The 72089-nt window shown below is 37.8% G+C and overlaps 1 long non-coding RNA gene across 6 annotated transcripts; it reads left to right on the top strand.

Moving 5' to 3' along the window:
* The first annotated feature begins 25451 nt into the window (after positions 1–25451).
* On the top strand, positions 25452–50890 carry LOC130142905 (uncharacterized). Of its 6 annotated transcripts, none has more exons than XR_008819566.1 (4): positions 25452–25540; positions 30673–32792; positions 39055–39199; positions 49559–50890. It is a non-coding gene; the product is annotated as an uncharacterized LOC130142905 (long non-coding RNA). The 6 variants fall into 6 exon arrangements; XR_008819564.1 differs by lacking the exon at positions 49559–50890 and adding an exon at positions 43664–43822; XR_008819565.1 differs by lacking the exon at positions 49559–50890 and adding an exon at positions 40964–42134.
* The last annotated feature ends 21199 nt before the right edge of the window (positions 50891–72089 follow it).

The raw sequence follows: 72089 nt of genomic DNA, 5'->3' as shown, positions 1-72089 counted from the left end.
TCTCACATTAGAGCCAAAACACAGCACTGTACTAACTACTAAGAAGAAAATTAACTCTACCCCAGCTGAAACCAGGACAATACCATATGTCTTCCGTATTTCAGTAGAGGATAAAACTATGTTTATCAATTTTTTATTAATTTAGAAATTTTATGGGTTGTGTTCCCTTTGCCTCCACAGTCCACGAAGGAAGTGATGGGTAAATCCCCAACAAGCACAACTTCCAAGTACTGTGTACTTTTGGCAACTAATTAAATAGTCTGAACTTCTTGAGAACTCAGCTTTCTCTGCCTTTTCCCCCTTATTCCACAGCAGCAAGACCTACAACATCAGTGCTAGCCATTATTTCTAGTCCTTTAAACTTTACAAGCTAATGCGTTTCTGAGATTTCACCAGCCCTGATCTTACTAATTGCTCTGAGCAAACACTGCTTGCTCCATGCTGTTCATGACACTTTTAATGCTATGTGAGATTAACGCTTCTTAGCCTTTGCAAGGTTTGTTTTTGTTACTCTCTACTTTCCTGAAGTGTGACATTGTTGAAGGGAAAGCCATAGTAAAGACTTTTTATAGCTGTTGCTGTGCTCTTCTGTAGTCTGGCTTCATGGAAAAGCTGCTCTTTTTTTTTCTGCCTGGAGCAGTATGTACTATAGATGTCTGCTAGGAAAGATTTTAGAAATTATGTCTAAGACAACCAAGTGTTATTTACAAGGCATTTAGAGTCTCGATGGTAACAGATATGTCCATTCTGTAAATGTATAAAGAAATACATAACAAATAAAAAATCTGACTTCCTTAAAATGGACTGAAGGAAATAGTTCTAAGTCCTGGATGCTTTTTGGTGAGTTATGCTTTTTACAAAAAAACCTTTTTACAGTACATAGATGTGAGCCCCAGCCCACCAAAGACAGTGGAGCATCACAGAATGGCTGTCCGTACTTAAAGCCCTACACAACACTATGCTGTTCATAAACTATGTCAGTAATACTGACACTCCCACAGCGACACAGCTAAATTCACCTTTTGCCCAGGAATATAAAAAGATAAGCAACAGGCAGACGACTGGTCTGCAATAATTGATGTTAGCTGAAGACTTCTCCAGTCTGTGGTAATTGCTGTTTTCTTGGCTGCAAACAGCTGATGCTTCTTCTAGCACCCTGCACTAAGGGCAAGCACTGATGTACATCTTTTTATCATTGCTTGTTATGCTGTTCAGGCCAGTAGAATGATCCCAGCTGAAATTCTCCCTCATGCCCTTTTATTCCTTGGCTTCTACAACAGCTCATCTCACTGACATTCTTTTTTCAAGCATTCATTTAGTCCAAGGCAATTTGAAATGAAAACAAAACCAAAAAAAAAAGCAAATACATAGGGTACGTATTATCAACACTTTTTCAAACAACCCAGAGCTTTGGAAGACTCCAGTGACTGCTGATCAAATCTGTCTGGGTCCAGGTTAGACCCACCTTGGTGTCAGCAGGATTAGACAGTGCAGTGCCAGAAGTCTTGCCACTCCGTTATGCACGGTCTTGCATACCCATATGAGCCATGTGCCTGAAGTCTGGTTCCTGTAAGCCTACAGCTTGCTGGCTCCTCCTCTGAAATGGGACATTTGGCTCTCTATTCCAACACAAAACCTAGTAATACTGGCTTGAACGGGCCTGCCCTGAAGTCTTGGATGTTGGAAACTCAGTCTTCCTAGCAGCCCTCCAAGAAATTTCCAGAAACCTGCCTGAGTTTTGACTGCAGCTATCAACATTTTGGATTCTTAATACTTCCGATCAGTTCTAAATACAATTTTCTGGCAGCAGGAACCACAAGTAAATTCGATTTTTTGGTTTTGTAATTAACAAATACTCACTGTTTTATTGGGACACAGCTAAATGTGTACATCCAGGTGCTCATCATCAATGAGCAAGTATGCCTTTGTGACGGTTTTGTTAATGACAGTATCATTAGTGCTCAGAGAAGCCAGCTATCTGTGCAGGTCACTTACTCCAGTCTCAGTCATGGTCCCTGTGCATGCATGTTAAATCAATAATTATGTCTACGTAGCCCTGAAATCCTGTCCTGTTCCTTGTTTTTATCTGTATACCACTTCTAGAATCTGTCTTATTCTTTTCCTTTTGGTGGGGTTTTTTTGGCCTCATAGTTTGCATAGCAGAGATTTAATGTGACTAAACTGTTCAGCTCACAATCTTTCAACTTAAAACTGATCTCTTGTTGGGCAACTGCCATCTAGATGTTCTCTACTTCTTTCTTTGTAGGTTCTGTAATGAAATTTCTTCTTTAAAGAAAAAAAAAAAAAAAAGGAAAAGGCGAACCATTCATTTGCAGCATTCCTCTATCTGGATCCTCTACTTTGGACTCCATGAGTGACAGGGAGCAGTAATAATTCTTTCTTTTATATAAGAAAGCCAGTTATGGGCATATAATGTGCAGTTCTTCAGTTTTTTTAAGAGTTCCTGCTCCACAACTGCAGAAAGAACAGCTGAGTGCATTTTGGCACACTTTGAGAAAGACAGGATCTAAGTGGTTTTGAATCAGTCTTGGAGACCAGACCAGCCGTGTTAGGGGTCTGTACTCTCACTCCAGCTGGGAGGGAAGTGCACGTGTAACCTTTCATTAGCATACCTCAGCAATGAGTGAGCCATTCTTGGTCCTCCTCACTCCTACAAGAAAGCTTAGTGCAAGGTAGGAAAAAAAGACTGAAAGTTTTACTCCAAATATGTTTGTTCTTGCAGAATCAGTAAACAAATGAAATTAACACTGTATATAGGGAAATATTAGAAATATATTGCACTGTTTTAAGATTGCCTTACAACATACTTGTGATCCTTTAGGAGCTTCTCAATACCATGATCTCATTTTCAGATTCATGTCAGAAAAAAGCAGTATTTAATTCATTTGTATGTTTGCTACAAGTGTTGGGCAGAAAAAAAAATCCTTCATAAAGGTTAGTTTTAGATGGTTTTCTAGCTACTTATGTTTCTAAATCACTCTATTTTATGACACTGTTTGGATAGACCACCAAATATGGTGATTTCCTGAACATTGCATCTTACATGTGGATTATGATTCTTTTCAAGTGCAATAATTTCTTGTTACAGATGTAGATTAGAAATAATGTAGAGAATAAAGATACATAAGCACTCATTTAAAATGTTTTTATTGACAGTAAATCTTTCATGTGAAAGATCTATAGGATCATATTTTATCTGTATATATCCTTTCTGCCAGACTACAAGTTGAGGGATTTTTAACTTGATTATAGATAACACATTATAAGATACTAGTCAGGAATATATGTAAGTACTCTTTTCATGTTAACTGACTCTCCACTGATTCACCACTGGGAATCAGTCTGGCACATATGACTTCTAATATTTATGTTGTGCTGCAGCTGTGCACTGAATATCATAACCTTTTAGTAAAATTGGCCCATGTTTTCACATTATATTTATAAGGTAAGTAGCAGGTCAAAGATAGCACATTACAGATTTCTGAAAGAAGTTGCTCTAGACAGAAATTTTTGTACCTGCTAAATGCATAATCAGTGCTACAAATTAGCTATTGCTGTTTTTAGATGTGTGAGCCTCACTTGCAAAAGCTTGTTTTTAATTATCCTGAAGATCTGGCAGATAAATTTTGCCAGATCCCATCCTATTGCTGGTGATTTGCCCTGGATAAGAGAACTTCCTATATTTCTGGATGCTTCTTACTATATGATGGACACTTCCAAATGGTAAGTGATGGTTCTTGTAGTAGAAATCAGGGCAGAAAAAGGGAATAAAGGTTTTGCAACATCTAACAGGCAGGCCCAACTTACACTGCTCTATGAAAAAGCATTGGGGAAGGGAGGGGGCTATTTATTGTAAGATACTGAAAAGATGAACAAAAGTTGAAAGTGTTAGTAAAAATTACAAAAGTGTAATTTTGCCATACCAAGGAACTTCATGTATTGGTGAAAGCTAGAAGCTGGCAATGGCAGAACAATACCTGTACTTTAACAAGGGGGGTGAAGGTGGTATGTGGAGAGGAAGAGTAATCCTTCTAATGCAGAAATTTTTATTTGATACTGTGTAAAGTCTTTAACAGATTTGTGTAGAAAAGTGTGATTACGAGCATGAAGGCAAATGAAAATAGTAAAGTACAGTGTAGTTTTGTCAAAAGTAGATTGTGTGAGACTAATTTAATAATTTTTTTTATATAAGATAACTGATTCTTTTGGCAAGGTTAATGCAGTGGACCTCATCTATCTTAAGTGAGGTGTTTCTTATAGTGTCCTATAGTAAATCATTGTGCAAAAAGGAGATGATGGCCGTTAATATGGGAATGATGAGGGGGGAAGAAACTAAAAGGGAAATTGCAACAGCATATATTTAGGGGAAAATTACCAGCCTGGTGGCTAGAGATTTTCTTTAGGGTATTCAGAATATTCTGCATTGTATGGTGATTTCAGGCTAAATAGATTTCAGACACATGTAGGTGAAATGTATGGATGATGCGTGCCACATTCCTAGCAGCAAAATAAAGGAATGTAGTATCTATAAAAGGGATAGACTTGGGGGTGGGGGGGTGGAGAGGGATGTGTGTCAGGGGCAGGAAATAATCTGTGTTTGCATGATGGTCTTCCTCTCCAGACACTGTAGTCTTGTGCTGAAGATGTTTAATGACCCTCAGCTCTGCCCATTTGCCTTTGCTTATGGGTGACCCTTCAAGAACCACAGCACCTCCCAACTCATTTGTGCCCCCCTCCTAAAACCAGAAGCAGGGATTGACTTGAAATATATCTACCTACTCATACTTGTATGAACTCCACTCACAACAAAAAAATCGCTAAAGTTAGACCCATTCAACCTTTGCTTCTTCTTCAGATATGAAAGTAGTATTTTACATCTGCTTCTCAGCCCCAGATTTACAGAAGTGGGGATACCTGCACTCCTGTCCCCAGTGGTGGGGCAGATGTGGCACTGGGTCACATCTCCCTCACTCAGTCAGCACTTGTGCCAGACACTCTGTTCTGTTTCTTAGGCAGAAATCCTCAACAAATACGCAGCTTAAAAAGAAAAAGCCTTGCTGGAAATCTCAGGGTGAAAAGTGTAGGCATGTGATAGACAAGTGCTACTATTACTGAGGAAAACATATGGGAAGTACAGGATGACCTTGCAGACAAGGAACAAAAATGGGAATTAAATTTCAGAGTAAAAAAATCAGAGTCATGCACTCAGACACTAATAAGACTTTTCAGTATTACTGAAGTGGTCATTAATTGCACTGAAATCGCAAAACCAGAGACTGTAGGTAGAGAACAGCATACGTTTATTCTGTATATGTTTGGGAGGTCCAACTATTTAAATGAAAAGATAGCACAGGTGCAAGACAGAAGGTAATGAATTTGCCATCACTGTGTTTAAACTAGAAATGAAAACATTTCTAACTGTTAGATGGTTACTTTCCCACAGGTAAGTGGAACCATAATAATTTCATGACAGACTTTGAAAGTTGCATGCAAATTAATCTATGCCACAATAACAGTGATCTTTGAGTTGTCTTGTGGTACATGGCAAAAAACAGATCCTTCAACCTAAGTGGCTAAAACAATTTTAGATACCCTACCTTGTTGGCAGAATCTGCATGAAGTTGACATATATAACAGAGAAGATCCTCACACTTTCCGTGTGGCAACTGGAAGCCCTCAGGGTGCTAGGGGGTAGCTAAATCACTCCATGGACATTTTGGTACTTATTTTCCACTACATGGACAAATTTGCTGGTAACCCTAAAGCATTTTCAACCAAAACTTAATCACAGATGATTCGTTTTGAGACGTATTTACTCTATAGATTTTTCTTGTTCCCCATGGCAGCAAAAAATAACTCCTTTCCTTCTCATTTTCTTTTTCTCTTTCTTTTCCTCTCTCCCCTCCCTGTCTACCACACATTTTCCGATACAGTTTTTTTTCCAGGAGGATATGTTTTTCCTCTTTTGCATCAGAATTCAGTCTTGGACAGAGACCATGTATTGGTATTCCTAAGAGTGTTAAAAACCTCTCAGGGCTTCAGCAAGATTTCAGACAAGGAGGAATTTTTTGTCAAATAGAATTGTTTGTTCCCTTTGGATTTTCTCCTTATTTCTTTGAAGCATATTGCTTCACCTACTTTCTGCCTCACATGGGAAATTTATATAGTGGTTTGTTGGTTATTCTGGAGACCTGGGAAAATGGTATTATTTTTTCTCATTTCCCTCACCAGACACATTCTGGTCATTCTTGCTTTGGATCCCTCTAGGTTTTTGTTTGTTGTTGTTGATAATCTAAATATCATGCGAAGAAAAACTTTTGTGTGTAGGAAGCAAGCAAGATGTGCACTCCTAGGCACTTAAGAAAGATGCCTGCAGACCACTGGACTCAGTGCCTAGGCATGCTGTTCTAGTCTGTGTTTCCAGCTGCCTGTAGCATTTCATGAAGCGCACTTCCAGCGCTCTTCTTCCATACTCAGCAGCTGGTTGCACCTTACCACTGAAAAAACAGCTTGATGAAAGGCAGTTAGAATAATGTACAAAGCAATACAGTCCCCCACCATGAAATATGGTCTGAGTTTAATTAGGATTCATGTTCTTTGTGATCCAAATTCCTCATGACTTTTATTACTTGGTAGCATTCATGGTTATATTCACTTCATTATCTTTGTTACCTCTGCTGTTGAGTATTTTTTAATGTGGTAAAACTGCACGATGTTCAGATCACTCCCTAGTCAAATATGCATCCTAGCGATGAGTACAGCTTGACATTTGCAGAGTCCATATGTCCATCCTCCTGGATGATACTCTCAGCATTGATATAAAGGTATTCCTTTCTCTTTTTGACCTTGTCGGTGGATATCTGTACCTGTCTTAGAATCACATAGGCTCTGCTACTGCTGTCGGTGTCAGTCTCTTGGTTTCATATAGTTTCATTCATTGGATCCTGCACTATATCAATACTAATATATACTAGAGAAATTTGCCAAAAGGGTGTAATTCACACAACGCATCCAAAACTTAGGCCCAGAAATGATTAGGCCTGGGAAATCTGTGGAATTTGTGGAGGGAAAGATACAAGACTATACTGCCCAGAGACTGAAACTTCTGTGGCTTTGATTTATCAAAATACCTTCTGCCCCTTTACAATATTAATGCTCAGCTTTCCACATCCAGGAGCTGTGAAGTGGAAATCCAAAGGACATGTCTGCATCTTGTTCTTTCCTGTCCCTCTGTTCCTGCCTTAGTCCCTATGGTTTGGGAACAGAAGGGGTTGTCTCCCACATTCAAGGCAGCCATTTCCCACATAACTGTTACATGACACAGGCACATTTAGTGGCAGTTATGCAAATAGACTGAACACATACAAGATGCAGTGGTCTAAACCACAGCAAAATATGTCACATTGATATAATGGTTCATTTAGACGATGTGCATGCAGTTTCTGAATCAAAACTAAAAATTACAGCATATTTAATGTAAAGTGTAGTTACATATTTTGTCATGAGTGTACGGAGGTTGTGTGAGCTCTATGATTATGTCTCAGTGTGTTACATTTTGGGTTCACTTCCATGCTAGTAGAATATTGGATATATCAATATGATCACCTCCAAGCTGAGTCTAAAACTGATACAGTTTGGTTCTGCTGGTAGAGTTTATGCTCTCGCTCAAGTGTTGTAGGAACTAACGTGGGATGATTGTGACTGTGAAAAACAGCATTGCCAGACACAATAGATATAAGCTGGTTTTACATATGGTCACCTGGCAAGAGGGAAAAATATGATACAGGGTGTTATTTCTTTGACTATTGAATTATTGCTTTTCAATAATCCTACATATGTCAAAACACCAAAGACAGGAAATTTATAAGATCAGATATTTTATTTACACAACAATTGTCTGGAAATTACATTGGAAAGTACACTGGGATATTTGTTGATTTGTGAAAACAGACTGCATAAGATTCCAGTTTGCCTACAGCACCAGAAATGATACTGGGATAACCTTATTTGCCTTTCTGTACCTCTGCTTGGAGAAGAATTGAAAAGACTCAAAAATCAATGGAATATATCAAATTACCATTTTAAAGAAATGTGCAGTTCTCATTCAAGCAAGAATTAAGTAGACCTTGTTAGTCAGGACTATTCATTCCATCCTTTTTCATACCATCATATACGCGATGTATGTTTTTGAGCCCTTTCTGATATCAAGTGAGCAGAATTATATACAATAAGCTTGAATCCTGTTATAACTTTCTTTAATTTCCCTTCCTTAACTTCACTCTTGCAGAAACACATCCTAAGGGGCTGCACCGTCCTAAACCTGTTAAGTTAATTTTGGCTGAAACTGAAGCGTTATGCCAAAAATTTACTTTTTGATCACAGGATCATATCACAGACATCACATTATGATCCTGGAAAGTTTCAATAATAATGGGACATGACACATTCTAAACATCAGTGTAATAACATATTTTACCACTTAGAGTTTCACTGTGTTTTCAGATGTTATCAGGGAATTATTTACTTCAAAAGATTTTTCTGTGAGGGTTATGGTATTGTTCATTCCATAACTTAATACATAGTCCACAGTTTTTAAGGTCACTCTGTGCCACAAGTTCAATTTATGTATCATAAAATGTCTACTTGTTATTTTTCTGAAAAACCAACTTAATAATGGGTAAAGGGAATTTTTGTCATGGAGGCCAGAAGTATGATGTCAGCTAATGTAAACATTTTATTGGTAACCCATTCATTATACAGAGCTCTTCTTAATGACAGAAAAAAATGTGTAAGAAAAAATAATGATTTAGTTATGCAGCACAAGAGAAATAGTTTAGTTTTGACTAGGAACAATGTCACTAGGAAACAAGGAAAACATTTATGAACAATGACTTTCAAACATGCCGGACTGGGGAAAAAAAATGTGATTCTGACTGTGCTTGCAAATACAAAGAGTTGGAAAAAGCTGTAGCTTTCAGTATGACTCACTGTAATGCTTCTGATTTATAGTACTATTGTTGTAGCATTAAACTCATTCTGCTATATATTAAACTGATTTGTACCATTTGCAAAAGCCTGGTATATTCACAAAAAAACCTGATCACAGAAAGCAAATATAAGCCAGATCCTATATGAGTTTCCTAGACCTATTAATTTACTGACTAGGTTTGGAAGCTTTCCTAATTACTACTTAATGTTTTGCAAAAGTCATCAAAACCTCCTATTACATCTGTAGAGTGCATGATTGGACACATTTAATTCTAAGATACAAAGTGAATGTGTAAATACATATTATTGCAACCTACATTTCTGTAAGAGAGTTGAAGGCTGTCAACTTTTTTTTAGTTTTGTGACATTTTTTGGGCTTCCTTTGGTCTCTTTTTTTGTGCTAAGCATGAATTTCAAATTACGTCTATCGTTGGTCTTTGCAGCTGGTTTTATTGAGATTTCAGAATATTATTCATTAGTATTATTCAGATATATTTATGAGCTTGCAAAGATCCAGGATTATTTTTTTTTAAAGCACTTGTGTTAGCATACATATGATGAGCCAAAGACTCACTCGGCCAACTGGCAAATGCCAGAGGAATAAGAATAAAACAAGCATGTAAAAGGAGAACTAGACCAAGTGATTTATGTGTTTGCTGTAACAAAATTCACCTCAGACTCAGACATAGATTAACAAATTTTTGTCAACATGTGCTGTATGATTTCAGGCCTGTTTAAGATCTAAGGTAGTGGGTTTTTTTTTTTCTTTACCGTAATGTTGTGGAAGAAATTATATCTGTTAGAAAACAAATGTGGAATTTAGAGCTGACTATCAATAGAAAAGATAAAATAGAAGACTCCTGTTACATTCTGGCACAGCCTTTACTAGAATGCAAGCTACAGTTTTATCGACAGCTAGGGAATTCACTCAGCTAGGGAAGAAGTGCAAGACAGGAGAAGGGAGATGTTACAGAAGGAGTCTGTAGGTGTGGCTTTATTTAAAGTCAAATCTAAAGAGTTATATGGCTCTCCTTTCATCATTTAGGAAATAGCATTGCAAGCAGGGTTGAGGGTTAAAAGAAATTAGTGTAGCTGTTATACAACCTGTGAACATAAACTCATCAATCCCAGCAGAAGATGGAGTGCTACAAGTCTGAAAATTTGACCGGATATCAAAGATACATCCTGGATATCAAAGCAACTGCACCCTCATGAGCCTTGTAGAGCTCCATTTAGATTGATCCCAAGGCACCCCTGTATAACCCCAAAGAAACCCTCCTACTTTTCAACTTTTGCTGGGTCCTCCCCTTTCCATGGAGGTCAAGAAGGAGCCGTTTGTGGTCATCTGTATGACAGTACCCCAGCACATTAATGTGGCGAAAATTCCCTGCTTTATATTTTAGCATAATGAGCTAATAGGGCTATGCTAACTTATACAAGTTGTGCTTCTGACCATAGACTTGATATAAATATGCCAGTGAGCATAAGGAAAGACATCCATATTTTCCTCAGACACATGTGTGCAGGGAAAAAAATCCTAGTTCACTAACTTCCTTCTAAGCTCTAATCTAGGTTTACAAGTGTGTTTCCTAGTAGAAGGTAAAACCTAGGGCTTGTACCATGAACTTTTCATGAAAATAGTGAAAGGTAGCTCCTGTTGTAGGATTTGTGTCTCTGGTGAATAAAATTTCATCAACTTTTGCTTTTTTTTTTTTTTAACATGTGTTGTTCTTGTAAACTAACACTCAAAGACTGCTTAAGCATATAATACCCTTATGAAATTCTTCAGCATCTGACAAAAAAAAAAAAAAAAAAAAAATTAGTGCTTTTGGAAAAAAGATGTATAATAGACCATTACAAGTGGATTATTTATATCAAGGGGAATTGTTATGCATTCTTCAACGAGCAAACATCCTGGAAGAATGGAATTTGATGGTGAAATAGCATTTGCTTAGCAGTAACACAGGTGTACATTCACAGAGAGAGTTACTTTATGTGATGTAGACAGAAGCATTTGAAGTCCATCTAAATGTCACACAAAGCATTTAAAACCACTTTTTTTTTGGATAGTTGAAAGAAATTTTACTCCTCTCTCAGCTTTGTAATGTAGCTTTTTTGCCCCCTTTCATAATAAGTTAAATTACTCCCAGAAAAGGATTTAAACGCTTGCCAGGTGCTTCTCTACATTTTTCAGTCAACATTCAGTATTTAAGCCATGACTTAAATGGACCACCTCTCCTCCAGTATTATAAATGGTAGTTTAATCTCCATCCTGAATCAACCATAAACCAGAAGCAAAGATTGCCAATGATGTTGAATTGTACAAAATTATGCATGATTTTCTTTCAGGCATTCCATTTCTCATTGATTTAATTAATAATTCTTATTTATTTGGCACAAAAGAGATGTTTTACTGAATCAACCACTTTAAAATGGAAAAAACCCACCCTATATGTATGGAGGAAAATACAGGTATTTGATTGCAATAAATAATTCAGCTATACTGCATGGTATCTATCCTTTGTAGAAACCAGCTAGACCATACTCCTGTAAATCCTAGTGACAGATAGGCACAGGAAAGTGATAAAACATCCTGATTTAAAATAGTCTTAATCAGTTTTGTATTTCAGTTTTGTATACTTGGATTAAGGCAATCTCATTTCTCAAACTTGTTTTACTGACTACCTAGCCAGTTCAGCAGTAAACCTGCATTCTCTACTTTTCTAAATAATTTGACTGTGATATACTTAGGTACATGATAAGCTTTTTTCAAAAAGTTTGGCAGTAGATTCAAACTGAACATTATGAATTTTCAGGTGTTGCCTGTACGAATTGTAACTCTTTAAGGTGAAAAAGGTTTTAAAATTTGTTTTTTTGTGTAGACAGTGGTCTTTATGGACAGAATTCACCCTTTCTTGCTAAGCTGATTCATTCCTCCGAAACATATTCATACCCTTCAAAAATGTATGGATTAATTTGGGACTCATTAGCTGTACAGGTAAAGTACTATGTGACTTTATCTTGAGAAGCTGAAAATGTACGTAGTTATCTATCCTCAGGCCAATACCTGCCACCACTGTTAAATGAATATATGGTAGCCAGTACAGGGTGGAGAAATGTGCCATCAGATGAATATTTCAAATACTGAAGTAATGTATCTTGCTTTTTCAACTGTTGAACAATATTTTTCCTAGGAAATCGGATGGCAAAGTTATAATTTGAACCACAGTTTACAGGGATTTCTTGCGATGTATATTCAGAAAGCAAAGAGAGCCCACGTGTAATTATAGGTTACAGGAATGGAACATTATGAAAATGCACAAAAACAAAAGCAATGGATCTTGTATCATAATAGCACAAACAAACAAGATCAAAGCAACACCATGTTAATTGAAATGACAAGACTTAATTGTCAAAGTCAGAGGTGAGCCACTTTTACCTTGTAATCCTCACTTTTTATCATGCATTTTCAAATCAAATACCTGACTCAGGCCACACAAAGCCAAGCCTTTTCACTAATCTTAGATATAATAATTTTTTATGGTCTATATGTGAGAGGCAGTGCCCTCTGATAGACATGGTTGTACCCTAATTTACATGTTATTCAACATATGCTGAACCCATGTAAATAATATGATCATAGTAAAAATAACTTTAAATACGTAACTGCATATAGGTAAATAACTAATGAAACTACCTGGCTTACGAGAAAGCATTTTTTATTTTTAAGGGGTAGTAGTGTTCAATGAATCCTTATTCTTTCTTTCAACAACTTCTCCTCCATTAAAGACTGTTAAGCCCCAGAAACTGGATCAGTAATGCAGCAGACTCGGTAACAGTAAATGAAGTGCTGTAAGCTTACATCAGACTAATTAGTCTGAGGCATAAAATACAGGGGAAAACTTTTCAGGTTGCTTTGTGAAAGGCAGTTTTCTTAATTAAGCCAACCACTAATTGTTAAATATTTTTCAGGCATTAACAGAGCTACGCTGACTGTAATTAGATTTTGATTTTAGTGGTATTTGCAGGGATTAAAGTCACAATCTGCTGAGGCGCTGGGGTTAGTTAATATTCACTTCACTGCCACAGCTGTCCTCCATTACATTACAAAGGACAGGAAAAGAGACAGCAGAATAGGGTGAAGTAATGAGAAAGCTATTCATTCATTTGAACCAGCTCCATGCTGTACAGTCTTGTACAAATGGATCTGATCTGCATGACACACAGCTAGGCATTAAATCCGATTTAATTTGATACAATAAAGGACAGGCTAAGCTCTAAATGCATTTTTATTTTTATGCTTAAGCACTATGCAATGTATCAAAAAATATAATCGTGATTATCATATGATTCCATTCAAGTGGTATTTCTTGACTTATTAGCTCTACAGGAGTCCAAAAGGACTGTAAACCAATTCCTCCTAAGCCCTTATTTGTCCCATGTGTGTGTGAATGAACCCTTCACATTTCTGGATTGCGAATTTTTGTTCCAAATAGAATATTTACTGGCAAGATCACTATTTTGAAGGTTTAAATTTGGCTTTCTTTTACATGTGAGTTGCATAATGGTGGCATGCAGGTGGAGCAGATAACCAAGGCCCAAGGCATGCCATAGTTGCAACAACAGGGAGACATTGGTCTTGGTGGTTTTTTACATCAGCAGTATTTCACTCACCAGGATGTCCTTTTTTAAAGCTAATTTTGGGCTGGGTTTGGGTTCAAGAGAATTCATCTTGCCAGGAAAAGCCAAAGTCAGCAATTGTGCACATCTGTACAAAACTGTTCCTCTCCATTTCACGAGGCGCCTCATATACTCTTTCTTGTATTAAAACCTTCCTTCTGGCACAGCTTCAGAACCTGCAGTCAATATTGTTGCCCTCAACTTGGCCTTAAAATTGCCAGTATTAGCTTATAGGAATAATCTCTCTCCATTTTAAGAATGTGCCAGACAGTCCTTAATGCTCTGACTGGGTGCCGACTAATCTCCCTTCTTTTCTTGTGGATGTGAGGGGTCTTCCTGGGGAAAGGCTGCAGCACTGGGATACAGAATAGTTATAAGTATGTCCTGATTTCCTTTTGGGAGGTAGAGGTCATGCTAGTTACCATAACACCTTTATACTAGCCATAAAGCCAGTGTCTAGCCACGCTTCAGCCACTCCACGAGAGCAAAGGAAAGCTGTGGATGTCAAAATATTCATCACCTTCATCTTTTTTCTTTCCATTTTCTCCTGCTGGCTGTTCCCCTAATATACCATTTTACTTAATCTTATTTTCCAACACTGTCTTCTTAAAAGTTTCACCTTGCCTACCTACCTCTTGGCATCTACTCATCAATCCGTTTCAGACTGAGTACCTTGGTAAACTCTTAAAATGCAAATGTGCAGATGTATGCTGCTCTTTACTATGGTGCCTACCATAAAATTCATTATTCCAGTTCAAGATTTCTAAGAGAGGGCTTTCTGATAAATACTAGAGAGAACATTATCAAAAGTAATTCGCAAACATTCAAAACTCCTACAGGCTCTTCCAACAATCTTCTTCCAAATGCAATTTCTCAGTCAAACCATACTGAGGGATGGGTTTTCTTTGCTGTTCCCTATAGTCCTAATGAGGCATATTTTCTCTACGAGCTGATTTGTTTTATGCCTGAGTTTATGAAAGAATACAGCATTCATATCATGTGAACATGTTGTGTTAGGACTAGATGTTGTCAGCGATCCTGTTTGTGTGCATTATCACAAAACTCATGTTGTGTTTTGGCTTAGTAGTTGGGGAATTACTGGTGTGAATAAATTTGTGGATGGAGACAATTTTTTGCAGAATCAAGGCCTGGGACTGGATACTGGAATCCACAAATTCCGTAACATTGCCATGCTTTCAAACCAAATGGAAAGTTCAAACAAAATAGTGGAGATTGAAGTCCTTGTTCAAACAAATATTTCTGATAATTATAGCAAGAAGCATGGGAATTTTTCCAAAAAAAACCATGAGACAGGAATGGATTTATGTTTAGGTGTATTATATTTCAAAGTTTTCTCAAGTACAAAGGTCTCTTTTTAAAGACAATCTTTTCACTAGCTATCTAACAAGTCGTATTGAAGAAAAACGAATATTAGGGAATATAATTCGTACCAGAACTATATAACATAGGTAAATGAACAATAAAAATGATAAATTGGGCAATAGAAAAGATTACAGAAATAATGCTTTCACATATTGGGCATTCATTAAATTGACTTTCCAGGGTAATTACTTTAACATTTCTACCTCTGATTCAGTGCAGACTTTTGGATCATTAAACTAGATAGTAAATATAACAGGGTTTCAGGACCTGCTCTTGCAGACATCTTTCATGGAAATTCAAGAGCCATGTCAAAGCATTTGCTTAAAGCTGAGTCTCTTCTCTGGGTCCAAATATTCTGGACTGGAAACTGAATTCACCAAGAACATTTTTCTTATTTTAAAACTTATTTTTATGCAGACTAATAATCTTCACGCTCGTGTACAGACTGAAATAATTTTAAAGAGTATAGTAAAAGTAGTAATGAATTAACATAGAAGTATAATTTACATTTGTAATATTACTTGTATGTATTCTGATAATAGCTTAAGGTTTAAAGTAAAGACTGGTTAAAATAGATAATTCCAAAGCCACTTAGAATTGTTAGTAATTCTGATTGCTGGTGGAGTTGGAATTTGCTGTTAAATACATCTGGTAAATAATTTTTGTTAAAAATTTTCTCTCGAAAATGTTGAAGTTCCTAGCAGTTCTCCTGTACTTACAGCTCCATCTTCCTTAATGCAGCTGCCATCTTTCTTGATTCATCCAACTTAAACTGGAAGTTGTGTACCCTAAGCATTTCAGAGATTTACAGGTGCAAATGTAATTTATAGAAAATATTATTCCAATTGTTAGTATCTGGCAGGCTGAAACAAGAGAATGAATGTAATCTTAAAGTTGCCTTCCCCCCAACCCTCCCTTAAGTGAATATATATATATATAAACTATACATCTCTTGGGGTAAGGCAATTTTTCGTTCGGACAAACACCAAGACATGTCTCATGGGGCATTTTCAGCTGGATTTATCTGTCTAGCAGGCAGGACATTCAGGAAAAGGTTTTCTAAGGACGTGAAATTAGTCTCTATAAACTAACAAAGCAGTGCACATTACATTTTCCCTATTAATGAGGTGTTTCAAAACTTCCTAAACTAAGGATACTGACACTGATATGGCAGTCTGATGCTGCCTCCCAAAAAGATGTATTTTAATACAGTGCTGCTTACCATGGGGTGCCATTGTTTTGTAAAGTGATGAATGCTAAGACAGCAGAGCTCAGGGTGTCATGTCAGATTGCAACACCTCTGTTCTGGGGAATTTAATCTTTAAAATTTAACCAGGGTACACTGGCAGAAAAACCAGTGCCTTTTACTAAGGCTCTGATCCACAAATGTGTTAAACACATGCATTTTTGAAATAAGAGAGATCTGATGATGTCCAAAGGACAGTTGGAAAGCCTAAAGCTGAACAGGTACTTAGATTTTTGTCAGACTGAGACTTCAAGGCCCAGTTATACACTGAAGAGCATATTTATATGGAAATATTGGAGAACTGGATAAAAGAACTGAAGTCTTTCAGTAGTACCATGAAATGTATCATTCTCTTCTTGAAGCCGTGTTACGCTCCTACATAATTCATCTCCCAGTTCAAATCTAAGACTATTCCTACTCAGATCCCTGATCATAAATAAAAAGTTTAGCATATTAATATATGTCTGTAGGGTCAAGTAACCCCTTTTCAATCACTGTAATTAGCAAATGATTCTCTTATTGATTTACTTTTAGAATTGCTTTCTCTTTTCTCCTCCCAATTTCATTAAATCAAAAATACATCCTATCAGAATTGAAAATCTTCAGCACATTTTTTGTTTTCTTCTGTAGCTTAGTCTTTTCCTCTTTTCTTTTAGAAGCTTTTAATTCTGAGTAACTAGATGGATACTGCTCTTTACATCTTCCTGTACCCGAAAGGACTTTTTGGTAGTAATGTAGGGTAAAGAAGTGCTTTTGATCATATAATTTTATATCAGGTGATAAAGTTAGCATGTTTTAACAGGTTACCAGCCCTCAGCTGAAAACTGTCATGGATCACATGAAATATAGTAAGAGAACAAGTGCAAGGATATTTTCCACAACAAAAACAAGGAAAGACAGTGTGCTGATATCACTTTGAATGTGAGGAAGCCATTCATTGCCATTTACTGTTGTCTGAAAGAAGAACATAAGCTGACTCGCTGCAATTCTGTGTTCTTCAATTGTGTTTTCAGGGTCATTTCTCTCATTGGTAGTGCCAGCTTCAGCACTTGCCTAGTCACTTTTTTCTACCCAAAAACCACTTTTGTTCATCAGATACCCCTACAAGAAAGCACGGGTGAGAAAGTACTGTGTTGAAAACGATCTAACGAGGATGTGGAGGAGAAGGAAAGGGTTGTACTGCTCTCAATGGTAACAGCTTAGGGGAAATATCAGTGAGATTACAGCCTCAGCATAGGTAAAAATGAAAAAAAAAATAGCCTATAAATAAGTAATTAATTTTCATATGTCTACTCTATTATTAAAGTTTCAGCCAACATGCTCATCATGGCATACCTGTGTTAAAGAACAGCATTTATAATACAGCCTGCAAAGGAATATTCCCTTTCATAGCACAACAGTCATAGCAGAAAAGTGATTTATTTCCAAAGTCTGCATAGACAAAATAATGGCAACTACGGTAAAAACATATATTTGGATCATATATATTTGCAAGACTTCAGTATAGGGTAAGCAGGGCTTTGTCAGGAGTCCTGTATTTTTTCATGTATAATGATCTCTGCTCACTTAAGCTCCTGTATTACTACAGCAGTGGTCACTGAACCTTCCACACTGAACAAGAAATACGTGAAGCCAGGCTTTGTGCAATGCTTTCACCACCTTAGTCCCATCATTCCATTTTGCTCTCAGTCAAAGGGAACTACTGAGAGAGTAACATATTGTTGTATTCCTCTTTCATGATGTGGGGTTCCATTTCATTTTCAGCTGTTGCACCTCTCCTCACTCCCTTCTGTTAGGTGTCTACTAGGAAAAATATATCAACCTGCCTTTAACTTCAGTGGCTGCTAAAATACAGTTGGGACTTGTAAAATCATGCTGAAAAAATAATTTGTCCTAAATCAAGACCTACTCCCCAAGTCACCACAACCAGACTGGCTGTAATTATGTTGTATTTTATAACAGGTTTCCATACAAAGAAAAAAAGGAAAATTATCTAAAACATTTGCTTGTACATGTAAAATGCATGCTAGTTCATGAACATACTAGTTCAAGTCCCATAATGAAGATAATTCCTCTGGCTGTTCCTCCGTTCAGTGTAAATGGCTAATTTGGCCAAACACGTCATGAGTTATGCAGAGCAGAATGTGTATCGTAACATGATGTTTCATCTTCTCTCATGGTAATACTGATGAACAATGAAGTAGTCAACCATTAAATATATTTTCTTTATTTTGATTGATCCTCCTATCTCATGCATCCAAGCACTATGCAGGTCCCTAATGAGGCAGTCTTCCTAATAAGAATTCCATAAAAATCAGTGGACATATTTCTGGAGGGTTCCAGAAAGAGATCTGCTATGACCAGCTTGAACTCCCAAAAGCCTTAACTGAAGAGGACAGCTTCTCCACCAGGGACCTTCCAAGATGTCCAGCACCTTTTCTCTGAGTAGGGGGGTGTTGTGGTTTAAGCCCAGCTGGCAAATAAGCCCCACGCAGCCCCTCTCCCACTTGTCCCACAGCAGGATGCGGGATAGAATTGGAAGGGTAGAAGTGAGAAAACCCATGGGTTGAAATAAAGACAGTTTAATAGGTAAAGCAAAAGCTGTGCATGCAAGAAGAGCAAAACAAGGAATTCATTCACCTCTTCCCATTGGCAGGCAGGTGCTCAGCCATCCCCAGGGAAGCCGGGCTCCATCATGCCTAATGGTTAGTTGGGGAAGACAAACTCCATTATTCTGAATGTCCACCCCTTTCTTCTTCTTCCTCCAGCTTTATAAGCTGAGCATGATGCCATATGGTATAGAAAACCCCTTTGGGCAGTTGGGGTCAGCTGTCCCAGCTGTGCCCCCTCCCAATTTCTTGTGACCGCCCAACCCACTCACTGGTGGGGTGGGGAGAGGACCAGAAAAGGCCTTGGCTCTGTGTAAGAGCTGCTCAGCAATAACAAAACATCCTTGTATCATCAACACTGATTCCAGCACAAATGTAAAACATAACCCCATCCCAGTACCATGAAGAAAATTAACCCTATCCCAGCAAAAACCAGCACAAAATGGAATTAGAGACTTCCTTTACAGAAACTGCTTCCCTGTGCAGATGAATGGTTTCCATATGTCTTCCATGATATCAGGCTCGCTGCGTGTTTTTCTAGGGTAATTGATGTAGGCAGACAGGGTTTCATTTTTAAATGAAAACAGGAAAGCTTGAAAAAGCTGAAAGTTGAGATGCTGCTTAAGAACAGAAAAACTTGTTTACATCCCACTCCTTACTCCCTCATATCCATGCTTCCACCCCACCTTTGCTCACTTTCTGTGACTCATTTGTCCCCCTGAGAAGTAGGAACCAACTCCTGATCATAGGGCACAAAAATAGTTCTTTGATAAAGATTTAGATGAGCAAAGTTGTATGTATGTAAATCACTGGAAAGCAACATGGGACTATACATATATTTTTCCACAATTAAAAGCTGTTATTTATTGTGTTGCTCCAACAGCAACAACCTAATGAAAAAGGAGAGAACTGTCAAATGCAGTCAGGGTGTGCACAAAGAGAGAAAAGTGAAAGAAAGTCTAATTTACATCAAAGAAATAATTCTCAACTGGTGTACTTGTGTGTTGCTCTGAAGTCCATTGTCACTGAGATATGGCCATTTACCCTATTTTAAAAATTAATTAGGAAACTCAGAAAATTATTTTCTGGAGCATAACACATATTTTCCCCTTTAAAATACTGTGAGGGGAAAAAAATGAGACAGCACACTACTGAATGTGCTTGGTGCAGCATGCTCTGTCTCTCCAAAGTGTAGCATGAGTAATGCAAGGTTACTGCAGTAAGTACACATTTCTTATTGGATATCAGAGAAAATAGGTGTGTAAAATCCATGTAATTTGATAGCACATACATCACCACTGCCCTTGGGAGTACTGAATCATAGAGCTACATATTTAGCACAGTAAAATAATATTTCTCATCTTTTCTCTGAGAAAAATCTATGGAAATGAGTGGGGGATGGGAGAGAATGCTTATAAATCAATCATTAAAACAACAGGCAAACGGTAGAGTTGCTGCAGAGACACAATGTATAACCTTTTTTTTTATTCTACGACATTTTATTTTAAGTGCCCCTCTCCCCCCATTGTTTTTAGTTCCAGTGTTAAATTACAGTAGCACTCTTATGGAAATACATGTGAGATTCACATGAATACCAAGTACATTCATTATGATCAGCACTGAATTCCAAATGAGAATAGCTTCTCTTTTTTTTTTTTTCTTTTTTTTTTTTTCTCTGTGCTAACCTTCAAGGCAAGTCAACACATTTCAAACATCCTAGTCTGATTTTAATTTAGAAAACAATCTTAAATATACCACTGCCAAGTCAGATCGGCTCAGAGCTGTAAGGAATGAAGGCAAGGAGGAGGAGGGGAGGCAGGACTGCCACAGCAAGGAGACACTGCGAAAGAAAGAGAGGTGAAAATGAGAGCTAACATCATCTCCCCCGGGGTCTGTTGTAATCAGCAGACAAATGGTCTATACTCATGGTGTGTATTCATTCTGCAGCAAGAGGCTGCCAACAAGAGCCTGCCTATGTCTGTTTGGAAATACAGTACTAGCCTTCCTCAATTCAAATGCTTTGAAATAAAAAAGAACTGCTGACAAACACTGCTTTGGGCATTTGACACTGCTTTTTGATCTAGTTACTCAGAGAGTGTAAAATGAACAAATTAGGAATCTACTACAAAAGACTCTCAGTCCTAGCTTGCTAAAATGTCAGGGTTTATAACATTAGGGCTGGGTTTTGTGGCTTTTTCCTCTCTTTCTCTTGATTGTTTAAAAACAAAAAAGTCCGTTCCTGGTTTTTTTCATACTGGCAAATGGATGTTTTCTTCAGATTCTGAATCATCATTTTTTAGATGCATGTCCGTGCATGAGAGGAGTGTTGATATCACAAATACCAAATATATTTATCTATTTACCAACTAGATACATTTATGCTTTGTATAGTTCCTATCTCTAGATATGTGCTTTGGATTGTGAAATGTGAAAATTTTCTTTCAAAATCTTTTACAGGGTATTTTGTTTTCCCAGGAGGATTCCATTGTTAATCAACTTCCTCTTTTAGTGGAATAAAAACACCTCTGTGTCAGTGAAATGCCCATAAAGGCTCAACAGTGACTCTGGAGCAGCACAACTGGCTTTTTTTTGTCAAGTACGTTATTTTTCAAATATACTTCTATAGTGATGTATTCTGTACTGGGCACTACCACTACCAAGCTTCTCTGTGAAGTTACCTCACATGCTTTGAAGCACGTTGTGTGTGCTTATGTAAACGTCAAAAAGCTGCTCCTTTGAAACCACATCTCATTTTAGAGAGAGGAAAATTAGGTAGGCTATTAATACAAGAGCCAAAAGCAGACATCATACAATGGCCTCCAAAACTTATAATGAAATTAGATTATTTTTTTTAATTCAATGATCCAGATGGATTCACTGATGGAGCAGCAAACCATTTCTGAGATCGCTAATACTCTAATATATAATTGCAGGATAGCAACTACTTATCCATTACATTCAGCTGTTCTGCCAGCGCTCCTGAGTTTAATTACCAGTCTGCCTTAGAAAATCCCTTTTCCCTCTTTCTGCAACAGCAAAATCAAATTTCAGTCACAGTTTGCATTATAATACCTTATCATGAACCCACAGTTTTGGATGAATGATTATAGTCATAGGTGCCTACTGATGGAAAACATTTACAATGTGCAACTGTTCCCTGATGATTCCAGCTCTGATGGAAGAGAACGTGCAAGTATGGAAGTTCATCCCCATTTCCTGATCTGGCTATGATAAATAGGCAGGCAGAAAACAGTCTGCTTTTCACCTGTGAGTATCCCACTTCTAAGCAGCCTTAAAATCTCACGGCAATGTAACCACAAAGGCACACGGACTTTGCAAAAATATTCCAAGCAAAGGGTCAATGGAGCCAGTGAATAAAAACTGTGTGATTTTAACAAATGAGATCCCGGCTGCATCCCACCTGCTTATTCTTTTGGATAATGTATCCCATGCTCACACATATGAACAACAGAAAGGAAATTGTTCTAGATGGGGTTTTTTTATGTGGTGCATACGTATGAACAGTGCAGAGGAAGGGCAGAGCATGGATTGTAGATCAAAGGAAAACATTATTTCTTTCCCATTTTTTAGTGAATGCTGTGCTGTCAGTAGGTGCTGGATCCGCAGTCTTAGAGGCTGTGTTCCCACTCAGTGAGAGGAGAAGCACAAAGGACACTGTGGAAACAGAAGCTTCCTGGGCCAAAGCTTTCTGCCCCAGATGGCAAGGACTGTGTTTACAGTTGCCATGGCAGGTAGCCTCCACAACTCAGTATTTATTTGCCTCGTCCAGCTGTGGAGTAGGGTACTGATTGCTGAGGTAGAGTACAGCTGCTAAGATCTTTCTCTTCCCTCTATATATATAGCAAATAGATAGGTAGGTAGACAGGTAGACAGAAAGATAGATAGTGCATATGTGTTTACTTTACTACCTGCAGATAGCCCCTAGAAGCTACTACACCAGGCATGGACAACATACAGTCAATATCAGAAGCGACTCATACCTAGGACTTTTCACTTATTATTATTGGTCACCTATACATTTCAGTCCCCCAGAAGCCCTGAAACATGCTGCCAAAGCAGAGAGGCTATACAGGAGAGACAGCAGGTACTGCATCCATAGGTTTCCCTCAAATATCCACATGATTTTAGAAACTCAGACGCAATGGATCTTTGTGTGGATATGCTGTGAAAGTCACTGTTAATAGGACTTCTGAGTTCTCATGATGTGTTTAGTACATCAACAACTTAGGAGGCCTAGCAACTTAGTTTGGATAATAAAATACAATATTTGCTCTGTTAGTTATGTCACTAGAAGCAAATATTTCATGCATTTTCTAGGAATAACATAAATCAGATATAAGAACTGCTATCAGAGAATGATGATGACTTCCAAAGAGTTAGTAACCAGTTACTAACTGAGGGTAAGGCTTGCGATGATCGTCTGCTGCACCCTTTCGTGGTCAGGCCACAAACATGGCCAGAAGCTGGCCAAGTCAGCCTGCAATGTATTCAGTAACACATCTAAACTGCTAGGTTTCTTTATTCAGAAGCATGAAATAGGTGTGAGGGCAAAGCATTAGAAAAGCATGCTGGCTTTATTCAAAGGAAACTGTTTCTGTGGTGTTTGAGACCGCAGGGAAGTTGCTTGTTTCAGGGTCCCACAGAAATTTTCTGCAGGCCATGGAACACAACAGACTAACCACTCCTTCCTTGCATCTTTGCTGTCTAGAGACAACAGTCAGGTGTCTTGGCAGTCCTCACTGGTGTTTAGAATGATTTCCTAATTTGCACCACGGATTGTGCATAGTGCTGTCTGAATACAGCTGTTATTGCTGGATAGAGCATGTACTGCAGTGGCCATGCCACTGTTTTAGTCTCCCACCTCTTCGCAGTCACCTACACGGATAAATTCTGCCATCTTTAAACCTCAGCTGAGAAGGTCTGTTATCAAAATTACGCCCATACTTTCCACATGATATTTAAGTCACAGTCAAGTGCTATCACTGCAGGAAGGATCCCTTTGAGAACTGTCCTGTGAAGTGAAACCTGCAGATGACTTTGACTACAGCTTCTTCCTTGTATTTAAATCATCCTGCTTGCTTCATTTATTCTGAATACATCTCCAGTGCAGATGAGAACAAACTGATGAATAGGTCTGTGAATGCTGAGAGTGCAGAAGGACTGACATTTTAAAGGTAAACATTGAGACTTTTCATCCAGAAGATGCAACTGCTGCTACAGATACTGATATAACTTCTGACAGATGTGTGATGAGTGATATGTAATGTCAGTTCAAGATCAGAGGCTACAGCTTAGTTATAAACAATCCACTGAATGTGAACCATGAGGCTGGACCCAGTTGCCCTGAATCACTTGTTCAGGAAAAATGACCTACTTAAATGCTAGAGATGACGTCAAATACCCTGTCAAATTTCAGGACAATGAATTTGTGGTCAGGTCCTCCCATCTATTATAAGGGCTGTTTTAAATTCAGAATTGCTGCTCCAACAGTTGCTCAATGAATAGTTTGCCAAGCAGGGCTAGTTGGAGAACATTATACTCCAGCCAAGCCCCTGAATTCCTCCCATCTGCAATGAAAGGGATCCTGCAAAGGAATTGTGCAGGTGGTGCAGCTCCTCTGCCAAGCGAAGACAGGTCGCATTTGTGAGTGTGTACAGAGCTCCAGAAACATCACTAGTCAGTGGTTAAAGTGAGGCTCCAGGGGTCCATAGCCCCATGTAAAATCTACTGTAAGACTCATACCCTTCTTTTGCAGATTGGCACCAGCTTGTGTAACCTTGCCTAAGATGCCAGATCAGCTGCTGAATTACTAGAAGCAGTAGGTTGCAAGGAGATTCAGTTTGAAATCAGCCTCTAAATTTTCAAAAACTTTAAAGCTTACTTAAATTTCCATGGCAAAAGGGTCACACTGAAAAAACACGAGAACAGCTCAGTTCCTTGGTACTTCCATTCCAACCGAATCTCACTATGCAGAGGCAAAGAAATATGAAGCAAATTAGAAAGTTAATTTAACTAATGCAAGCAATACAGAAATATTGCACTTTAGTTCACTTCTATACTTCAACAAAGATTCTACTTACACATTTTATACCACATCTTTTTTCCCAGTCCCAATGAATGCATAATTGTATGCCTTTTCTCTGAATTTGTAGGATACAAACACTACACTATACAAAAAACAAGTGAAAATAAATTGTGAAATTGTATATCTTAGGTTGTTGAGATGCAGCTGGGAGGTTGCTTTGACTTTTTAATCTAATAATACTTTTATTTTTTGCCACCCTTATTTTACAGGTATTCAAAATTTTTAGTTTCTATTAAATTTTGTTTAACTCTGCCTGACTTTGTTACTCTATAGTATTTTTGCAAAGTGTGAATCAAAGGTCTAGAAAGATCTAGCTATTATCAACATGAACATAAATTAATAATTAAAGAGGACTACTTGAATACATAGTTTACTCAGTTCATGGGGTGTTTTCTTAACCTTTGACACCAGTGTTTAACATGAAGTATTCGCCTTCCAAAAGAACTATCCACCAGTAAATGTCTGGTTTTAAAATATATGGATTCAAGGGACAGCAGCACTTAAACAGTAAGTAGTATTTTAAATCATTAGCCACAGCACGTTTCAGTGGGAAATTTCTTTTTTATGTTAATATTAGTCATTGCACAGTATTTTCCAGGCTTCTGTGTCTGCTTCCCAAATGTTTGTGTTAAGAACAATAAATCTCTCTGATTCATGAGCAAGATATTCTGATACTTTTCTTTTATAGAAAGTCTTCAATTTATTATTCTCTGTCTTTCTGTGAAGTCTCCTATGAATAAATAACTCCACCACTCAAAAAAACTTGTAGGAAGAGACAGATGTTGCTGTGTCTTTTGGTGTGTTTTTTTTTTTACAAAACCACAAATAATAATAATAATAAACCTTTCAATAATTAGAAGGCAGTATTTTTATTGCTTCAAGGAGTTAAAAAGATTTTAACTTTCCCTTGGGGAGCCCATAGCTGGTGTCTACAAGACTACTCTGATATTTTGATTTATTAATAGAGAATAATTAAGACTTCAGCAGCTGAAAGAAGAAAGCTGTTATCTGGAGGGAGCAATATTTTCAGGTCTGTCTTGTTTTCTTACTATCATTTTTGCTTGCTTACTTGCCTGCTTTTCTTTTGCTTTCTCTATTTTCTTTTTTTTTTTTTTTAATACTCACACCACTGAGTCAAGGTTAGAGAACAGCTGGCACTATCAAGGCTTTTCAGTCTCATTTTGTGACTCTTCCTTACTGCCACTCTTGACACTGATCAGTGCATCAAATGTTTGGTTGTGAAACAGCCATAATGGGTTTTGAACTGTGTGCAGTCATGGGGATTTCTCCAGAGGGCAAAATTAATTCTACACATGAGCCCCTCTCTCTCCCCCCCATTCCCCCTGCCTGTTAGATGCATTCTCAGATTGATTCACCGGAAGAATAATTTAAAAATACACTTGATAAAATTATATATTATTGAAGCATCTCCTATCAGTCATCAAATTAGAGAATACCATAAGTAAATCTTATAACATAAAGAATTAACTCTTTTTAAGTAAAAACAGACTTTAGCATGAAATATAGGTATTTTAAATGGGCTGTTCTTTGTAGGCTCCAGTTTTAGAAGCAGATATTTGTATGCAAATATCAACAGTAGTATGGACCACATGCTTTTCCCATCATATCCCATGAGTTATTCAAATTCACAGTTAAGTGACCAAAGCTAAAAAATTCAGAGTTAAACAATAATTTAAATATCAAACTCAGACTTGGTGATGGGAGGTTATTCTGAACACAATAGAATTACTCACATGTGTAAAACTACTTATGTGTATAGATCTTTTGCAGAATAAGAGGCTTCAGATTGATTGTGAACTACAGCAGTCAGTGATTTTGCAATTTCAGACAATGAGCTGGAGCACTGGAGCACTACTCAGCCAGCTTAAGCTATAGGTACAGTGAGTCAGGCAAGACCAGCAATTGATGAACAGCAGAAGCTTATTTTGCAATATACAGAATCTTATATGTAAAAAAGTATGTCTTTTGCATGCATGGATAGGGAGATCATATAAACAAGTTCCACCAAGGTCAGGGGAAGCATACTAATTCATAAGAATCTGGCTTTCTTATTTGGTAAATCTGAGATTTTCTTGGTTTGTAAGTTAGAGGGCTTTGCCAGACAAAGCCTGCTGAAATGGGATTAGACTGAAGTAGACAGCATTTTCAGATGTATTGTGATTATGAGTGAAAGGCAAACTGTCAATAGGAGAAAGGGGGATCGGGACTAGAAATCAGCCAGACCTTCTGACACCATGTAGATGCAGACGATATAGAGAAAAACCTCAGTTAAGGACTGCCAGTGGAAAGGCAACTCCACCACTTAAACTTTTTGTTTACAGGTAGTGTTCCATTATCAGCTGAAAAAAGTATAAATAAACTAGAAATTGTCCATCGTTTCACAGAGGACATTGTCAACATGAGCACTGACTTATTAAAGCTGCTTGTAAAGAATGTAGGAAGTAGAAAACTACACTTGTAGGTGAGTAAGACTATTGGAAAGGATCATTCCATTAAAAAGTAAAGATTACCTCATCAAAGGAGTGTCAGCCCTACCAGCAGTGGCAAAGCCAAAGTTTTCTTCACAGTTATAATTTTCTTGTGATTTAATATTTTTTTGTTTCTTTACTAATCAGGATGTAGTCATTCCTAGAGGACAATCAGAGCAAGAAGGCAAGATAACATTCTTCCTTTCTCAAAAAGTTTCTTTAATGACAGCTTGACTATACAGTGACATAAATTCTTTATTCTTTTTTTTTATGCATGCTCTTTATAAATACAGCAGAGGTTAGTAGCTCTGGAAAAAAAACTTCCTCACTTCTTCTATACAAGAAAAGTAATTAGTGGACATTTACAATGGAGCTTGAGCATCCCTTCTCTCTGACTTGTAGTGACTGGTCCATGGGTCTGAAAGTCCGTCTTTTCAGCTAAGCATGCACCAGAAGATTGTCAGTTGTGAAGGTGCTTTACCACTTTACTCAAAGGGAACTGGCTCAAGCCGCCAGCTCATTTTAAAGGAGCACAAACCCATCCTCAGATGGTAATGACTCTTGGTTCACTGCTGACTTAGACTTGAATCAAACCAGTGACCCAGAGTGAAAGGCTCCATAAACCCTTAGCAATTCACTGAGCCATTCAGGGCTTCAGGGAGAAGGGGAAGGGAAAAGGAGTCTCAAAAAGGGGCCTAAAATTTACAAAGGATTTACCAGGAGTATACTAAGCTTTATCCTCTCATACACTGGCAGAATTCACTGCTCCAGATTCCACAATCAAGATCTATAGGTACAGAAGTGTAGAATGCAATGATAAATATGAACTTTACAAATAGATATGGATAGAACCAAAATATATTTTTAAAAATTCTTCTTCATTTCATGAGGCAAAGAATTTTTGAAGCAGTGTCACCCATTTGAAGGATTTGAAAGACTGAAATCCTAAACATTTCATGTGAACGGAAACAAACTTTTCAAACATACCTTTATATTTAATTCACCATAATGTGTGGGCTGCCAGATGGACTTTCTCATTTTAGCACTGACGTTTGCCATTCACCTGAAGCAGAATGTGTCTGTGTCTGTGTATGTGTGTGCACCTCTGTGTCTGCGTGTGTGTGCATGCACGCACATGCCCACATATAAATGTACCTACTCTACCACTGGAAATATAATCAGTGGCTTTACTGACCTTGCAAATAATAACCTTTATTATCACTCATTACTATCTACTGGTTTTGCCATTAAAGGAACTACCTTTTTCCTTCTTTTGTTGATTCACTATAATTATTATCAATCCCCTCTTAGGTCCTGATTAATGTCCTTCTTTTATAGAGGTTAATTCTTTTGTTTGTTTCTTGGTTTTCTACATTATCTGCCATTTCAGGTGTTTGTCTATAGTGACAGCACTGTTTTGCTTTTTATCCCACTTTACCCTACCAGAGCATTTTGTATTCTTTTAACAGAACTTTTCAGAATTTCATTTAGGGAGCAAACACCGGTTAGAAAACTTAGACTTTGAAATTTGATATTATTTTTAATTCCTGGTTTGTTGTTTGTTTGGTTTGTGGGGTTTTTTTTATTTATTTATTTTTCATTTATGGCACTGCACTGATCAACGTAGGGTTGACGCTATTGACAGTTAGTGTCTTTCTCTGATTTGTCCCTCTGTATTGAAAATTAATACTCCAAATTTTGGGATTTCAAAACCTTGGACTAGACTACCAAGATAATTGCTAAACTAATCAAACTTGCCGGGCTCTGTGAATATACAGCTGTATTTCAGTTTTAGGGGAAGAAAATTAATACAGCAATCCAAAAGATATATACACAAAGGATGTCTTTCACTGGCCATTAAGGTCTAACAGGTTTAAAGTTCCATGTTGTCAATAGTAATCTTCAGTAGCAGTTATTGGTTTATATCTGAGGTAACAAAGAAAACCAAATAATTCGCTTGGTATTTATTCTAGTAAAAGTTAACTATTGACCTCCCTACCTACCTATTATATAGACTACTATTAACCTTGTCTGCAGGAGGGTGGTGATTTTAAGTTATGATTGTTAATGGCCTTTGAATGCAGCAGTCTCAGACTACTTACTCCCCAGTGCACCACATGGCTCAGACTTTTCCAGATGGGAAAATGATAAGAAGGTGAAGAAGATAGCAGGTCATTCTTGAGGCAGCCTTGAGAAAATTGCTGCAAAATGAATCATGCAGGTCTGCAGTGTTTTACCCAGCATTTTTCTGTTTTAATTCATCAAGCCAAATCTTGTTGACATGAAAGTGAATGAAACGACTGTGCAGTATGCTCTAAGAAGCTGGTTCAAAGGCTTTGTGCATCAGCTCAGCTGTAAATAAAACAGAGGATCCGGGAAATACTCTGCATACTGGTGATCTCTATAACATTTTATATTCATCTGCCACATGCTCATATCCTGTCATTAGTTTCAGCTGTAAAATAAATAAAAAATAAGGTCCTTGAAATTTACCAACAGGTTTTTTTACGCCTATTATCAATTCATTTAAACTGATATTAGTGATATTTCCTTGCCTGACTGTGTAGGCCTATATTTACTTGTCTATATAATGAACAAGTCAATTATATACGCACAAGGTATCTTTGTAATGTGGAGGAGTGCATTTAAATAAACACAGCATTACTGTTAGGAGATTTATACCACAGTCCAAATCTCTGAACCAAGGAGGAAAAAAACCGGAAAGATAGTTTTGCTTATACTGATCCAGCCTTGTAAATCTCTGAATACTGGCAGCCCAAGCTATATGTTGTCTTTATGCAGGTAAAATATGTTTAGGAATCATGAGAGTTAACAATATGCATTTACAGTTGCTCTGTTTTGTTTTCTGTATTTAAGTCTTCCAAAGTTCAGGGTTTCAAATTTTGTGGCTATGATAGCTAGAAACTTACTATTTATTGCAATCAATCTTGCTGTTTATTGTAATACTGCTTCACAGCTCCCAACCCTGTAATTATGAGAACCACACTAAATGCTGCATGACTCAGAATAGAACCACTGGAGAAGAGCAATAACATACATCTCCGAACAATTTCCTCAGGGTGGGAAAAGCATTTACTCTTCTACCTCCTTTTCCTGCCTTCTCACCCTATTGATCGTTGTGTTTTGAAGGATGATACAAAACCAGGAGGAGCGGCTGATACACCAGCAGGTTGCACTTCTATTCCATGAGACCTGGACAGGAGAGCTGGGGCAGAGGGACCTCATGGAGTTCAGCATAGGCAAGTGCAGGGTCCTGCCCCTGGGGAGGGACAGCCCCAGGCACCAGCACAGGCTGGGGTGACCTGCTGGAAGGCAGCTCTGTGGAGAAGGACCTGGGAGTGCTGGTGGGCAGCAAGGTGCCCATGGGCCAGCAGTGTGCCCTGGTGGCCAGGAAGGCCAATGGGATCCTGGAGGGCATTAGGAGGACCATGGCCAGCTGGTCGAGGGAGGTGATCCTCCCCTTCTACTCTGCCCTGGTGAGGCTGCATCTGAAGTGTTGTGTCCAGTTCTGGGCTCCCCAGTTCGAGAGAGACAGGGAAGTTAAGAGAACTGGGCTTGTTAATCCTGGAGAGAGAAGACCAAGAGGGGACCTTATCAATACCTACAAATACCTTAAGCTTGAGTGTCAAGGGGATGGGGCCAGGCTCTTTTGAGTAGTGTCCAGTGACAGGACAAGGGGCAGTGGGCACAAACTGAAATACAAGATGTTCCTTCTGACTGTGAGGAAAGACTACCTGGAGAGTGACAGACCACTGGAAGAGTCTCCTCTGGAGACATTCAAAATGTCTGGACGCAATTCTGTGCAACCTGCCTTAGCAGGGATTGGACTAGGTGATCTCCAGAGGTCCCTTCCAACCCTGACCATTCTGTGATTCTGTGAACCAAGGAAGCACTGAGGGAGAGGGAGAGACGCAGAGCACAGGCCCTTGGTGTGTAGGTTATGCTGACATTAATGGTAGTGTTTGATGCAGGAGAGTCATGACAGTGGCTTTAGGGAGGACTCCACTGTATCATACAAAGGTTGGTGAGATAACCGATGCTTTACTTTATCTAATATACAGCATGAGTATAGCTAGCTTTGAACAGTGTTGACATAAACTAGACTGCACAACTTGGCATGAGGATCTGCACTGCTCCTGCTTGGCCAAGGCAGGGCAGAAGCAGTGTCTTAAAACCTAGGTCGGTAGATTTGCCGTAGAGAGGAACTGCTTAGGAGGTAGCTAATACTAATTTTGACATTATTTCCAATTTTCATGACTTGCTCAAAAAGACAACTATTAAGCAGTTTATGAGCTTTTATGCAAACCATTAAATACATTTTTTGTCAAATTCTAGTACATATGTTTTATATTCAAAAAATGACTGGAATTTTAGTGATATAGGCAAGACAATTATAGAAAAACTGCACTCCTGAAAACTTGTTCTAAATGCTTTATCACATCCTAGTTACTAATATATGACAAAATCCTTTTGCTCTTAGTGCTGTCACATTTGTGTGAGATGAAGGTTGTTGTCTCACCCACACAGACGATAGGATGACACTTTAATTGGAAAGTGACATTGTTGGGAACATTTATGAATAATTTAGTATGTCCTCCCCACTCATCTTTTTATATGTTCTCCAAGTCATTATTTTATTTATTATTTATTAAGAACTGACATTGTGCTGAGAGCTGTACAGAATAAAGGAGAACACAAAGTCCTTGCCCTTGTGGATCTTACACAGCAAGAAACACAGAAAGCTCTTTTCCATCCTGCTCATAAGATAGTAAACACATTCTGGCTATGTTCCAGACTTTTTCCTCTCTTGGAGTTTGCCTTTGCTGACAAATATAACAATAACATTAATAATAAACATATCTCAGCATGAATGTTCTGTTAAGCTCGGCTGTTTTTAAGGCGCTTCTTACCCTCTGAGACCTTCATGTCCTGTTCTAGTTTCCTTTTCCTCACAGAAATACACAGACTTTCTTCTCTTGTTGAACTGAATTTAACAGAACTTGCTGGGGTTGACATCAGAGCATATCAACAGAAAGACTTCCATCTTTACAGGGAGCAGAAACTTGCTACCCTTTCACGAAACAACAGTATTCCTTAATTATTTGCTTACTTTTCTCTCTCTCTCTCTTTTTTTTTAATTTCCATTCATTTGTACATGTATATCAAATTGCTTACAACAGGTTGGATTAGAGGGCTTTACCTTTATCTTTGGAGAACTCTGTCACCGCAGACCCTTGTCCTCTATGCAGGTCTGTAACACAAATGTACAAAGAAGCAATATAGATTCTTTGGGTGGTTTGTTCATACAGTCCCTTACTGATGCAGGGTTGACTTGCTGATTTTTATTAATCTAGAAACAACTCTTATCCTATTACATCTATTACCTGTATTAGCTTGCTGGACATGAAACACAGGACCAACTTTTGTTGCCAAAATATGGAAAGAATCCTGTTTAGAATAATGTGTTTAGGATTAAGTAATTGCTACAGGCTGACAAGAGGCTTTTAATTCCTTTATCATTTTCTACTGAAAAACTTAATACATTTTGCCTTTCATGATGTCTGCTTTTTAAGTATGTGATTTTTATCAGTTCACATTCAGAAAGTTTCTGATCACTCACAGAATATATTGAAGATTTACTCATAGTGTATGTCTTGGTGTAACACTTGCACATCCCTATAAGACATTTACATTTAGAGCAGCTGATGCCTAAGGAAAAACATTCCATTAGAGACAACTACGCTCATGTGCTCTGTCCGCATGCTGCATTTTTGTCCTGCAGCCATTACATTTGTGGCTTTTTCCCCGCTGGAAATCAACCTCGCCTAGGATATCACAGTATTTCCTACAGTAATTTTGATGTTGTGTACATGGAGTTTGTAGAGGACTGAATGAGAATTTAAGCTGAATCACCGAGCCATTCAAATTAGATTTAGTTTTAAGAGGAAAATAAATCTGAGGTAGGCACAGCAATGCGTTGAACACTGACAACTGATTTTTTTGAAGCTCCCATTTTGAAAGAGAACAAGCTATTGTCAACAATTTTCACCCCAAATCTGGCATGGCACAAGTGTTAACATTTAATGGGAAGCCAAATTACAATTGCAATTTTTACATAACACCCACTACATTCTCCAACAGCAATAGATCAGGATTGGATAGTAAGAGACAACATGCTGGAAAAGGGGAAATTTGCAGGGCCCAGTGCAGTCAGCAGTCTCAGTGCAGTGAGAACAAGATGAATGTGCATGAAGCCTAATTATCTGAGAGTGAAAGGTCATCAAAATCAATTTGCAGCATGACGTACAAAGGTCATTATCAGATGCAAATTTTCTATGCCCATTTAAAACACAATAAAAAATAAAGTGGTTGCTTTAATAACTATGATTAGTAAAGAAAAAAGGCATGTCATTGAGCCATCTGTTTAAACATTTGTGCTACCTCAGTTTTTATTCAAAATATTGCAAATAATGGGAAGTGGGTTTTTGGAAGGCAGTGTTCCTGAAACAGAATCCATTCATTTTCAGGATCTATAACGCTGACAGAATAGAAAGCACCTGTCTGAAATTACAGTCCTTCAAAATCAATAGTGTAATATTTGTAATTTGTTTCTTTATTATTACAGACTACGTCATTATTATTTTTATTTTCAGTTTATGGAATGAGGTAGATGAGTATCAGTCATTTTCTTACCTGTGTTAAATTTCTTACTTAGGGGTACAAATTGCCTGTTTTGTTTTGCCTGTTTTGTTATGTCTCAATGGCAAAACAACCCTTGTGCAAGTATACACAGATCTGTAGAGCCAGCAAAGACACTACAACAGCAACACCTAAACTAAAAGCATACGCAGAAATCTAGTTGCACTGGTTCTGAAGGTAAATATAACCCATAGTACAATACAAAAAAATGAGCTGATCTGTCAGAAGAGGATGGCTACCAGAGGGTTTTTTGTATGAAGCTTTTTGTCAGTTAGGACACCAGAGGTAAGAAGCCCATACAGAGAGCTGTCATCCAACAGGAACTAGTTGCTAGTCTGAGCATAATCACTCAAAAGGTGAAAATTGTGCATTAATTCCCTTTTGTGTTTGCTTCCCTCTTTTCCTGATACACGGACTCTCCTTTCTCAATCCCCTATAAAGGAAAAACATGAGGTAAACAAAAGACCCAGCTGGATATGTGGTGGAGAGTGGCCAGTGTCCACTAATTAGATACATTTATACAGAGAGAAATTTCTTCACCTTTCCCACTTTGTCTGCATTGTGTTTTCCATGGCATTAGAGGATCATGTGAAAGGGAAGAAAATAAATTTCCTGCCCACACAGGCAGCAAGTCTGCAAGTGCTGTTCTGCCTGCAGCCCTTCGGCACGGGCCCTCCTCATGCAGACTGTGCAGCAGCTGCGTGCAGAGCCCACAGCAAGATCAAGATCATGTCACGCTCTGTACCTCTTCAGGAGCTTTGTAGACGTAATCTCGAATTTCATGATACCTTATGTGATTTCTGTGTCACTGAGGAATGGCAGCAAAATAGATACCAATAAATGTGTTTCTTTCCCGCATAATATGCAGCCTCTGAAGCCATAATGTTATTCAATATTAATATGTTAATAACTGTAGACATCACACTTTAAAGCACAAACAAAAGAAGCTCTTTCTGCCTGTATTCCTATTTTCTTTACTCCTATGGCTCTTCACTCAATAGTTTGTTGTGTTTTTTTCAATATTCAGTTCAAAACTTGACACCCTAATAAAGATGCTGCAGTCATTTCATTAACATCTTTCTCCTTCTACAAATTAAAAAGGACCAAATTGTGCTTTACGTTCTTTCAAAGACATTTTTGTGTGTGAGGTGACCACCGTAGGGTATTTCCCTTTGTGCCAGTTATGGAAATCTTCCTGCCAAGGAAATGAGATTCACTATTGCTAATGGGAAGATAAAAATACTCAGTATTTATTTTACAATTTGCTAATAATGAAGCAGACTGAGAGAATGATTGGTTGAATGCATTTGGAATAATAATAAAGGGCAGGGCAGATGCTGAATGATATTTTTCATGTTTCTTCTTTTAATTGATGTTTGTTTCTCATGTCCTTTGTGTGCATTTCCTGAATTAGTGTAGCATTCTCTGAGGGTAAATCAGCCTAATTTTCCCCTGCTGACAGCTGCATCCTTGATGATACTCAAGGAATAGTTCCAGCCTTGAAACTTGGTGCCCAGGAAAAGGCTGCACCAGGCTTGACTGGTTCTAGATCTCAGCCAGAGGCCAATTGCTCTGCCTCTACAACCAAGCCAGCTGTGGCAGGCTGTAGCTCCAGTCCACACAAAGTCTGCAGGTGCTGTGCCAGACCCGACATCAGGCTGCTGAGAACCCAACGCCTTCTCATAAAACAATTCTGCTTTGGCATCAGAGCTCACATCCCCTAACTGGCTTTGAGTACTAGGTTGCTGGCAACAAACTCTGCTGATGCTAGATGCAGGTAGCGGTGGAACCACTCTAATGGACTTGAATTAGGGTCTCAGTGACAAACAGACAGCCAGACTGGGGGGAAAAAAGTTGGCTGAGTGAAATCAATGAGAGCAAATGAGCTGTGATCTCACCCCACTATGCCATGAAAAGTAAGTCTTCATTTTGATTGAAGTGTATTAGAAAACAACTTTAAACTGCAACATTAATTTTTACATCACAGTACATTAAAGCTCTGTGGACTTTTTTTTTTTTTTTTTTTTACAGGTACTAGCTGTACCTGTTATTAATGCATAATTATGAGTAACAGTACCTGTAACAAATGAGTATCATTTCAGGTACTAACAGCATATCTGATTTCCCTTCTCATAGAAATCAAGGGGAGTTTTGCCTCTTCAGTTATTAAAAACACAATGGTATAACTTGGGTGATTTGAGTGCCTCAGTTACAGACACAGAAGTAAGCAATGGCCTAACTTCAGTGCTCCACCACTGGACCGAGTCTCCCCTCCACAGCTCACTCCTGCGGCAGCTGCTGATATACACATCCAGGTCCTGCTGACTGATTAGCACCCATCTCCTGCAAAGACACCTTTCTCAAGGGCATTTGGAAAAATTTGACCTGTAAGACAGCTGACTAGAGCTTTCCCTGCCAAGGCAGGCTATACAGATGTAGTTTGGGTGCAAACAGGCTGATTATTTACTTCTTTAAAGGATACCATATGCTTACACTGTGAAGAGGCTCTAACTCCCCATGTTGTGTGAATTTTTTTATTGGCAGTGTGCTTGGGCTTCACTTGATCCCACAATACAGTTCCAAAAAGCTTTTTGGGGGGAAGGTGTATGTGCAATCCTGTGTGCTTTCCTCCTTCTATGCCTTGACACCTACCGAGGACTTTGGCACCAGGGAAATAATGCTTTACATTCAAGCACTATATTGCACATTTTATAAATAAAACATGAATTTGGTTAGCTCAGCAGCAACATATACTGTGTAGCAGAATTTATTTTTTTCCTCCCCACCTCAAATACATGATATTTTCTTCAGGATTTGCAATCTTGATAGCAGTCAGCTTGCAGAGAATTTGGCCTTACCCACATTTCACTGCCGTATTTCTCTTCATGCTCTAATCATGTAAATATTTTATAAGTAATTAAATATTGCTTCTGCAAAATTATGATCACAAAAGGAAGTGCTTGTAAATAAACGTTTCATTTCAACCACTAATTCTTAAAATGGAGTTGAGAGTGATCATAGGTAATCCACAGAGCCAAAATGGAATCAGAAAGATCTTCATGATTGCAGCACTGCAGACAAGCCACAAGAACAACAAGTGTATTTGATGGACAGGTGTAGCCTTCCATGTCACATGAAACTGAAGGTTTTAAATTACATTAATGAGACTACCTGGGTGTGGAACTCACTATTAGGAATTCGTTCGTTGTTTAACTTTTAATTATTTTTACTAGCATCTGCCTCTCTGTAAGGCAAGATCAGTGAGGTGCTAAGGGGGTTTTGGGAGACGTTACAGACTGATCTCTGCACTTGGTATAGAGTTTTCATTGCCATGATGGCCAGGCGTCAAGGGGTAAAAATTCAAGAGCAAAAGGCATTAGTAATTTGCTATTGAGCTTACATGAAACACTACAGTTCCTTAAAAATACACACACAGTGAAGCATTTAACACCAGGAAATGCAGATGATCACCTTTATGGAAATGACAACAGTCAGTGCTTGGTTAATTTTAATTTGCTGCCGCTTGGGCATGAACATAACAATTCAGTCTTTAATGACAAGATTAAATGGGATTTCTTGCTAAATATTATGTAATATCCTAATATTTAACTCCCATGGGATAGCCTGGACTCTGATCTCCCATTTTCCCCTTTGTGTCTAGTTTTAAAGATTTCCCTTGCTTCATAGAAAAGAAATTCTGAGTCTAATGAATTTGTTTTTTAACAGCATTTGCTAATATTGTGTTTCTTTTCATTTTTTATCCGGTGACCAGAAGCTCTATGTTGTTCATGCCTGTGATACAAAGTTTGATTTTGCATAGATCCTGTAAGGTTTACCACTAGTTCTGACAAAAACAAAGCATTCTGTAAAAATTATCTCTGAGACTGTATGTTTGCCTTCCTATTTCAGAGAAATTAGCATTGCTGGTGTCCTTGCAGTAGAAGGACTTAAGTGAAGGTTAATTTGGCTGGCTCACTGCCTTTCAACTAAGGTCACCGTGTTACTTCCTGTATCCTGTTTTCTGGTCCAATTCAAGCTTCCCATCAATTGTTGACATGGAGTTTGTTGATGAACATGCCCTAAGAGGACCATAAACCAATTTGTGGAGCAAATTAGGTGGTTATGAAAGCAATGACATACCCAGTGATTTTCCACTCTCTGTCTTGTGTATGTATCTTAATTTCCAGATAGCTGCATCACAAAATGAAAAGCCTTAATAGCCTTCTTGTTCTTTGTGTTCCCCTTCCCCCTTCTGTTAGGTTTCAGTGGACTAGTTCAATAAAAGGAAAAAGGAACACTATACACTAGAAAACAGTTATTCAGGTACAATAATTTGTACTTTATGTCATATTATAATGGTGAGTGTAAATTTTCCTTTGAACCATGTTTTATTAACATTTTTTTTCCACAGAGTTACATCAAAAGACTCTATAAATAAGTGATGTGCTCAGCCTGCCAGCTCTTACATGCATACCAATTACCTCTATTGGTTTCAGGACACGTAGTCAGTACTTTAAACAACCCAGATAATATTGCAAACTGAAATATTCAACATCTCCATCTTGGTATCCTGTCACCATGCAGAGAATGATTATAATTGGTAATCAGTTTCACTGCTGGTAAGTTGAGTGGCATGATGCATTTTATATCCATGCTTATGTCAAACTCAATTAACATTCTAAGACAGTGTATTTCAAAGACACAGACCTAATCTGAGGGAACAACGCAATTATTTTTTTGATGTTCAGAATTCTCAGTTCCATGAAGAATTTGAAGCTCAAATACATTTATTAATACTGTAACACTTGCCAGTTTTGCTTGCTACAGGAAAACATATATCTTCTATCTCAAATTCCTGTCATGAGTGGAGCATGCCAATGACATGAGAAACTGCAGCAAAATCAGAAATACAAAATGACCAAGATATTTATTTTTGATTACACACTGTTTAATCAAGGTATGATATGCATTATGATACTGCAATGAGAAAAGGGGCTTAATTCTTTTTTTTAAAAAATACTGATCTATTGAGGCCAATTTTCATTGATTTATTTATTTATTAGTGAAAAGCATCACAGTGCTTTGTCACATTCCCCATAAAGAAACCAGTAAATAAAATCATAAAGAGAAGGTTTATATAGAATATAGGTTACCTTTGGGGGGGGGAAAATTAGGAAGTTGAAGAAGGGCAAATAAAAGCTGCAACGTTGTGGAACTCACCATCACTGACAGAACTTGCCATCGCGCCTAGACCTCTCTTATGGGTTGTGCATTACTGCAATCATCTCTAGTATCAGTTTGTAATAATGTAGCAGGCTTCCTAGCACAGAATGGAAGGAAGAAAATACACACAAAACCCATCCTTTTTAAAAAAACAGACAGAACCCCCAACTCTGGCTGATAGACTTTACACAACTTGTCTAGAATAACCTTGTTCCACCCATAGCTGGTTTGTTGTATCATCACACAGCTGGTCACAACTTGTTGATCCACCTATCTAGATGGACGCGACAGCATTTTGCTGATGTCTTCTCCACATGGGCTCTTTTGTATGTAGTAGCTGCACAGCCTTTATCACATAGGTATTCCATCGAGTGACCTATGCTCTAAAGTTACAGAATCACACAATAGTTGAAGTTGGAAGGGACCTTTCCAGGTCATTTGGTCGAACCCTTCTGCTCAAGCAGAGTCAGCCAGAGCAAGTTGCCGAGGACCGTGTCAGACATCTTTTAAATATCTCCAAATAAGTTGTAGGAAGGAGAAACACCAAAACAAGCTGTTGTTTTGCTCTTCCTTCTTACAGCAAGTTTGTGGAGGGTTTGGGGGGGCAGGGTGGGAAATACTGGGAAAACATGAAAACATAACTGATCTGCTAAAAGGATGATTCACAGTTCTGCAGCTCAGGAAATAACTGAAAATATGATAACGTGTACTTATTCTTTTGAGATGGAAACACAACTTACTTGGTGGCAGTGAGGTTGGTTGAAGTTAAAATAAATGTAAACATATTTTTCTTGAAGTATTTAAATCTCTTGAGTCTGCAAAACTGGCCCAGAAATCTTGAAGGAGCAAAGCTATCTGAGAGTTCTAGCATAGTGAAACCTTTGTAAGGATTTTTTTATTATTATTTTTTATTTTTTTACATCTATATTGTACTGTTAATTCACCACAAAACTTCAGGGTAAAAGTCCTTTACCAGCTTGTGGAACAATCAAAAAGTTCCTAGTAGCTTTTACTAGCAGACTCAGACTGAGTTATCTCAATTGACTTTTCTGATCTTAAAAACATGAAAAAATTGTCAATGAAGTAACTGACCTCAGCTGTAAGTTGTATGAGCAGGACCATATAAAATAGAGTGCAGTGAAATCCTTCCACTGATCAGAATCCTCAAAACTTGACTATTCCTGTCTTTTGATCTTCCAAAATGGAGAGGTGCAATAGAGCATGTTCTAACGAAACCTGACCAAAGACTGACATGACTAGTTTCTGTGTCACAATGTCTGGTCCACTGTGATTTTTATGAACTGTTGAGCTGAAATTTAGAAAGAACACTCTCTTTTCTTCCTGGAAGAAATGGAAAGGTGTTTTGCTGTTCCATATTATCAAGAAGGATGGAGCAGTATGTCAAAAATTCATATCTTTACATCTTGAGGGCAAGACCTTATTCTTACTTTCTGGTAAGACAGACATTCTTTTCATCACTCTCTCCCTCCCTCCACAGGTCCAGCTTAAAGGTTATGCTCTTCTATTTAGTTCTACTAATACCTGTGAGCTGGTGCAAACCTTTCCTGAACAGAGTACAGATTATAATTTTTATGATGATATACCGTTGTCTATCCTGCTCTTGACCATTGAAGCCTAAATAAAGCCTTGAAATTACCTGATGAATTCATCAGAATAATCCTGTGTTTATTGGAAGATATTGTGAGAAGTTATTGATATAAAGATATTTCATCAGTCTCTGGGCACCAGCGTTGACTCTGATTTGGACATATTGATTTTTCTTACACCATTTGCTAGAATGATTCCTTTGAGAGTATCAGCATTTGGTAACAGGACAGAAAACAAGTATCTAAGTCAATTGCTATCACTCATGTTTCTCTACCTCAATAGACAATTTCAATATGATATTAATTATTTTTGACATTTAAATGAAATATTCCATTAATATTAACACTTTAGCATTCTTAGGAAGAAGCTTTATACCCTTTTCTGTATTCAAAATATATTTTACATGAACAGCCTGGCTGCAAACTATGGGGAATAATGTTTGTACTATACCATTGCAAAGAATTTTTCTCACTGTTACCTTAGCTATTCCTGAGAGGGGCTAATAACCCTGATGTCACATCTGACCACTCTGTTTCCTTGAAAAGCAATATATTCAACATGACAAGAGCACTTCTTTAAGCATTGCCATTTCCACAGACCACATTTCTATTTATCCCAAGACTAACTTGCAACAGCACTGCATGGTATTTTGGCTACAGGGCTGATTAATGTAACACATTCTTAGAAGGACTCCAGGCAGTGTAGCTCCATTCCTCAACACTTGTTTAGTATGTACAGTGTATTTGCTCAGTGGCAGAAGCTACTGTGTTTGAATATTGTCACAGGTTATATTGAATTTAAAAATTTTGAGGATTTTTTTTTTTAACTTTGTAAACTTCTGAGAATATCTGAAGAGTTATTTCTCCCTCTTGGTATGACCTTCATAGCCTCTTGGTATGAACAGAATGTGTGATGTATGTTGTTCTGCAATACACATCTGTAATTGCTGTGTGCTAATGGTTTGGCATATTTACTTTAACACAGGAAGCTGAATCTGATGTACTATGTGAATACTATGATTCTGTGAATAGCATTATTAAAAGGCATGTTTGGAAAATAAATATGTGAAGCAAGATCTTACAATCTGGCAAAATTGTTATTGCTATAATGTTAATTGTGAAAACAGTAAATCATAACAACCTATACAATATCTACTGCACTGATGTCCAGTCAGCTATTATTTAAAATCTCCTGCACTGCTTTTTAAGTTGCAGATGTATTTACATTCTGTGATCACTGGGAATAATATGGAAGATTTTGTCTTTACCAGCAATTCCTTTCTTTAGCCCTTTCTCACTTTATTTTATTTCTCTTCAAACATCAAAATAGGACAATTTGTATTTAATTCACATTTATTTCACAGTTTATTTCCTAGATTATACATTATATCATATAATGACCTAAGATAACAAAAAGGATTACATGAAATTTAAAAAAAACAGTAGTGATTATAAAATAATTATGGTGCTGAAACATTTCTGGCATCATACAATTTTGTTCATAAATTGAGCTTCCCTCTTTCTTAAAAAACAACCTTTGAGGATCTATGTCCTCATCTATCAGCCTCATCTTTCATTTCCTTTTTGGTTTTATCATGGTCTGGATTCATAGAAAATATAGGAAATAATAGTCCAAATTAAAACAAAGGCAGAGAAGGCATCCTGGTAATATCTGTGGACCTTTTATACTGAAATGATTTATTATTTATGTGACTATTTCAGATTTTTAAAATTACAAGAACTGATCTATTATTTGAGTATTCTTGCATCTGCATTTCAAAAAGGCATGCCACAGTCCTGACCTCCTTTGCAAGCACACTGTGCATATACTTGTGTAGTAGACATTTCTGGTAAAATATTTGTAGAAAGCTTATTCAATCTGAAAATCTTTGTGAAAATGATTTCTTTTTTGCATGTATTTCAGAAGGTATTTTGTCAGAAATACCCAACCAAAGAATAGAAATGTTATATTATTTCTGAGATCAGTCTTAATGAAATCAATCTCACATATTTAGAAACTGAGATCTAACACTCATAATAAGTGATTTGTGATTAATTCAGGAAGGTAGATGACTTCTTAAAATTTTTGTGACATTTAGCCGACAATATATTTAGTATGTAACCCTTTCTTCACAGAATTTTCCTAAGTGGTGCCAGATGTTCTTCCACCCTAATTGTTACAACTTCTTTTACGTGCACTCGTTAATTTCTACAGTTTCCTCTCTGATACTTATTCTCCCTTATTTCCCACCACCTCTCTTTTATTCCACTCTTCCATTACAATCCTTCATTCTCAGTCACGCACCACAACTAGCTTCACCTCTGGCACACAAATGCTCTGAACTTCTCTTCCTTTTTAACTGACTTCACAACACCTACTCCTTAAATGACATCTATAAGCAATCATCAGGTCAACTGAGGGACATTAGCATCTAGAAGTGCAAAACTTATCTGTTTTTTAATTTTTCATGTAGTTATGTACAGAAGTATATGTAAAGCATACAAAACGTTGCAAATTTTTTGTGCTTTATTTAGTAACTTGCTTTCTTCACATCCATGATATAGTTATTTTCCTTCGCATTTTTTTGTAGGTGATAATGTGTCCTCATTTCTTCCTACATCTTTGGGACCTGGTTGTATCTACAGCTTCTGAGCTTACAAACTTGATAAATATAAAAACAATAGTCAAACCATTAGCTGCTGTTAGCAATTTTATCCCTGTCATGTCAAAATAAAGTTGTAAAGACAGATACTCTAACAAAAGACTTCTCAGGGCTATGGCAGCCTCTCCAGTGCACTTTCCTGAAGACTTCTGAGGAGTTAATAGCACAATTAATGGCACATGGAAATTTGACAGCATTTGTTAGTGGTTTCAGTTTGCAAATGAGACTCCCCCTGGATGGGGATGGACTGTCATGTGAGGGATCTCTGCATCCTTCCATGGGGATGGGCAGCAGTGCTCAGCCATCCTCCCTGTACTGACCTGTGCTTCTGTCAGAAATCTCCACGGGTATACTCACCTTCAAAACACCTGTGTGAGATAAGGAAGCACAATTTTATTTATTTATTTACCTGGGAAGTTGTATTGCATGCAGGGACCTTGGCCAGGGAGACTCTCTGATGCCATTACAAGACCACCCAGGAAAAAATAGGCACTTGGAAAAGAGAGACCAAGGCTGCTGAGGGATTAAATCAGCCACATTTTTTCTTTATTTTTCTTGGTACGAGGCAGGACAGGGTCTCTCAAGGCTTCTACCGGTAGGAGTGACAAGGTTTAAGAGGTGGGGGCTGCAACAGTGCATGGTGCAGGAGGAGGCCATGGACTCATGTGCTGGCTGCAGCCACCACTGACACTGATGAAAACAGCACTGGAAAGAAAATCCATCCTGAGCCATGACAGTGTCAGCGGGAGAAGAACAAGCAGACCCCGATGTGTTCAAGAAAGGCCCCAGCTGCTGGGGCTGAAGACACTCTCTAGGGAGGGCATAATGTGCCAAAAGGGGTATGGGTGCCCCTGAGGGATTGCAGTCATGGGACACACATACCAGGACCTGGACACCTCCAGGACTGCAGCCACAGGGAACCTGTACTGGGACAGGGACACCCCTGAGGGACTATGGCCCTGGAGGACCCTGCAACGTGTGAAAACAAGGGGACCTGAGAGTGGGAGTAGGGGAGGACAGGTGTTCACCTCAGTGTGTGTATTTGTGTGTGTGTAAATGCTCACATCTGTTTTCCCTCAACACCTGAATTGGTGGCCAGAAGTTTGCTTGAGAGTAGATAAGTGAAATTCCCTGACTCAAAAGGCGGCTGTTTGCACCAGGGCTGAGTGCAGTGGCAGTAGCGACAGAAGGGTCTACAAGGTGCAGGCAGGTCCCGCCAGCAACGAGGCAGCAGCATGCACTGGGCTTGCTGAGCCAGGCTCACACAGAGGTACTACCTCCACCTCATCTCCCAGAACTCCCATGCCCTCTGGAGCCACTGCTCCTGCTCCTGTGCCACAGCTCACACATCACAGGAATAATTGTCTGAGACAGCAGCATGCAAGATGTAAGTTTTCTTAAACAAACACTGGATTTAATATCTTAATGATTTTTTTTCTGCTGTAACCTTTAGGCCATTCGGCTTCTTCAAAACATCAAATGTCTTTTTTTCCAGTGGAAATTTCAAAACAGGGGTGGGTGGGGGTACGGGAAACCAGCTTAAAGACAGACGTTGTGCTATAAAGTGAAAACATACAGGACATGGTTCAGAGACACGGGATGCATTATGTCTAGCCTCTATAGCCTATGTAAAGGTTGGATGTATTCATCTTGCCTGTTTAAAAAGACAAAGTTATGAAAGCATATTCATTGACAAACAGCAAAACATTGACCAGTCTGAAAGAGTTCAAGATTTGTTCTCTGGTGTACTGCCATGTATGTGAGCAGGTAAACAACAGCAGTGGAATCATTGGCTAGAAACATCGCTGAAGTACAGCTGCCAAGAGTGCAAAGGGAGCGCAGCAGTTGCTATAGGCAGGCAGCAGTATTGGGGACTGCAAAGCCCTGATGAAGCCTGAGAAGGCAATGATATCAATGTGCTAAGTAGTTAATGTCCTGTCACATACCTCTGTGCTTACCCCTATCTGATACCCCCTGATGTTCATATTGCCCAGATCATCCTGGGACCCTAGTGGTGTAAACCATCACACTGCTAGAAAAGTACAATTCCTTGCTGAAGACAAATCAGGGAATGTCTTTAAGACTACAACATAGGAAACACAGGGCTGTACTCTTACTATAAAGATAATATAATATGTTATTCTTGAACAGTTCCTTCTTCCTCTCTCTTCATAAACACAATGTATTTTTCAGACACCGATTTTAGTGCTGTTGTAAGCAGAAGACTGATTACAGCGTCTATACCTAAGCAGAAAGTCTGCAACTGCTGAAGGCTGCATGAGCTAGACTCCCTCTTAATAAATTGAGTCCAGCCTACAGTCTACCTACACTTGTCACAAACTGACACTATCAGCCATGCTAAATGGAAACACATCTTTATGAGCCAGGGAAATTAACTAAAATTATACGTTATGTTTGTAAGTGTTCTGAACTCCTTCCTCATTTGTGCTGAAATACACCTAAACAGCGTTGGCCCCGTTCCTACTGTGAAGCTAAAAAGCCTCTGGCTTTTTTCCCCCCCCCCCCAAAAAAAAAAAGTTTTTTGAACATAATGAAAATACTTTAGTGGTAAATCATACCATATAGCACAGTTAAAACCTGTATTTGATTAATTTTTAAGTTGCAAATATTAGGCATGGAATATCTCCCTTTTCAATCAGATATGGGAAGATTTCTGTAAGAGGATTTCAGAGGAAATTATCTTTTCAAAATAACAGAATAAGGAGCTTCCTAGCATTACCATTATACATAAACATTAAAGCTTATTCCTTGGACTGTATAGTAAGAACTAACCAGGTACCTCTTCCTGTGTTTTGGGATATTCCACCACAGTTTCTCTGCTCTGGCTGCCTTAAAAGAGTTAAAGCCCTCTCATAGCTGTGAAAAATACCCATTAACTGATATGTTATGCAAACTGACCATAGACTTGTCAAGTTGACAGGGTTTTGTCCCCCAAAGGAAAAGCGCAGTTGCAGCTTCTCTCACAGTACATAAGTAGGGTGTAATAAATGCAGATAAAGTGGTTCATTCTGGATGCCAGACACACACAAGTACTAGCTTTCCTGTCCTTGTCTCCCTGCAGACAAAAGACCTCAGCACAGAGAACACAATGTCACCCAGAACCTGCTCAGATTAACTAATTATACAATGAGTTGATAGCATCCCTGAAATCTTTTCCATGTGACTTTAGACCTGTTTTGGAAATACTATAGTTCCCAGAAGACTTAAACTAAAGAGAAACAAGCATACTGCTTGGGTCAGAAAACAAGTGACATTGAGCACAAATGAGATGAATGAGGTCTGTGTTAATATGGAGCATCAATTTATCACCCCAGCTGAAAACACAAAGGTAATTTGTAAAACCATAGTGTTTATTAAACCAGGTACAAACAGGTGCTCTTGAAAACAATATGGCTTCCATGTTCTCTAGTCTTACAAAAGAGATGAGGTTTCTTCATGTATTTTTCACCTTTTGTTTCCCCCCTCCTCCCTATTTTTATTTTTTTTCCCCCTTGCTTCCCCTCAGAGGTGCTTTGCTGCAAAGCAGCTGTTAAGGAGAGATGGTGCAGTGTCTCCTGGGTCAAATCATTGTATTAGAAGTTCTCAGCAAACAGCTTTGCCGTCAAAGGAGCAAAGTAACTTTTTGATAGTGTTTAATTTCTATGTGTGGTGTACTAAGTACAATGTAAACACTGGGGTTTGGCAGTCTCTAGCCTGTTGTCTCCTCAGATGAGTGCCTAAGCAGCTCAATTATGCTTTTTTTATAATGCACACTTATTTCTTATCTGGTAACTAATAAGCCAAGAATTACCACAGAAATTGTTGAAAATAACTGACTAGGTGGAATATTGATTTTAAACTAGGCTATTCATGTGTATGGAAACTACTCCAGTACACAAAGGTTTGAAAGTTTGGGCTCTCCTTAATTTTCTGTTCCTCAGGATAAAGTAGTACAGTTAATTCAGTCTTTGTGAGCCATGTTTTTTAGGCTTCTTTTACAAACCAGTTGACCTCTCTGGGAGTGAGGTAAACAGAGCTAGGACAGAGCCCTGAGCAGAGAGATGTTACTTCCTTTGCCTATAGTCATGCTATAGGTCAGGCATACTGATAATTTAAGTGTCTCCCTTGCAGTGACAGAACACTGTGGATTTATGTTCTACTTATGATTAAGCATAACCCAGAGATCCTTTCGTGCGGTACTGCCACTGAGCAGTTGTTCCCTGTTCCGCATTTGAGTGACTGATTGCTCCTACCAAAGGACAAGAATAATGTTCTGTAATCCTTCTCTTTTTTCTCACACACACACCCACCCCCGCCCCTCTGGCTACTTATCCAGTTTGTCAAAATCATTTTGCATTCTAAAGTTGCTCACCAGCACTTGCAACTGCTTTTAGCCTGGTGTCATCTTCAGATGTACTAATTAGCCCTACTCCATTATCTAGGTCATTAGTGACTGAAATAGTATGAGATTGGGAGCAGAGCTTTGGGGAATCCCCACTTGATTTTTCTTTTCTATTCTTATAGTGATCTATTAGTAACTGCTTGGTGGGTTCATGCAAGTGTGGGATATTCTCATTAAGCTCTTTTTACTCTACCTTATTTGTGGGAATGGAGTGGTCAGGTGTCCTCTCTAAACTTTGCAGACCCAAGGTCCTGATGATTCAGTAGCCCCAGCAATTTGAAAGCTGTTTCCATTGCTGGTCAGAAAACGTCCTTGTACTTCTAGCAAACAGTTTAGTTCTTCTGGCTTTTGTAATTCAGTACTGTTGTTGTGGTTGCCCATTCAGCCCTTAATACGCTGCTGCAGAACAGAGAAAGTTAATGAAAAAATATCCTTGCTCTTAAGATTTCTGTTAAAAGCTACTCACGAGTTCTTGTTATTATTGAGAATACTTTCTAAAACTTGGTAGTTTTAGGAAACTATTTGTGGAAAGTCTATGCGTATCTACTTCAAGAATTTTGGTTTTAAACTATGTGTGTGAATGCTGTTCTCTTATTAAGAAATAAGCCTTTTCACAGAGATGTAGCAATGATGCAGTTTGTTCATTGAATTTGCTAACATTTAGCGAGTAGAATAGCAGAATCCCATTTCGGAGAACTGCTCCATAATTTCATGCACCTACCATAAAAACAAGCAAATTGACACCCTGCCAGGAGTAGCCAGAGGAGATCTTAGAAAAGAGTTCATAATGATACTGTTGCCATATTGCACGCCTGTAAATAATTCATTAAGTCAACCACCCTTTTGTTTTAAGCAAACATGAGCAGATGCCTTCCTAAATTGGATGCAGACAACAGTTTTCAGCAAAACATTGTTGTAATATGACACTTAAAAAGAGTAACATTTTTCTCTTACTGATTTTTGAAGCGTTATCAACTCTGATAATTCACAGTGATTACCTCTGTTACACATCAAGTCGCTCATTGTTTTTCATCTACATTTTCCAGATTTTTACTGTGTGGTAAATTTTGGAGTTAACTGTAACATAGTGGAAAATAAAATAAATTCATGGGCAGAAGCTTTGCAGAAGACCAAAATATTAGTATTAATTATTTAATACAGGACCTGCAGCTTAGATGTTACGTCTGCTTTGTATTTTGAAAATCAATGGACAGAAATAATCAACTAATTAAAAGACCAGAAACATCGGTTGTGGGAGTCCAAGCAAAAGGTTAAGGCCAGTGTTTACACAGCTGATGACTGCTCAGTACTCAGCTTGTAAAGTCAGGTCACACTTTTCAAAATACCATAATTACAGTGTGTGGAAGTGTGTAAAATTCACTCTTATCTGTAACCTTGTTGTATTCTTTTTATCTCCCCAGTGGTGTGGAAAAGACATCCAATAAAGAGGAGCTATTTTGCTATTTGCCACTTCTACTTTGAATTTTACCAACCTCTCTTTGTGTCAACGTTTTTCTGTGTACAAGTTCACCCAGCATGTGCTCTCACATGTGTTTCCCTATACTGGTTTCCTTCCAAGTTTGTCTTCTCCTTTGTGCAAACTTTAAAATAGGAAATAAGGACATTGGGTGTATCAAAAATCAGGTATTTCTGTAAGTTCTGAAAAGTACAGTAAAATACGAAACTTCAGTGTGATTTCAACTAATATTTTTTTAAGTACGTTTTAACTTATTGCTGTGAAACACTTGTGGCAATTTGTGTACCATTTCAGTCGATCATTAAATTACATTTCAAGTTTTACTAAACAGCTTTACGACAAAAGTTTCTTCTCCTTTAGAAACTGCTATAAGAGCATCCCCAGATAGGTGTTCCATCTATTATTTAGTAGTAAATACAATGAAATGTGTAAGCATAGTAATTTTATTAGTCCAACTGGTGTTTCAGTACTGCTACAGTGATATTTTACATATTTTGTAAGACTTCAAGTTACAAACCTTGAATCTTTTTTCATATGAATTACATAACTTTTATGGTACAATAGAGTGTTTGGCAATTACTTGTTTATTTAAAAATATATATAGTTAGATACTATGTGTTTGAGTTAGTCTACTTAGACTGAAGCATTTGGGCAGGGGGAAACTTGGGGCAAATTAGACCTTTATTTTTCTATCCATGTCTCTTATCCACATCATAATGTGTTCAGATTTCTCTTCCCTGCCCTCCCCCTCCCCTGCTTTTTTGCAAGGAGGGAATTGCAAAAATTACATGGGTGACTGTTGCAAGCATTGTACAGAGAAAATGTAAAATGTGATTGGGAGTCATAGGATCTCAAGTCTGAAGGAATTTTTACACCCTTTAGTCTCACAGGCACACCATCTAGTTATTTTTGCATTAAGGTAACAGTGCTTATTATGACTTTAACACAAGAGACATAATTTATATGCAGAGCTTCTAGCTTTCCTTCAATTGTACATTATTGGTATAATCAACATGTCGAAGTGTGGCATTCATTAAAAACATTTGGGTCTAATTCATTCCTCTAACCATGACTCCTCTGAGGAGCTTATTGCTCATATGTGACTAACGATGTAGGCAATGGACACACAGGTGCAAATTTCATACTGAAGTATGGTCCAGTTAAAGGCCTTAGCAAAAATAAGAAGTGCTTTTACAGTGAAAAGTCTCCATGTTTTTCAAATTATTATAAATAGTGTAGATGAATTGTGACTCATCAATAAAAATCTCCACACATAGATGTTTCATTCTCATGCATTCACTAAAAATGTTCCACTAACTTAAAAATATTCCAGAAGAAAAATCTGCTTGCCAGCCTGAAGGACTAGATGGTCTTGTTCAATTGGTTAGAGATTTTCTTGGGGGGTAAGGGGGTGTGGGGAGTGGTGGCTTGTAAGGTCAGTCTTGTAACTTTGGGTATAATAAATGATTTAATTATTCTAGCAAAGCCTGGAAGTCTGTAATTTATGTCAGATTCACGTTATGCTGATTTTTCTGAATGCAACAGAAATATCTTTCAGAAAGATTTACAGTGTTAATAACCTCCAGCTATTTTAAGTCACAGTCAATCTTCATGGAAACAGCACAGAGATTATACAGGGTTTTCTCTTTGCCTGTGGTTACTGCCTTATATTTTAAATATAAGCTGTTTGATGAAAACAGTATTGTATATTCACACTTTGAGAATGCTCACAAGGTTGTGACGTTCTTCTCTTCCTCTCGCTCCCCACCCCCTTTGCTCAAACATTACAAGAAAAAGAAAGACTGTTACCCTGTGTCAGCCAGAACTGAACAAATGGCTTTGGGTTAAACTGATTCAATTGGGAATCGTTTGGCTTCAACTAGATTTCATTTACTGTGAGCTCAGTAGATAGTCCTAAGCAGTCATCCGAGAATGCCCGTATTTAAACAAGCAAACAAACAACAAGCATATACAGATGTCCCTAAGCAGACAAACTGTTTCTTTGAAAATGAGTAGTCACACATCCCAAGTGACGAACAGTAAAGAACAGGTCCTTAACCTTGAGAAGTGTTAGAAGTCTAGATGAAATTTTAACTTCATGACATTCTCTAAGGAGCACAGTTTGATTTCAGTGAGATCAGGATGTTGCCATTACTGTTTAAAACAGTTCTAACAAAGTTTTTACCACTGTTTGAATGCATTACCTTTTCCACATAGTTATTAACTAAACCAACCATTGAAATAATTTTTTTCATATAAAACTTTAATGTTTTTGTTCTTCAGAAATCTGATTCACCCACAACACTGACCACTATGAGAAACCTTAAATTTAGAAAATCTGTGCTGTTTTACTAAGCATGCCATGAATAAGATGTGGCACCAGGAGTGATTTGCAGATATGGCAGCAACTTCATCATCAACTTATCCAGAACAAGCCATCTTTTCCACAATAAACTGTTCCATCCTAAAGAGTCGTCTTGTGGGCCTTGGTGTAATACTTAGGCCATATTTTTGCAGAATTAGTATCTGTACTTGGAATATTTAGTAAGTTGTGAGCATGCACTGAATTCAGACACTACTATTTGTTAGCATTTTTTGACATGTGTAGCTTTTGTGAGTTTTTACTTTCTGTGAAATTAATATGTAACACCTGCACATAAAATCCTATTGCCCTAAAAGCACATCTTCAAGTCGCAGTGGTGAGTATCAGACACTTCTGTCAGGAATAATGTTTAAGTTGGTTTAAATAAATACAATAGCTTCATATTTGTGTTGACTAACTATATAGTTTCCCTGAAAATACCTGATTTCTGCAGTGGGCCACAGCCTGTCCAGTTCTGAAGACTATTTTAGGTCAGTGAACAAATCATTAGAAAACATGTGCCAAAACAGCTTTTTTAACATCAAAACAAGAGTTCTTCCTCTGGTGCCTGCTATAAATATCACATCAGTCCAATCGTTTTGCTGGCTGAATCATTCTTTGCTCCACATCTCCCAGTTAGCAATGCTGAGTGTTTTGTGCTGCCTTCTTTTAAGTGATGAATGAAAAGGTTGATGTTTGTATTTTCAGCAGCTAGCACAACAATAGAATATTATGGCTTGCTTTCCAGGACAGAAGAAGCCCTGCCAAACTTAAGAAGGGGAGAGTGAACACAGCATAAAAGAGTTGCCAATTTATTTTCCTATTAACTGGCAGTGTGGTATGCATTAAGGCATTGAAGCAGCTGTGGTGGGAATGGTGGATGTTCTTAAGCTGTATGTGATTTTAATTTCCCATATCTGCAAATAAATTTGTGCGAAAATTTTGAGGTTTCCTCTTGGCAGCTATGGTATGTAAGCAGTAATGGACTTTTTGCAAGTACCTTAGAGCTTACATCTAGCACAAGATGCCAAAATTCATCCACTTTGTTAGGTTGGGTTTTTTTGGGTTTTTTTCTGTTTTAATCTCCCACAAGGTTAAATGTTTGAATGTTTGTCCTAAATGTTTCTCTTTCTAAGCTGTAAAGAGGGAGGTTATTTTGCTGCTGCTGCTTTTGTTTAGCGTGAAGAAGTCTGAACAACAGCTGACTTGTTTATACACTGACTTAATGGATCTGACTCTTTAGCACAGTACAATTATCTCATATAGCACTGACAGAATTTAGCTCGGTCCTGATCAAGCTGGTGTATCTCTTTTAGCATAAGCATGATCTGGTGGAGCCACAGAAACTTTGCGACACTTACAACCGAGGCAAGAAAAAAAATTAAGGTGGAAGAAAGCTGTCATATCTGGGTCATCTGAGGCTACATCAATTCTTTGTCCTTGGGCAGCTACCTATCATGTGCACAAGTTCAATTTTACCTTGAACTAGCACCTGGTTTGAAGTAGTGATGCATCTAGCTTTCTGAATTCCTGTAAATGCTTTCTTCTGAACTGCCCTACACACAAATTGGCTTCATGTCAGGATATGGCTCTTTAGCATTGTTTATAGTGTACTACACAGCTTCAAAGCATGTATTTTGGTTAACAGTGTATACTGAACTTCCCATTCTTTACAATGCAAAACTTTCCATCTATCCAGAGTGTCATTTTGTTGGGATGTTTGTGGTGGTGTCATGTTCTCTGTCTTTTTTAACTCCTTTCATCTGTATCATTTGATCTAAATTTTCATTTCTTGTAACACTTTCTGTTTAAGCTCTGGAGACCAGGGCTTCCTTTCAGCCACTTCAGATAAACTTTACAGCATGGTCCTGGATATCACGCTGTGTATTTGCTATCTTCAAAGCAGAAAACAGAAAACAGCTAAGCCGGGCTCTGGCTAGAGACTCACTCATTTGTGTGCAAAGAACAGGTCATGCTGACCTAAGAGGAGCAGAGCACTGAATGCTGTAACCCTTTAGGCTTAAGTTTTGTCCGTAAAATTTAGGAGTTTGAATGACCACCATGAAGTGTTGCATAATAGCATGTAGGGTATTGAAACACTTTCCTTTGTGGTTTGGTTGTTGAGGGTATTTTGCTGCATTTTTTCTCACCCTTCTACTCCCATTTACACCTGCCTGTTCAAGCTGAGGAAATACAGACTTCACAGTTCTTGCAGAAAACTTAGGATCTGTTTACTTTTTGCCAGTTTTGGAAACAGTGAGAAAGTAAAAGAAAAATGAGTAGTGCAGAGGAGGCTGCACTGCAGAAAATCACCAGGCGCTGCTCTGTGAGAAGAGCAGACAGAGTGAATTGGAGGGGATGCACGATAAGAAGGAAAACATAATTCACCCCTGGCGTAATGGGAGGGTGAACAACAGTTTCCTTCATCCACTGCAGAATCTTCTAGGGTATTTACAATATTCTCTACTCTCCCTGATGATAAATCTTTCTAGGCACTCATGTTGTCACCTTACAGCCTCTGCTAACTTTTCTTTTTTTATGGCTTTTTAGGCATAGATTCTCACCTTCTTATATAACTCAAAGCTGAAGAAGAAACAATACCAAAATATAAAACACATGCACAAGTGTACCTTGGGGATGGATGTCTTATGGACACAGAACTGTCATCGCACTTCCATAAGCACATTTTTACTGTCTCATTCATCATGCATGTGTGGCTTGCTGGCAGTACGCTTGCTCCCAGTGGGGTAAACTTCTCTTTTGAGTCCAAACTAGCTGGATACACCTTTTTAGCCTGCACATTAGATTTTTTTCTTCTAGTCTGAGGCTTCAGATCTCCATCTCTTGTAAATGTTCTAAAAAGCATTTTTATACCCTATTTGATGTGCTGCTGAAACTTAAGTGTAGTAATCTGAGTTTTCAGTACCCACAACCTTAGAAAGAAATTCAAGGGCATTTTGACAATGTTTAGAAACAACTGAAAATTGACAAGTTTGTAAAGGTCTGTGTGAATTTAAAGGAGCAATATACTTTTAAGAAGATTACCAATGCCTGTGTACAATGGAGTTAGATATTTTTACCCGGTCATAGTTATTTTTTAAGCTACTACAAAAGGAAATCTGACTTAGATAACTGCGTAGATGACTATAATAGTGCCTGAGTAAGGTAAGAATGGATGTCAGCGTGCTAATCTGGTCTGGCATACACCAGCATAACTGCAGGAGAAAACCTTTATAACTCTGCCCCAATACTGATTAGGCACCTCTTCTCTTAATCCATGTTCGAAGATGTTCAAAAAACTAAGCTCCACATGGAATAGGGAATTCCTTCATACAACTGTAAAGTGTCATAACATTACTTGTGTGCAGGTTTTGATCTGTGTAAGGTATCGACTTTTTTTTTTTTTCTCTGGGGTGATTTTCCCAGTCTTCTCTTTTCTAACTACTTCTAGAGTTTAACTGTCAAAATGGGGGGTGAAGGAGGAGATAAGAATCTCTTCTCATTGACTGTTCTACGGTTAACCTCCTATAAAAGCAAGACTACGGCATAAAATCCCTTAATTGTCTTATGCACTGAAGGGCTTTCACATGTCATATGCAGAGGTATATGGAGTTCTTTCAAGTAACACAAGAACGGTGTGCAACCTTCCTCTTTATGACATTCTGAACAGATATTATCTCTGAGTTGTTTTCACTGCAAGGATTTTCAGGATTGTTTCTTTTATAATCTTAGTAATTCTATTAAGTTCAGTAAACTGCTCTGGAATTCTACTAGAGAAAATGTGACCACAACATCTCCTGGGTGTTTTGATTTTTCTGAAGCTTTAATGTACATTTACAGCTAAAGGCGTACAGCTAAAGGAGAATGAAGATGACTCTTCTGGATGCCCTGAATCAACCACTGAGTGCATTTATTTCCAGGGGCACATGAAGCAGTTCATGGAGGTAAGAGTTATAAGCAGATAAGATGCTAGCTGAGATTCTGCTTATTGTCATTATTGGACACTTCTTCCATGAACTCCAGCTGTATCAATAGGAAACTCTGAAAGTTTTTATCAGAGTATTGGTTTGTGAGTTCATGATATACTTCAGGTTAGGCATGGCTTCGAAGTGTTTCACGTGATACAGGGAAACACATATGCCATGCTGCCTTAGTTACTGCTGCACCTACAACTCAGTGCTTCAAGTTATGGACATTAAATAATGAGGAAAGCTTACAGGTTTTTAATAGTCCTGTACAAAGCTTTTCTGAGCTTTCCGACATAAAGTAATGCTAGGAAAATTGAATTTTCCCAAAGAGGCTCTGTCAAAGCAAAAAAAAACCCTGTTACTGTAGTGATGGTGTAAATTTTGCAGTGCCTCAGAAATGTCATAACATGAAATGGGGAACGCAGTTTGAAACAAGATCAAAACAATATTTTAGCTAAAAGAGACTTATCTAAAAATGCATCCAGAAACCAAAGGGGATGTCTGAGGTGCAAACAGGTTTACCACCATAGAACGTAATCCCCAAACATGCGATTGCAGAGAAAGGCAGGAAAAACTTAAAAACACATATCTTTATTTGGAAGCAAGATAAATATCCTAGATGAAAAGACTTTTGTGTGCTGGAAATGTCAGTAATTTTTAATCAGTATTTAAGGAAAGAAAAAAAAGTTGCTGAAATGTTAAGAATGCTCCTATTTAGATTAGTTATATCTATGCCAAATAATTAAACAACTAAAGTGTGTATTAAAATCTCTTGAGTCTCATCTTTCTTGTAACCACAGTTACATGATTCTTACCTAAACAAAATGACCAGGAGTCCAGTATGGACAGAAATGTAATTAAAATTAACAATTTTTATCATTCTATATCATGGTCAAAACAATCTATTACACATCCCTGTTGTATTGTGTTACACCTCTGCAACATGAATGCTGATGCTTAAGGAAACAGCCTATCGATCACAGCAGAAATACAAGACTTTTAAAAGGAAAATTAATTTTAGTACAGACCAGGATGTTATCTCCAACACTATAGTCCCTACAAAGGGGAGATCAAACTATAATAGAAGCCGTCAACCCCACATGAACCACTTAATCATGTTTATATATAACTTGCATATTAAAAAGCAATATCCAATGTCAATGGCTCAGATATAAAAATATCTTAATAGTCAGTAACTGACTAATGAATACTACAGTAATAACAGTTTAATTTGAAGAATTCTGACAGCTGGTTGCCTTGATGAGAGCTGTTACCAGGGAGCCCTAGTCCCATGCTGAGAACATCCACAGCATGCTGATTTATAGCAGCAGTGCAGAACTGTTTAATGTCAGCACCTCTCAGCTAAAGTAATAATAAACAGGAATGTTATGGTTTATTTTTCTGTATGAATTGTTCAGGCTCTGTATGGTAAGCACCAACTCAATAGGGGATAATAGCTGCCATTCCCCAGGGAGTTGGAACTGAGGTTTAAACATTTTTATTGGCAAGGTTAGTATATCAAAATGAATCCAGAAGAAGTTGGTATTTCTATTTTCCTTTTTTCTTTCTTTTTGCTAGATTTCCCATCCCTTTCTGGAAAGCACATATAATTCTTGTCTTTAGGAAAGCTTCTTTTAGGTTTCAACTGCACTTCTTTTTTATAGTAGTTTAACTGCCTTCCCTTTTTAAGCTTAGTGTTGAATTTACTACAGACATCACTGTACACCTTTTTCTCTCCTTCCTCTGCTCCCTTCCCCCTGCCTAAAAATTTGTAGATGTGAAGTCATTTTACAGACTTCAAAAATTTGAAAGCATGCTGCTTTTTAGTCAAAAATTTCGTGTGAAGAAATATTATGCATTGAAAGGTTTAAAGCAAAACCCTTCTTTTTTTTTTTTTTTCTATTTGATCTACAAGATTTTCACTTTTTGTATACCTTGTAAATTTTGAACAAATGCAATTCCTTAGGGGAAGCACCTTAGTACATATTTTACTTTAGCCTGCTGTCTTGAATAAGTAGGCTTGCAACGACTATGTAAGATTCACTGCAAGCTAGGTAGCGGGAGAAGTCTTTTCTCAAATCTTTTCTCAGAAAACTTCAATACTACTGACTCTTACCTCTTAAGCATATGATGCATTTGCTCAACGCAGTCAGACATTGGTAAGATTCTTGCATTATTATTATTTTTTCCTTTTGCACTGTGACTTTTTTGTTTTGATTGGAAATGTAGATAGCAGATTAGTAACTAGCTAAGAAGCAGATGGATATGAAATGTTTCCATCCTTGGTGGAAACTAGTGTATCTCTGGAGTACTGCACTGGTGTTCTGCCAGGGCCCATTAAGGGTCAATCCATAAGCTTAAGTTAGCGACTTAAGGAACTGATTCTTTTTTTAAAACAAATCAGAAAGAAAAATCTGTGATTGCAGAGCTGTTTTGGTTTACTACTAGTTTATGTTTTCTGCCAAGTCACACACTTTACCTGTGTGACAATTGTTATAGTACTTGATGGATATTTGAACATTCCTCTTTTATAATCCTGGGGCACAAAATATACAGCAAGCATATCAAGGAGCAGCTAATACCACATCTATCCTCACACTTAACACACCTCAGCAAAGGTAAATGTGGAGAAAGCAAAAACACACACACCCACCCTCACACTCGCCTCCAGAAGGGTGTACCCCAGGTACTCCAGCAGGAAAGGGCTGCATTAGAAGACAAAGAGATGAAAAAAAGGAATACAGAAGTCTGCACAGAAAAAAAAGATGAATGTTATAGTTTATGTAAGATATGGTATATCAGGGAAATATGTATCTGGAAAAACATTTTTCCTCTTTCTCAAAGGTGGAAATCACCTGGATGTTAACACCAATGCAGATGTGAGCTGAGTAAGAAAAGCAGACTATTATTGGAAAAATTATTAAGGATGTGCCTTAAACTAGAGATATGCTTAAATAATTTCTCAGAACATTTCTTTAGGGAGGGGATTCTCTTTGACATATTTTTGGAAAGGCAGAACAATATTTCATATACATCCATCAGCAGTTCTTTGTGCTATTTTGGAGATGAGATTGGCCAATTATCCTCCAAGGAGGCAGGACTGGAACTAATGAAGAGCATCTTTATTTGGAGATTTGATCTTTCTCTTGAAATAGATAGCAATTTTCTGAATTCTATTTCTCTACTTCGAGTGCTGAAAGCTTGGAATATTTATTTGTTTATTGTTTATTTTTAGGCAGCTGAAGAGACTCTGCTGTTCATTTAGTTGTCATATCACTGGCTCTGGGGCAGTGACCTGGAGGATGCACCCTGTAGCAGCAAAACTGAGAAATATTTTGTTACTGGTCTGAGGCAATCTGCTGGTGAAACTGTCCATGGGAACCTCCTGCAGCTTCTCAGTAAATTCGACCTCTTTATCAGTTTGTTGCGTGTACAAGCAGTGAAACTGATGAGATCATCAATTTGACTTAACAGCTGCAGAGTTCAGAGGGTTTCCGGTTCATGGGAAATTTTTAAAAATGTCTGCTTTGGATCCAAATCAGATGAAAACTATACAATAGTAAAAAAATATTTAAATCAATCAAAAATGTTTTTGTGTGGGGTCCTCTTTGCTGAATTTTGAGGAAAAAATTCCCTTGTTCTGCATATTATTTACTGTATGTAGAAGTTGTCTGATGAAAATTGATACTATAGTTCAATGTGTTGACTTTTTCATTTTTTTTGGTAGCAACTAGGGCTATAATTCGCACTTAATCTGAGATGTGTTATCTCACTTTGGAATTTTAGTGGTTTTCTTTACTTTGTTTTCACTGCTTGGATCCTTTGAATTCAAATGATTAGAAGTAAAGCCTTTAGTTCTTTCTGAACATTAACCTTCACTATTACCATTCCATGTATGAATCACTGGTGGTAGTACCTCCGGGATAGCATATTTAAAGAGGGACAGGGGGGAAACCTGTACAGCTGTAGAAAGAGGAGTGAGCAGAACAGCCCTGCAGCCCCCCAGGCCAGCGCCGCAGGAGGGGCAGGGGGGGCTCCAGGGGCCGCAGCAGAGATTCCCCCCAGCCCGTGGTGAAGCCCACGGTGAGGCAGGGTGTTCCCTCAGCCCATGGAGGCACACGGTGGGGCAGGTACCCACCTGCAGCCTGTGGAGGACCCCACACCAGAGCAGGTGGATCCCTGAAGGAGGCTGTGACCCCATGGGAAGTCCACACTAGAGCAGGATCCTGGCAGGACCTGTGACCCAATGGAGAGAGGAGCCCAGGCTAGAGCAGGTTTGCTGGCAGGACCTGTCACCCCATGGGGGACCCACACTGGAGCTGCCTGTTCCTGAAGGACTGCACCCCATGGAAAGGACCCACGCTGGAGCAGTGGGTGAAGAACTGCAGGCTGTGGGAAGGACCCATGTTAGAGAAGTTCATGTAAAACTGTATCCAGTGGGACGGACCCTGCACTGGAACAGGGGAAGAGTGTGAGGAGGAAGGAGTGGCAAAGGCAATGTGTGATGAACTGACCTCAACCTCCATTCTCCATCCCCCTGTGCTGCTCACAGGGAGAACATAGAGAAATTTGGAATTCAGTTAAGCCCGGAAAGAAGGGAGGGGTGGGGGGAAGGTGGGGTTTTTCTGATTTGAATGATAATAAATTAAACTAATTTCCCCAAGCTGGGTCTGTTTTGCCTGTGATGGTAATTGCTGAGTGATTTCCCTGTCCTTATCTTTATCCTGAGCCACAAGATTTTCATCATATGTTCTCTTCCCTGTCTGGTTGAGAAAGGGAGTGATACAGCAGCTTTGGTGGGCACCTGACATCCAACCAGGGTCAAGCCACCACAGAAGGTCGCAGCTTGATTCACATACCACTGTAAAAACTTCATTTTGAGGTGACAGGATTACAATATCAGAGAAGCCAATAACTGGATCATACAATTGCCTTTAGCACACATTATATTGCAGTCCTGCTGGCTGGAACTGGTGTAAAATTTGTCTAAGCTCTCTGAAAGCAGCAAGTCCATGAATGCAATATGACTTTTTATCTCTAGCTGATAACTAACAGGAAAAAAAACAGAATAGGAAAACAAATAGCATAGCTGTAATTAATCTGATGGCTGCACTGAAAATATGAGGAGCAATCCAAGTCAATTTAAAGCATTTTTCTTCAATAGTGGCAGAATATGAAGCTAATGAATGATCTGAGCTATTTCTGAAATTACTGCCTCTTGCAGCCAACAAAAGCAGCTTGAAGCAGTCTTGAAATCAAGCTAATGGTGTACAAAACAGAAAAAGGAATTTAACCTTTGGTTGTTGATTACATTCTTGGCACCATCTTTATGTTATTCCCTTGTTTTGGAGCTTCCAATGGTCAACTGCAGAGGCAAAATAGGACTTCTCCTTCCTTAAAGACATACATTGGCTTCTGCAGATTTTTACTTTTCTCTGAAGTATCTGAGGTAGGCCACTATTAGAGTTGGACGGCAGCTTCCATTTGACAGGGGAAAAAATATCTATCTTCCTTCTACACTCAGAACTGGAAAACTGGATAGAGGAAAATCTGGAAAGGATTTTCACATGCCTGAAATTTCTGTGAAGTACCTCTAGCTGGTATGTGAGGCATGCACTCCCTTTCCTAGGAGAGTAGCCAGGCTACTACAGGGCTTGGAACAGTGGTGATACTCAAGCTCTCCTCCTTTCCAGTACTGCTTTAGTTTGTGGGTTTGGGCATTATGGCAGCTGTTGAAGGGAGTTACTAGACTGTTGGAGAGGGGGTTTTGTTATGTGTACACTAAATGTTTACTCCACCTAGCTTGCATATTGGTGACTTGGAGTTAGCAGGGAATGGAAGAATTGGATTCAGTGGTCTGGGTAACGGTTTTCAGTCTTCTGTTGATGAGTTCCTAAATACATACAAGACCATTTATTTCCCTCCCTTATATGCACTTCTTGTTTTTATGCTAGGGTCTTCAAAGGGTTTGTTGTCATTTTTTTTTCAAAGTTTCTGTAATTAGTACCTCTTTCCCCCAGCTACTTACTAATTTTGCAGCAGATCACTGGTGTTTTTTATTTAGAAAGTGAAGGAAAATATTTTGGATCTATCTTGTTCTACTAAGAAATCATACTAGCATCTTTTAGGCTCATTTTATGGTAAGACAGAGTCTTAAGTAGAAATTTTCATTCCTATGAAAGCAGGTGGGAGTCTATCTACGTAAGAATTGCCTTCAAAACAATAACAAATACGTTATAGCTGGACAAATATACTTATCTCTTCTGAAGAAATGACAGGATGCAGGCCACTTGTATCTATGTTCACATAAATTGGTATGTCAATTAAGAGAATGAAATTTTAAGAAATCAGTTGTGTTCATTTTCTTCCCATTTTATTGTTGGCAGAAGAAACTTGTAGTGGAGGGACGGAAGAGAGGGAAGAGTGATAAATTGTATGCAATGCCAGTACAAAAATGGAGACACTTTTTTCATTCCTGTTCTTCAAAGGATTGTTTTGGTAAAAATGTCAAAAATGCCCAAGGGCTTACCCTGTGCTGAATGGACTATGCCATCTGTTTGTGTAAGGAGTGACTTGGTATGCATAAACTGTTACCTAGGTGGTAGGATTCTCAGTCTGTCAGCTCTTCTGTCAACTGCTGTCCTTGTTGTAACTGTGACCCCTGAAGGAATTAGTTGCATGATTGACTGACTGATGGTGATTGACATCCACAATTAACTCTTTAGCTGCAGCCACCATTGAAGGTGATCCCTGTGTTTTTAATCTACAGCACGGGGATGCTGCTATTTCCATGCCAGTGAGCTTGCACAAAGTAAATATGATTAAGCTGATAAGTGGAAGTTGGACAGAGCTGTAAGATAAAGGGTTTGCTCTTAAGTTTAGTTATTTTCAATCACTTGCAACAAGACAATTTCTTCATGTACTTTCAAGAACAGAAAAAAATTGCTGCCCTTAAAATACCTGAGCATCTAGGGTTCCACTTCAAACTTTGAAAACTAGCCTTATCCTGGAAGCTTGTTTGAAGGATAGCACAGTTCAATATCTTCAATGAAAGTGCTCAGATCCATTGCCATTGAATTTAAAGGAACTATGTACAGAATTGATGCAGATGCTGGCTGTTTCCCCTCTATTCTTGAGTTGGATGGAAATACTTCCCTTCCCCCAACTGTTTTCTTAAGGTAAATTTTTATCAGGGGAACAGTATTAATCTAATATCTGTACTTACAAAAAATTTCCATGTTCAGGCTTTGTACAAAATACAAGACTGGAAAAAAGCATCTTGGGACAGATTTTGAAAGTCTATAGTACTAAAGAGTGTCAAAAAGATCCCTTTCATGTGTAGGTAGAAAGAAAATCTAATCTATCTGAATATGTTTTTCTAATAAAATTTCAGGTGCACCACTAATAAGTACTAAATAACAACCAAGCCTATCATTGTAACAAATATCTACCCATAGATTCTCAGACATGACAAGACAATTTTCATTTAAGCTGCTAAATTCTTATTCTTCAGAATTCTTCTTTAAGAGATCAGACATAAAAGCGCTAACTGGGGACCCATTTTTCACAGTGAATTTTCCTATCTAATTCATGCGTGACCTGAGTTTTTTAGCTTGTACTTCCATTTATGCCTTGTTTGAAAGGCAGAGCATCTCATGACTGAGTGACTTCTATGTCTGGGGGCCTGTGTTTGAACTGGTGAAGTCAATGACTGAACTCCAATTGTCTTGAAAGGAAGAAAGAATATGTAGATTTGTACTCCATTTTTGGCATGCTATGGTAGGCATATAGTCAAAGGATTTCCTGTTAAGTGAGTCCTTATGGTAAATTTAGGTTCTGATCTACAAAGGGTTTCTCATGTACAAAAGGTTCATTGGATGATGTAAGCTGAAAGCAATAGTCTAAATCCAAGCAGAAACTGAAAACTTCCACAATGGTTCTTTCTCAACACATTTGGCCAAAAATAGATCAACAGCTTTTTGAAAAATGTAGCAAAAAGAATTAGGTATTTGCATGCTGGATATAGTGGGAGTTTATTCTGGATTTAAGTGGCATTTTATACCTTCTATTGGGATCCTAGGTGCTGAACTGCTTTTCAGAAATAGGGAATATTTAGCAGGTCCCCGACTGTGAAAGTTTTGGCATGAAAGCATTGCATACTTTCATAAGTAAACAATATAATAAATACTGTCTCATTATTTAACCATAAAGCATCTTCTAAAGGATTTGTGTTGCACTTCCATTAACATATTTTAAGTAAACAGTTTGGAAGGAATGTGAAATTGACCATGTGTGTTTACAGTAATATTTGCAAATGAAACACTTTTTTACTAGTACTGCTTAACCATGTGGAATAGGGAAAAAATTGTTGGAGTTATTTGTGTTCTGGCTGCTAAATGGCATATGTACTTTATTTATTTGTTTGTTCATTTGTTTCCAATACTGTGTACTTAGAATCCTAGTATCTTAGTACAATTTTCCTGTTGGTTGCAAATGACTAAACTAATGTGTGGTTTCATAGCCCAACTTTTGAGTAGTTACATTTAGGCACAGGTTGCTGAAGATGGTGCTTTCCTGCAATACAAGATGCATTCTGGCTCTTTGGAAGTTTTCTGTTTGGTGGTGGAAAATGCATTGACAGCTACACCTTCCAAAACCGGATTCCAATATAACTTGCATGTCCCAGTAGATGGTATTTTGTCCTTCTGCAATTTTATTCCTCATCATCTTTAGGATGGTAGATTTCATTATATGTCAAATTAAGGGTAAATTACACTTGCATTTAAAAACATACTAATATATGGGATATATTTAATGCATATTAATAATACTGATTAGTCTCTAATAAATTTAAAATAAGCCATATGGTAGGTATCTCAAAAGAGTGGGGTTTCCCAGGAGTACTGGTCAAATTCTGATCCCTTTTCAGTTACCAAGAATAGCTTCATAATATAGGGTTATGGGAATTCCAAATTTATAAGCAATATTCAACCTATGAAAAATATTGTTTAGCCTTGCCTTCTGACCATACTATCATAATTGACCTTAGTCTGTGCTGTCATGTGCTGTGTGTTTTGCAAGGAAACAGGAAGAAAGTTGGGATTGAAGACTGCAAGCCTTATTGCATTCTGCTAGATCTTGACAGAAAGTATTTTAACAATATAAAGGAAAAATTAAAACAGACAGCCAAGTTAGACTTTTTGCATGAAACTGTATCTGCGGTGTATTTTTGGAAATGTCAAATGGATGAAGATGCCATAAAGTGCCATCTTTACCTTCCTAACCCTTTTGGAATCATACAATACTCAGCTTTTCATCTAATACACACTCATGTTTAGAAAGCCTCCCCCAACTTCCCCTCTAAGCATATTTATTGGAAGCACCAGTACAAAACTGTTAAGTCATTCAAAATAAGGTCTTTAGGATATTTTTTTTTCAGACTTTGAGGATGATGATTGTTTTGGGGCTTGGGGTTTTTTTTTGTTTTAACCACAACACTTGAATTGCTGGAACTCCATAGGGAAAAAAAGATTTTTCTCGTACAATGACATCTGGGTCTACTGTTTGTTACTTGGTTTGGCTTCTTGCTTTATGTTTGTATGATCAAATGGTTCGGTATCTCTATTTTTACAGCAGTGTAACTCTGTTTAAACAAGGTTAAACATCAACTGTTTGAAGTAAGAACGGTCTTTTTGTCTGTTTGCCTATCACTAGCCCAGTTGGGTGTCACTGGAAATGGCTACGTGCAACCCTATTGTAATAAATGTCACTTTCAACCTTGTACAGTTGAAAAAGATTGTGCAAACAGGCAATTCATAAAATAGTATACTTTTAAAATTCAACTTCTGCTTTTTCTAAGATCTTTCAGGCAGTGAGAGAATTTTCTACTTGCTGTAATATGCTGGTTTTGGATGCTTTCCAAGTACCAAATGGTATTATGTTGTTAACAGAGTTAATATGTTTTTCAAAAAAGGCAGTATTTTAGTCCTATGGCAACTCTATGTATGGTTAAAACTAAGTAGCTTTTGTATAAATGGAAAAATTAATGCTTCGATTTGTGTTCTTTACAGACTTTATTTCAGTAAGCACTTGTAGATCATGAGTTCAAGTAGAGGCTATGGAAGAAATAGTAGTGGTGCCTTCCAATTAAAATATTTAAAACATAGGACAAAGAGAGGCATCTTCCTCTGGAATTTCTTTGGTTTTAACTATTTCTGGGAGATGTCCAACTTCATCTTCTATAGTGACATATGTCTAGGATAACCCGTAACAATCCAGAGTCACACAAATTTGTGACAGTAGGATACTTGCTTTGCTAATCTAACACATTTTATGTATTCTTTGGGAATACTTCTACCTTTCTGTTAGTGACATGTTTGAACAGTTTGGATGTGCCTAAATCCAACTGGCCTATGCCTACATCAAAAGCTGAATTAGAATCCCTACATAACTTTCACAGTTTACTTGACATTGGCCTAAAATGCTATTATGTTATTAAGTTAAAATGTTATTAAGTTAAAATGTTAAATTGAGTTAAAATATTAAGTTAAACCACTACACACTCTGTAGACAGCAACTCCTGGAAAGAAATAACAAGGAGAAGATAAATCACAAAACCTAATAAATATGCAAAAAGAATAAAAGATGCTAAAAATTCAGGCACAAAATAAGATAAGGAGGGCTAAGAGAGAACACAACCCACGTGAAGATAAGTGAATGCAGAGTACCTGTCTCGGGGCACTGTTTTAGCACTGTCTGTGCATAGATATAACTGCATAACACTTAACAGTGTGAATCTTCATTCTTCTCATCCGTTAATATATTCCTTTGAAAACACATTGATAGTGTATTTATTTACAATGATACTTTATGAACCTAAACACAAACCAACAGTAATGAGAAATTGGTGTCACTAAATCCATTTTTATGTAAATTACCATATTCAGAAAGCTGTAAGTGTAGTTAATGAACCTTGCTGATGTTCTTGTTAGAAATGCCTGACTTAGACCCTGATCTCCTCTTTAAGATTTGGTAATGATCATGCCTTCATATTTTAATGTGTTTATTGTTTCTCTTCATGATACTGTAATTATAATATTCTCCCTCCTCTTTTTGTTTTTTAAACATTTAGTAAAACTGGCTTGCAGAAATAAAGAAATCTTAGGTTTATGTTTGATTTTCTGTCTCCAAATGTAACTTTCTTTGTGTCTCTAGTAAGAGCAAAATGGTGGTCTCCTATAATGGAGAAAATTCTAAGTTTCTCCATGATTAATTTAAAAAGAAAAAAAATCTATTGCTCATCTTAAGAATAAATTTTCTAGGCCTTTTTCTTTTCTTTCCAAACAACCTTAGATAAAATTAGAAACTAATTCTTGTGGGAAAAAAGAATTAAAATTAATGAGGAACAGGAAAAATTGATTACATAGAAATCACATGAAAGTAATACGTTCTATTAGTTATGCTCATGTCCCAGTTGCGAACCCAATTACCTCTCACTTCCTGCATCAGTGTTTTCTTTTTAAAGATGATGACCTAGTATTATGGGGACCTGTTTTGTCTTTCTATGTTTAACCACTGGCCCAAAGCAAAAACGAGGAAATAATTTTTCAGGTCTGTTTCTCCATATAGAAATGGACACAATGTTAAAGGTCTTTTATTGTGCTTTTTGAGATGTACAAATGAGCAGTACTATATAGAAGCTGCTGTTAAATGATGAAATGTTTACACATTTATAAGGGTCTTATAAGGCATGGATTGATCCAGAAGCTGCAATTGCCTGCACATGTTTCCCGTTACCACTCCAGTCCCAGACTTGTTTTATGAACAACTGCAAATTAGTATGTAGGTGAACAGGCCTCTGAGCTGGTTTTGTGGCTGCAGTCTGAGCATCTATTTTTTTACAAATAAAGGCATTTATAATACATAAGGAAAACAAGCTGATAAATACTAGTAACAGCTATTCTAAAAATACACAAATTTAAGGTTCAGATTAGGGCTTGGAAGAAGGTGAGGAGCAGAAGTAGCTTGTTAAGAAGGTTTTAATTGCTTTTATTGATAGAATGCTTTGCAGTTCTTGAACATAGATAACTCATGTCTCTGGGTATTTGTGCTTTCTTGGATATGTTCTCAGTTACGAGAGTTGTTCTCGGCTCAGATACAGTGGGACACCTAGAACCAGTGCAACAATCTGCTTTCATTTCTCCCCTGGGATTCTTATCTCCTTTCATTGTAAACAGTTTCAGGAAGAAAGAATTGCAATGCTGCGAGAGACTCCTTACGAATCCAGGGCAGTAGGGAAGATGTGCAGGCATTCACAATTTTTGTGTTGTCCCCTATCTACAGCCCAGCAGAAACTTCTGATGTAGCAAAGCAACCAAATTAACACTTAATTTCTTTGAAAGGCTTCAAAACAAGTCAGTGTGGATAGAGTAATTATTTGATAAAGTAAGACATTCTTTCGCATTCTCTGTCCTTCTGTCTGTAAATCTGTCCTCTTGGGCAGGGCTTTAGTAGAGAATAAACAGGAACAGTAGGTCTATGGTTCAGAAATCTAAAGTTCCTGTAAAATCAGTGAGAGTCTTAGACAACAGTTATGTCTTGAGGCAGATGAAAAGAGACTATAGAGGCATGCATACTCTTCAGTAATTCAAATTCATATGTTCTGCTGGTTTGTTGTTTTTTTTTTTTCCAGGGTACCTTTTATTCCTGCAGGTAGCTGTGGTTAATATCGCTGCTTATTTGTATTCAAAGCAAACCTAAAACAGCTAAACTGCATCTGCCAGAAAATGTTTTCTCTCCTTTCTCTCCCCATCCAAACAGTGGAGCTTATCTTTGAATTCAGCAGCCTCTTTGATGTCTGTTCATTTAGCCAAGTGTTTTATAACTCAGGTTAATTGAGGACATGATCTATGGTTGACTCAAGAGTTGCTTTAATAAGATTATGTTTATTAAATTGATTAAAGAACTGTTTGTCCCCATAATCGACTATGAGAATGTTGTTTGTGTTATTAGAAATGGATTAAGATACACTCATCCAAATTAAACGTTTTGTATAACAAGTTTTATTTGCGGAGAGTAGTACTGCTGGTTTTTGCGTGCGCCTTTTTTCACTTGCACTAGTGTATGTCAGAGGGCATCAATTTCTGGGTCTCATTTGCTCACAGGGATTCGTTGTCCTATGCTAATCTTTCCACCTGGCAACTGCTCAGCATATAGCAGCATCAGTAGTGGAAACTGGCAGGGAGTCCCGGCAGTCCACAATGCAGGGTTGGCAAGCACACCATGGGCCATGGCATGCCCATAGGGAGCTTTGGGCAGGACCTACATGAGGATGCTTTGCTCTGCTTCACTCGTCTAACACTGTATGGAACCTGACATTCACTGTGGGCAGGGAATTTTTTTCATTACTGCTATATTTCTATGCATAGCTGGTATGAAGAGGAGCTGAGATGCTTCATAAAAAAGAACACTTGATCAGATGTGAGGAATAAGTCTTCCTTAGGACCACCTGAGACAGTTCCCCTTGCATGATCTGAATTTCTGGTTCTTCTTATGCAAAATTATCTTTTTTCAGCGTCTTTCTCTAGTTTTATGATTTCACAGGTGATTTTTTTTTAAGGAAATTTTTATTAATAGGATTTTTTTAGTAGGAAATCACAGGTTCCATCCCTGTAAAGAAGCAAAGATTATTTCAAAATTAAACAACAGCCATATTTTTCCCTCTCATGAAAATCAAGTAATACCCATGAAATTAAAGACAACCCACAAAAGAAAGTATTTGATAGGTATTTATTTTTAGCTCTGAATGTATTATTGGCATTAACAAAAAGTATCCCACAGAAAGTTGAAGGCAGAATATTTTAGGAAGCTTGAGGAAATATTGAAGCTGAAATTTCATGTAGATACATAGCTCTGTCACAGTAGAGGAAAACTCAAAATATAGATAACCCTACAACCTATGTAGGGATCTATGAACCCCAACTAGCTATGCTGCTTTTTTCCCCAACAACTCACAATGAGATTAATGCTTGTTCTCACAGAAAAATTTGTCTGTTTCTTCTCCCATGAAATTTCCCTGTCCTAAGCCAAAATGATTTTCCAGGCACCCAGATGATGGGTACTTGCCTATGTTGGTTATTTGCAGACATGTGGCTACAGACAAACTTCACATCAGAGAAGAAAATTGTTCCATGCTGGCTGTTAATTTGGTACCAGTCCCAAATTATGGGACCAGCTATGGGAACCAAACCATTAAGCTCAATTATTAAAAATAAAATTTACCATTTTGTTTACAGCTCGCCACTTATCATGCCCAAAGTTTTACTTTCGACACCAGAAACTGTGTATTAGGAACCATGTGAAGGTTTTGTTCAGTAAGATAGAAAGTTTTGTGAAGCACTGTAGAATGATCATATATCATAAATGTACTTCAAAAGTATGAAGAAATACAAATGGCCAAGATTACAAGATCTCTAACTAGAATATAAAAATAAAAAATAAAATTGAAATGCTAACCAGAATTAAAGAAAAAGACAGACTCTGAAATGGTAATCAGGGGCTTTTGTGTGACTAAGAGCTATTGTGAGTTTCCCAGCAAGCAGAGAATTAGTGGAATTCTACTTGCTACATTTTGAATATTTGCTTGATTAAAAAGAGAGTTTTCAAGTTTGTTGTCTATATATAAAACTGGGGAGAATGGCTGTGAGATTTTGCCTCTAAGAAATGTTGAAAATTAAGTGACTAATGACTAACAAGATTGCAAAGATCTAAAAACAACAGTGGATTTATAGACCTTAATGGTAAATTCTCAAGTCTTTTGCATGTAGAACTCATATACTCAAGTACATGAGTTGAAACTATGAGTATAAACTCATAGAACTCAATAACTCAAGTAGTACATGCACAGAAACCTCTCATGCCAGAGTTTTGATGGCAGTCACCAACCAGAAAATATCTCTATTAACTTTTATAACATCTAGGAAGCTGGCAGATGCTAGTATTTCTAGTTTAGTTTCTCAAAATTGTGTGAACAGTATGAGTCTACCAAACTGTATTCTTTAGACAAGGTGAGGCCACAAAACAGCTGCATACCCTGAAGGCTTCATCCCAGTCTGTTCCAAATGGGATCTGCACAGGACACTCCTCAGCCTACCATGTGTAAGCCCACAGTGCCTTAAAAAAACATTTATTGAGACAAACTCTGGTATCTGGAATATCAGCACACCACAAATTGGAAAATTCTGAATGTTTTTTAAATGTCAACTGTTTCAATAAGCAAATGTATCAAAGCCAAAACTTTGGAGACCACACAGATACTTCCAAATTACTCAGATGTTATAAATGTACAGAATAGTCTAGGAAGGCAGTGTGTGCCAAATAGCCTGTTTAAGTTTCTACCATAGTTTTCCCCACTTACAGATCTTTTCTTCATGGTATGACATCCTCTTTGCCACTTGGTGCAGTGTTTTAGTGTTCTTTTTTTCTGCTTCAATACTTTTAATTCTTCTCTACCCTTATACTAAACTCCGAATTACTCAGGAAAACTAAACATGCAGAGTGGACTGGAAAAGTTTTGGAAAACTAAAACCCCTTACCTTAACCTTCAGAGGTAGAACAGGCAAAGTTTTAGGAAGCCACTACCAACTGCCCCTCAAATGTAGTATTATTGTGTTTGTTCTCCCTTTTCTCTGTTTTATTGCACTTTTTTCCTTTGGTGTTTCAGTGCTTCAACATTAGTAGTCCAGACATGATAGCATGGACTATGAGCCAGTAAGTGAGCTGCCACTCAGAATTTCTTCTGCCTCACTACTTATTAAGCAATTAGTTTTTCTTAGAGCTCTCATATCTATCAGGTTTAGCTCTGCTGGGAAAGTCATGAGCTTATGATGTCTGAATAGGCTTAAAAATTCTTATAATGTAATATGTTCATTCCTTTGAAATTTTGCTACATTTTCTTATGTCAGAATAAATCTTTGTAGTCTGTTCTCTATTTTCCAAGATGATTGAACTTGATCAAAAAAGAGGATGTTAACCCAAAACATTTTTATTTCCTTGTTCCTGGGGAACACACATGAAACATATGCTCATCAGTTACAGGAACTAATTTAAATGATAATGTTTTCAAATGGCCAACATCAAATAAACTT

Source organism: Falco biarmicus, chromosome Z (assembly GCF_023638135.1).
Source record: "Falco biarmicus isolate bFalBia1 chromosome Z, bFalBia1.pri, whole genome shotgun sequence".
Taxonomy (NCBI): domain Eukaryota; kingdom Metazoa; phylum Chordata; class Aves; order Falconiformes; family Falconidae; genus Falco; species Falco biarmicus.
Note: the sequence above shows the minus strand (reverse complement) of the source record. Positions and strands in the feature narration are given on the sequence as shown.